The sequence below is a fragment of the Glycine max genome, chromosome 8 (assembly GCF_000004515.6).
Source record: "Glycine max cultivar Williams 82 chromosome 8, Glycine_max_v4.0, whole genome shotgun sequence".
Lineage (NCBI taxonomy): Eukaryota > Viridiplantae > Streptophyta > Magnoliopsida > Fabales > Fabaceae > Glycine > Glycine max.
This window is the reverse complement of record NC_038244.2, coordinates 12,807,676-12,879,764: the sequence shown is the minus strand read 5'-3', so window position 1 is coordinate 12,879,764 and position 72,089 is coordinate 12,807,676. Positions and strand designations below refer to the sequence as shown.

Sequence of the window (72,089 nt, the reverse complement as noted above, 5' to 3'; positions counted from 1 at the left end):
AGCTGTTAGAAAATGGGATTTTGAGTCTTGGTTTTTCTGGTGGTTTCTTGTTAAGAAAATAAACATAGACAAAAGAAACTGCGGGAATTCTTAATGCAAATCTTGCTTCTTACGTCCCTTATTTACTTATCTGTTTAATCATAGTTACGATCAGGTGAACTTTGAGGAAAATAATGGATATCACAGAATTTAAACATCATAGTCCATTTTTTTTTTTTGAAAGACATCATAGTCCATTTATAACTTACTCTAAATTACTATTGACAATTCACTTTGAAAGATCTTTAAATGCAGTACTTTAATAATGGGATAGTACTTTTAAAATGAAAATATTACTAAAAAGTAGTATTAATATTTCACTACTATAAATATCTTGTGAACATCAAAATTATTAATTTTTCTTTTTCATTACTATATTAACAAAATGACACATAAAATAGTTGTAATTTTTTTATTTAAAATAAGTTTGGAATTATTAAATGTCATATGCATATTAATCATATATGGTAAAATAAATCAACGAGAATAATAAAAAAAGTAAATGAATAAAATAAATAGAATATGATAAAGCTCGAAATTTTTGTTGTGAAATTAATAAATAAAATAAAATAATTGTTAGAATATACTATTATTTAAAACACCTTAAGGACCATCAAATTGTCACAATTTAGATATTCCAAATTAAATTAAAATATTACCATGGTAACTAATGAGATCATGATGAGATAACATAATATGTGTGTAATTATGTACAATTATTATCTCGTACTCAATTTCTTTAGTCTAGACGTAATCTTAGGAGTTTTATTTGGAGAATCAATCGTTATAGCTCAATCTTAAGAGATTTTGTTGTAACTCTCTCGTATATATTTATGACTTAGCAAAACATGAAATACAGAACATAATTATTCTGTTATAGAATCCTTTATGGAATTATGGTATAAGACCAACGACAACTTGAGAACTGGACGAGAAAAAAGGATAACAGTGCGTGAAAATGTTGTGTACAGTGGTGGTACAAGTGCAAACACCAGGATCTCAGAAGGAGACAGTTCAAGTTTCATTAGGCTTACTACAGAGCAGTGACAGATGCTGATAGAATTACAAAATGCTCAGAAAACAAATTCTAATGACAAGATGACAGGTGAGCGTGATACCAATACATGGATAATTGGCACAGGGGCTTCCAACCACATGACTGGAAACCTGAATCATATGCATGAAATACGAGATATTCAAAGTTGTCCAGTTGAACTTCCTAATGGACAACATATGACAGCGATTAAAGAAGGAAGTGTGATGCTAGATGGAGTCTTAAAACTTACTAATGTTCTCTATGTGCCTAAATTGAATTGTAATTTGATATTTGTTTCACAGATGATGGATGAATTGAAATGTGTTGTTCAATTCACTAATAAGTTATGTGTTGTGCATGATCGTGTTTTGAGAACGCTAATTGGAGCAGGTGAACGGAGGGATGGGCTCTATTTCTTCAGAGGAGTTTGAAATGTGAGAACTTACAAAACTGATGGTTTGCATTTCATGAACTTGTGACATTAACGATTGGGATATCCTTCCTTGAAGATCACCCAATTGATTCCTGAGGTTAGAAAACACAAACATAGCAATGTAGTGAATAAAACATGTGAAGTCTATTTTAGAGCCAAACAAACTACAGAAAATTTTTCTTTGAGTGAACATAAAGCCAATAGTGCAATTGAATTAGTTCATTGTGATTTATGGGGATCATATAGAACTCTTTCTACTTGTGGTGCTTTTTATTTTCAGACAATAGTTGATGATTATTCACGTGATGTATGAGTATATCTATTAGCTGATAAATGAGAAGTATCGACAATGCTTCACAATTTTTTGCTTCAAAATATTTAGAAATGATAATGGGACAAAATTCACATGCACGAAATGATATTTTCTTGATCGTGGAATAATTTTTCAAACATCTTGCATTGGAGCACCCCAACAAAATGGGAGAGTGGAATGAAAACATAGACATATTTTGAATATGGCTCTAGCACTGCGATTTCAAGGTAATCTTCCTATTAAGTTTTGGGGGAAATGTATTTTAACTACAACATATTTGATCAACCGAACTCCTTCCACTATTTTGAATGGAAAAACTTCATATGAGATGCCACATGGGCAACAACTTGCATATGAACATTTGGGAATATTTGGCTCTTTATGTTACGCCCATAATCAAAGAAGGAATGGTGATAAATTTGCAAGTAGGAGTAAGAAGTGTGTGTTTATTGGCTACCCATATGGCAAGAAAGGGTGGGAGCTATTTGACTTAAAAACAAAAGAGATTTTTGTCTCTCGAGATGTTAAATTCTTTGAGACCAAGTATCCTTTTCTATTGGTGTTACTACCAGAAAAAATGTTCTTTCTAAAAATTGGAGCTGTGAAAAAATTGTTGATGATGTGACTGATGGTGTAAAAGAAATGGATCACACAGGAGGTATTGAAGAAAGTAGTAATATGACAATGGATGATAGAGGGTGAGCCAGATGCAGGGTTTGATGAACAAGGTGTTACTCTACAAAATATGGACACACAAGATATAGTGTTTCCATCTATATCACCAACCAAGTCATTATTCGGTAGAGGACATAGAACCAAATAACCTTTTACTCGATTGCAAGATTATGTGACAAATACCACCAAAAGATTGAGCTCATCTAATTGTTCACCCTCTCCAAAGGCAAACTCAGGTGCATCCCATCCCATAACTGATTATGTGAATTATGACCATTTTTCTTTTGCACATCATGCTTTTCTTGCATCCATTTCACAGGAAAAGGAGCTTGTCACTTATATTGATGCAATGAAAGACAGTCGGTGGAGAGATGCAATGAAAAGTAAGATACATGCACTTGAGACCAATGGAACTTGGACAATCACACAATTGCCTCTAGGAAAAAAAGAACTTGGTTGCAAGTGGGTGTACAAAATAAAGCATAAATATGATGGAAGTGTAGAACAATTCAAAGCACGGTTAGTAATTCTTGACAATCATCAAAAGAAGGGGATCGATTACATAGAGACTTTTGCACCCGTTGTAAAAATGGTAACGGTATGCACAGTGTTAGCCGTAGCAGCCACACGAGCTTGGGAATCACATTAGATGGATGTGCACAATGCATTCTTACATGGGGACCTTGAGGAGGTTGTGTACATGAAGCCACCTCCTGGCTTTCTTCCTTAGCAATATGGCATGGTGTGTAAATTTAACAAGTCCTTATATGGACTAAAACAGGCGTCTAATTGTTGGTTTGCCAAGTTATCCGCTGCACTAAAAAAACACTACGGATTTTAGCAATCTCTTTCTGATTATTCTCTTTTCGTCTTGCAAAGACCGGGGGTACATATTGTAGTGTTGGTGTATGTTGATGACCTAATCATTTCGAGTGATAATCATGAAGCTATCACCGAATTTAAAGCCTATTTACACAATTGCTTTCACATGAAAGACTTGGGGATCCTCAAATATTTCTTGGGTGTTGAAGTGGCGTGATCTTCCACGAGTATCTTTCTCTGTCAACACAAATATACTTTGGACATTATAGCCGAAGCTGGACTTCTAAGAACTAAGCCATCAAATGTGCCAATTGAACAGAATCATTGTCTAGCACTTGCAGCAAACTTGCCTTTTCCTCGTCCTGATCAGTATAGGCGGTTAGTAGGTCATCTCATTTACCTCTGTCTTACCAGACCCGAGCTTTCATACTGTGTGCATGTCTATCTCAATTTATGCAAGCGCCTAAAGAGGCCCATTGCGAGGTTGTTCTCTGTGTTGTTTGATACCTAAAAGGGAATCTAGGACAGAATGTTTTGTTGCGTAAGGATTGTGACCTGCAACTATCTGGTTGGTGTGACTCTGATTGGGATGGATGTCCTTTAACTCGTAGATCCCTTACCGGATGGTTTATTCTACTTAGATCTTCTCCAATTTCATGAAAAACTAAGAAACAACAAACAATATCTCACTCATCTGCTAAGGCTGAGTATCGATCCATGGCAGCTGTAACAGGAGAATTGAAATGATTAAAAGGTCTTCTCCATAGTCTTGGTATCTCTCATTCTCAGTCTATGCGACTTCATTGTGATAGTCAAGCAGCGCTTCATATTGTCAAGAACCCGGTTTTTCATGAGTGCACCAAGCACATCGAAGTGGACTGCCACTTCATTCGTGACGAGTATCTCAGTGCAATATTGCACCTACTTATGTTTCTACACATGCACAATTAACTGACATTTTTACTAAGGCTCTTGATCCCACTCAATTCACCTATTTGTTGTGCAAGTTGAGGATATGTAATTTACATGCTCCAACTTGAGGGGGTAATGAGATAATGATGAAATAACATAATTTGTATTCAATTATATATAATTATTATCCCGTATTATTAATGTGTGATCATGTAAATCAATTTGTTTAGTCTAGACATAATCTTAGGAGTTTTATTTGGAGAATTGTAGATCAATCTTAAGAGATTTTGTTGTAACTTTTTTGTATATATTCATGTCTTAACAAAACATGAAATACATAATAGAATTATTCTGTTATAGAATCCTTTAATAACATAATTAATTCTTTTAGCACAAAATATCTGTAAAAATAAAATAATTGCTAAAATTATTTCACCAAAATATGTTCGAGATCTCCAATATACCACAACTTTGGTCCCCTACGTTAAATTTATGATATTAAAACGACATCATTCCTAAATTAATTTTTTTGTAAATCTCTTAAAATAAGATAAAGCATCCGAAACTGAATTTGGAAACGAAATCTTTGGGCTCAAATGGGAGCACAAAAGCCCCAAATTAAACCTAAGCCTACATCTTTTCTAAGAAATTGCTATTTACACTTCTCAGTCTTTATTTTGTACACTCTTCTTTCAAAAACAATTCTTCCCAAAGTACACTTTTGTGGCATAAATCTCGCTCTCGGTGTGATGCGGTGAAAGTGGCCTTTCGATAATGGTTGCTGGTTGCGGGATTTGGAGTCTCTGGTGCTTTTTAGTAGCGCTTGGTTTGAGGAAGCGTTTTTTATTTTTATTTTCTGTTTTTATTTTTTAAAAATAATTTTTATTTTTAAATTATTAAGATTTAGAAAATATGTTTGTTTTGACTTATTATTTGTCTGTTTTCAAAAAATAAAATTTTAACTATTTTTAATAAAAGTTTCTGAAATATTTACTGTTAAAATTCTGAATTTTTATATAACATGAGCTTATTCCACACTTAAAAAATGAGCTAAAAAGACCATGTAGAAAAATCATAAGCCAAGAGGTTTCTTTCAGACATTTATCAAACAGTATTGGTGTTTCTTCCAAGAGGTTCTATTTGACATACAAATTGATAAGTAGAAATAGTCAAAATTGTTTTGGGGTGGTACCCATTTCCAATGAGAGAAGGTTACAACTCTGAGCCAACAAGAAACACTTGAGTCAACATCTTTCCATGACATTCAAGACATGCATGGCTCAATTCCTTCTCCGCATCTTTCCATCGCATCCATCCACCTTCCAAACCGATATGACAATAACCACAATCCTGGGGTGCCGTCGAAAATGTAAGGAACCTCAACAATGTTGTCGATCTTGTGCAAGACCTTGCCGTCGGAGTCTCTGGCCTCGCTTTCCCACGTGAGCGTTTGTGAGTAGCAGTGGCGAGGGGGATGCAGTTACCGGTGATGGAGAGGTCACGGTAGAGAAAGGAGATGAAAAAGCTACAGTCTTCTGGAGATGATGAGATCGAAGAAAAAACAAGTGTCACCGCGTTTTATTCTGTTCGGAAACGTTGGAAACGATTATTTTTTGTTTTTAAGTTTTCGCTTCTTTTAGAAAATATTTTCATTCACCATTTTTCAAAAATTGAAACAAATGCATTTTTAACCTCATTTTCTATTTTCACCGAAAATGAAAATAGAAAACGGACAAATCAAGCGTCATCTTAGTTTTTACTTGGTTCGATGCTCATCAAGATTGGTTCAAGTGTTCAACAGTAAGTGAAACATACAGCAAATGTTAAGAGATACTATTTTTAGTTTTTTAAAAAAAGACTGTTATGTTGGATTCTTTGTTAATATGTGGTCCTTTTTATTTCTAAAAATTAATAATAAATAATTTTTTGTTAACTTTTTATTAGCATAGAATGGCCCTGATTCTCATTTATGATTCATTTAGGCTTGAGGTTGGGGTGACTGGGATAATCTTCTAACGAAAACTAGTCTTGACATTAGCAAGAGACCATTTCTGCATCTCCAGCACAAATTTGACGTGAAAAAAAATGTTGGGTCAACTTCCATACTTTGACGTCCAGCAATTGGCTAGTGCATCCCAATCAGATTCAAGGGAAAGAAAGACTATATATGGGTGTGTTTGATTTAGGGTGGAAGGAGGGGAAATAAAAAAAAAATGTATTTTTCATGTTTTCATGTGGGACTCACAATTTTTTTACTCTAAATCAAAGACATCCAACATTTGTAACTAGACAATGTTTTTACTCTCATCATCCGTTGTGATACCATCATGTCAGATATAAGAAAAGAGTCACAATATTACTAAAATGAAAAGGAAAGAAAAATTAATGATGTGGTCCTCTTTATTATCATATCTACAAGTCAATTCTTCCCTTTTGCTTTTGTTTTCTCTTGTTTGTGATGAGATGTGGTTCTCAAGGCACGTGACTTAGTGTATCTTTGGGTTAAAGTTGAAAATTTTATTTTAGAGTACTTTTGCAAAATAAATCTTGATCTTATTTTTATAAAAGAATTTAATGGTTATGTACAGATAACATAAAATAGTTTTAATATAAATCATTGTTAATATGATTTTTAAGGTGATTATTATAAAAGTCACCAAATTTATAACCATACATAATGATTAGTGTTTGAATGATGGTATAAAACTAATTAACATTATTGATACATAACCTTTTATCTATTTATAGAAACTTGATATCAGACAAAATATAAGAGTTATCATACTTTTGAGGATAACATGATAGTTAAAGAGGAGTGTATGTTTCTAACACTTGTAGTGAAAAAATAGGATCTATTTTGCGTATTCTTGAAGTAACAATTTTTTTCAATAGTATGAAAATTCTACGAGTATCCACATTGAGACTAATCTTTACTATCAATTATTTGATGAGCGAAACTCTAAATGTTTTTTAAAATAAATCTTGTTTGAATTAAAAAGAATTATATAGAAAGTAATTATTTTATGTTTCCTTGTTTGATTTGTTTGAATATTAAAAATGTGTATGCTCGAATTTCTATAATGATGATTGTACTTTATTAATTAAATTGTGTGCTTTGATAATTATAGTTAATTCATTAATTTCTATGTGTTTAATATGATGGGCTAAGATTAAAAAAAGATGTTAGTTTCGGACTTAGAAAATAGAAATAAAAATAAGAGCTGAAGGGGTGTGAAAAGTAAAAACATCTTTTAAAACATATGGCATGTTTCTAAAATACGTACAAACAGCAATTGAAGATGTGTGTAACAGACTTGGTCCATATTACTTCTTACCCAACAGAAGCCCAAAACAGAATTTTTATGAGCCTTTAACTTACCCAACCACCTTAATTAGAAGGAGGTTGTGTGTGTGTGTGATGTGAAGGGGGACATGACCTAAGTAGGTGTAAGCGCGTTCCTTAATTTCCTTCGTTGGCCTACTTTGCCACCTTAATTTGTCAAGCCTTGTCTAACCCAAGAGCTTATGAATTCCACTCCTCACAACCTCATTATGCACACTTAAGCAAAGCTCTTGGAGAGGATTTAAGAGAGAGTTAAAGTGAGAGTCTAAGAAAAGAAAAAATTGAAAGCTTCTCCCCTTGGTGGTGGTGGGTGGCGCAACAAGTAGCAGAGGAAGGAAGAAGTTTTCAATCTTCATCAAGCTAGGAGAAAAAGGTATGGATATGATGGGGTTGTATTTTTCACTATTATGTTCGACCAAAACTTTTAAAACATAATTTCTATTTCATTTACTCAAGTAATTCACCATTAAGACATTCTATAACAATCAACAAAAATTCACATTTTTACCCTTTTAAAATGAATACATTTTTAACAAATTTGTCAACTAAAGAAAAATGATAAATAATAATAATAATAATAATAATAATTCCTATAGTCTACCCACATTTTTACAAGAAAGGCTAGAACAATAAACCCAAAATACCCAATTAAGCCTACAAGGCTTCCTCGAGGACATTTTCCTCTTCTTCGTTTTGCTCCTCAGCGTCAATGGCTTTTGTCGTGGCATCTTCACCTCATCTTCGTCACTCGTTCAAGGTCGTCCATCATTATCTTAAAAATAAAGTTGTGTGGGTTAGTCCTCCACCTCGATCTTATGTTTCAAGCAAATGAACCATTCAGTTTACAATCATATATACACGATAAGCACATGCACGCTCATTAACTTATTCTTTTGACTAACTCATCTGGTTTCATACTTTGGGCCCAAATGCCTCTGATCGCCCAGCCATAGAGGACTTAAATCTTTACCTGGGTGACATCTTGGCCTAAATGCCTTGCCATGGTACAACAGGTAGAGTGCTCTCACTGGACTTGGATATGCATGCTCAACATTCATTAGGATTGTCGAGCTGGTTGCATGAGTTCCCTACCCTCGTTGAGGTATCAAAACCTAACACCTTATCCTCATCCCTAAGGACTATTGTTTGGTCCAACATACATACCTCATGTACCACTGTGGTCACCCATCCACCTCAGGCTCATGTACCACTGAGATTGCATTTAGGGGTCTTTCTCCTCTTCACGATCACTTTGGCTGGCTTACTCATTTCTTTTTAGTAAACTAGCAACGTGCTCATCACTGGCCAATGGTTATACCATTAGTTAATAATTCATTTTGATTTATCGTCGTCTTGCCTCACAGACTATCCATGCCACTTAGGCATTCATGCACACCGCAAAGGCTATTATGCCATTCAACCTATCTTTCTTCTTGTCCTTGCCAAAAATGATGTGATATTTGACCACATGAACTAAAAAAGTTAAAGAACAAAAATATCGGGATCTTAGACTGGTCAAAATTTTGTTTAAGGATTACAAGTAAAAATTTAAAAAAGTTCAAAAATTAAAAACATAATTAACACTTTAACAAATTAAAATGAAAATCTAAATTTTTAAACTATCAATTTTTTATCAAATGAGAAAATAGGTCAGAATATTAATTGTTAGGTTTTTGTTAAGAATGTTAGGGGGGTTGATTTGATCTCGGGACCTCTCTCTCTTTTCTTGAACCCTTAAATTCATTCTCAATTACTAAATTAGTCTTATAACTCTATTCACCTTTAATATATAGTACCTCTCATATACAATTTACGCTAATTTGATCAAACTTATGTCCAGATGGACATATATATCAAGGATATCTCAAATATTCGAAGATTTAAAGTTTTTTGAAGATAACAATTAACAAAATTAAAGCACTTGTGAGACATTGAAGCATATAAAACATCACAGTTGGAAATTTGCCTCATCCATTTTCTTTCCGAAGTGGGGAAGAGATTTAAACACCAACATAAAAGAAGGAAGAACTCATATAAAAGTAGGAAGAACAACCCCTACAAAAAACGAAGAACACAGAATGAAAAAAGATAAAACAAAAAAAAATTGAAAACCAATTGTATGCGAGCCCCCCTTGGCTCAGCATATTCTACTATATGTTTAGTACATTATATGTGTAGCCTTTTCTATGTGGCTGGAAAAACAATCCCCCATTTGTGTCGTTATTTTAGCCAACACAAGTTTCTCTGTGTCTAATGAATATTTTGATGCTATAGTTTGAGTCATCTTGGTTAGTGTAATCATTCTAGCATAGGAAAAGGGACGGAATTATCTTGAGTGCAACACAAAGAGATGATCTCTTCTAGTGTTCCATTCATGCAGTCCCTGTATCTGTCATATAACATGCAGTCATCGGTGACTTCTGGCTTCGTTGTCTTTGTCTCTGGTAAATTTATTTGTGGGAAATCTTCCATCACCAAAGGTGTGTATGGGAGTTGATAATGCATGTCAGCATAGCTAGGCATTTCTACATCCTGCACCATAATAGAAATTGTATAAATTAATCTCCAAAAACCAATGAACTAAAGTAGGAGGATTAATTCTTTCAAAAAAAAAGTAGGGGGATTAATTAATTGATACATTATGATGAATTGAGAAGATATTGAATTGAAATCAACAGTCTCTATTTTTTGTCCTACAAATTAAAAAGAGAAAGAATAATTCTAGGGTATCCTTGAAAAATAAGAATTTTGATACTGCTATAGAGAAACTCTCTCCCCCTCTTTCTCTCTCTTTTGCTGTTTCCGAGCCTATTCAATTATTGGGCCAAAAAAAAAACTGTACTAAAACCTTTAAAAAAAATTGGTACCAAAGCAGATCTTAATTAACAAAATGATATGTCGATAGTTTAGAAAATAATACAATATTTCTTGGTCATTAGTTTTTTTTTTACTAAAGTATATCGTTTTTTCAGTTGAGAGAACGTAGGAGATAGGAAATAGGGGCAGGTGATTGACTATGAAGAGACTTGTATAACGCATGCTAAATTGGAACTAAAGCACAACTTGGGAGTAGTGCAAGTGGCAAAAGAAAAGTGGGGTTAGAATTGTGGTTCATAGGCTTGAAAGGAAAAGAAATAAAAGGTGTTTTGTTTTGATTGAAGGGTGGAAGAGGCAAAATAAACTCGTTGAAGTCCCCAATCAAATGCATACATTGCTGTATGAACATTGAAAAGCTAGTTGAATGCTGACTCCTTATTCAGAAGCCGCTTCTCACTGAACTAGCTTTTGCTAAAATAGGAAATGATCCAGACATTACTCATAAAAAAGAGTGTGATTAAAGATAAAGATGTGTATGCAGATGTTTGATATGTGTGCTTTAGTTTTAGAAAACGTATCAATATCAACCCCGTGAGGAAAATGGGGGAGTAAAGACATCTTTACTTTGGAAAACGTTTTGAGTAGTCAGTCAAAAGAAGTTATAGGGGATGGTGAAGAAAAGCTAAATTAATTGGAGTCAGTCCAAATGAATTTTTGAGAAGTGATGAGCTTTATAAAAAGATAGGAACTTCATCATACTTCCAACTCTCTTCACTTTAAGATCAAAAGAAAACTCAAAGATATGCTATGTGGCCCCACTAATTGCAACATATATATCAATAGTAAACTGACACATGAGGACGGAATCATGTTCATGCACAAATATGCAAGCAATTAAGAGCTAGTAGTAATTTTGCAAAAAATTATGTGCGCCTTGAATTTATATAGCGGCAATATAAAGCAAATGTCGCTGGAAATGCAGGATTGGCAAAGGGAGCCATCATGAACATAAATGCCAAGGACAATGGAGAAAAAGGAAAAGTTAAAATACTTATAATCAGATCAATGTATATAATAATGATCATGCTATGGCCCACCTAATTGCTTTTTATATGTCTCCTATAAAACTATATGTTCATGCCACGTCTACGTGACTAGTACTATGATACAAACTCAAACAATCATATGAAATTCATTATTAAAATTTTGAAATTTAAAATTTAATTTAAATTTTACCTGAAATATATTTGTGGAGTATCCTATTCCCATTGTATATGAATTAGCTGCACTGTTTGCTTCATCACATGCAAATTGTGGTTGAAAATCTTCTGCTATGCCGGTATCTGTGGGTGTACATGCTCCTTGAGTGAGATCAGAGGAAGAAGCATCACAAGGAAATTTAGGGTGTTCATGATTGAGAATTTTTTCATCCACATTTTCCATTTCTCTAGAAATCTCAGTGCCACTTGAGTCTTCCCCTAACATTTGTTCTTCTGAGATCCACATTGATTCCTTCTTATTTGCAATCTCAGGTTGTTCTTCTTCGTTATTATTAGGTTTGGCTGGAATTTGAATCGTCTTCTTGAAAATGCGACACAGCGAATAGGAATCCTGTGATGTGATGAAAATTTTGTCAATACATGTGTATGTTAGTTAGCTTTTCATGATCAAAGTTCTTTTTTTTTTTTTTGGTTTGGCTTAAACACAATGAGTGCAAGAAAAGAGTAACGAACAAAAAAGCAAATTCAGAAAGAGTTTGGCAAAAGAAAAGGGTCGATGCAATAGTATGTAAGTCCATGGATCTGAATTTTTCATCATAGTGTGTGTCGATCACAAGGTGTTCTTTTTAAAGAGAACAAAAATAAAAGTAAGCAAATCATCATATAAAGAAAAAGAAAAAAAAAGGAATATATATTTCAGGCATGTGCATCCTTGTAGAACAAGGTTCAAAACAAAGATAGGATTAGCTACTCTGTATAAGCATAGAAAATGGGTATGGTCTAGTGAACTTGACTTGACTGTATGACCAAATAATTATCACTTAATCAGCAGATATAAATCAATCTTAAAAGAAGTGTACCTAAAACCCTCCGTCAATGATAAACCAATTTAGGAAAAGACTTAATTAAAGCAAGCACTAAGCAAGGATTTGGTCATTGGTCTCGTCTTATGAAGACTTTTGAGGCTTTTTAGGGTTTCTTCTATATACATTAATCATTCAATTATTATCAGCTACACTTTCAAAGGTGCCAAAAAGGAAAAAAAAAATCCATTTCCCTATACAATAGAAAATGATGATTTTACACTCCAATATAAGCTACACCTATATAAAAAGAAAAAAAATGGAAATTATGAGATGATGTGATGAATGATATAAGGAAAAAAGAGACATAGAAACAAAAAAAAATAAAAAATAAGAGGAGAGTAAGAGAAAATTTTGGAACGTATGAATCTTACTATTATTATTCTAGACCACAACCTAACGAACAAACAGTGTACAATAAACTGTTTGCTTCCTTTATTTTGTCTTTTTTTTTTTCAAAACCCTAGTCTTACTTTTTAATGATATTTATATTCATTAAACCTCAAAATTATTAATTAAGCTGATACCCCAGAAACAGGTTGCTTCTAAACAAGAGAGAGAGAGAGAAAAAAAAAATGAACCTGTACAAAGATAGAAAGTAACAGGCACATGATATAAACTGTTGGTGATTTTATTCGATCGTATTACATATTTACATAAGTAGGTCGATGAACTGAATGCAAAAGCTCAAATAAGACTCTTGCATATAAGTTTTAGTACCTCATATATATTCTATAAATTTTAAATAATGTTTCATTTTCTTGATGGAAAATAGATATTAAAAAAAGGGTACCATAAAATATACCTTCAAAGATGAGAGAGCAGTACCAGGAACTGATTCAATTAAACGGTATTCATGCATAACCCAGTTGGTTCTAATCCCATGTGGTGCTCTACCTCTATAGTACACCAATGTCTTCTTCATGCCAACTTGCTTCTTTTGAGAGTGCACTGGCCTATCTTTCCCTGTAGCTTTCCAGTATCCAGCTTGTGTTGCACGGTTAGTTCTTGACCCATTTGGGTACTTCCTGTCCCTAGGACTGTAAAAGTACCACTCCATGTCCTTGCTTGGGAGAAATGATTTATCTATATTTTTTTCAATTAAAAGAAACAATTGGAATTGAAGATGTATACAATATTAGTTTACTTGAACCATGAAATATAAATGATAATATATCTTGTACAAAATGAAGACTTGCTAGATGCTAATATTTATGTAATGGTGGGTATCATATGATATCACATACAATATATGTGTGAGTATATATATATATATAATACAAAATGAAGAACTTGATAAATGCTGATATTTATGCAATGATGTGAATAATATGATATCACTTATAAATAATAACAATATGTAAAATTATGTACCTGGCAAATCCCATGGTTCACACTTGTATAAATCAACTTCAGCAATGATTTCAAGCTCTATGGAGCGACCTGTTATTTTTCTCTCCAAGTAGTAAGCAACAAGCTCTTCATCAGTGGGGTGGAACCTAAACCCAGGTGGGAGACTCATTGGAGCCATTGCAAAGTTATTAGAGGGGGGGGGGGGGGGGGATTTGGAAATGGGTGGCACAGGACATGAACCAAAACAGCTTATAAGACATTGAACTAAATAGGCCACTGTTGAGATCAAAGTAGTGGGGACATCCCCCTGGAATTCATGTAAATTACAAAGAGTTCATTTTACGTGGCAAGCACAAAAGAAATAAAGCACTAAGGGTTGTGGTTAGGTTTGAGTAATTATGATGAGAATTGAGGGGCTAAAGTCTCAAAGGGCAAGCCTTTGGCTTTTGAACAGATTCTATGTGTAAGGTGTTGTGTGAAAACCTAGAGGGTGAGGATAAGAAGCTTCTCTGCTTTTGTCTGCTCACAAACTAACAAAAATCTGAGTCCCCTTCAAAAGGTTGTGTGGGCCACAAACCGTCCAACCCTACAACACGCAATACTAGGCCTATTTTAGTTAAATAATCGTTGTCACAAATTTTTTTCCGTATAATATATGGTATCTTTCATCATTATACTGTTACGTATTCCAGACATATAACAGATAGTATAATATAATTGATGCGTATGTACTACTTGTTTGAGGAGGTGTACGTATATGCATGTGATTTATGATGTCATGGTGTTTTCGAGATATCATAATTAGATTCTTAGCATTCCATGCAAAGAGAAATAAGGTATATATAGAACCTTATACGTATTGTAACATCATGCATGTGCAAGTTATTGTACCAAAGCTGCGCATAGTTTTCTTTCATAATACAATAATGAGAACAAGAAGAAAAAAAAAAAGACTACAATCTTGTGGTACAAAGATTCAGACGACGTACCTACCGGTGTATTTGTTACACTGGCAGTATTTCTGCTGTAGACATTTAATGTTTTTTGAGACGGTAGGCTGCAACTTTTAAATTCTGGGATTATCAGAATTTGTATTACCTAGGCATTTCCATATTTTAAATTCCATGTACAATGTTATTCCCAAACTAGGGATATGGTGATCAGCTAGAGCTATACCTTGGTTCAATGTGACTGTAGCTAGAGCATAGTATGATTCATCAATCATCAACATACCACGTAGATTCAATAGTTAAACTCGGAAAGCGAATTATTTTAAGACTACTAAACAAAGAGTATAACATTGTAAACATTTAATCTTTCGGATAGAATCCTAATTAAACACGGAGTTCAATTTCTGTATTGTTAATATAACTAGCTTATATAGTGTCGTAGGTATTAATTTTATAATTTAAAAAAATTATATTATATTTTAGTTAGTAAAAATATATATTAGTATATATATATACTAATATATATAGTTAACAATATTAATATGCAATTACAATAAAAATCTTATTATATATTAATATAGATGTATTAAGTTTGTGTTTTTATGAATTTTCGTACTTCATAAAAAAATGTACCCATGAATTTAATTTTATATTTAACATATTATATATATATATATATATTAATAAATTTATATATTGCATGAAATTTGAACACTATTCGGTGAAGCCTCAAAAGGCTTTTCAAAATTGAATACTTGGGATAAACCTTGAAGATGTTTTTTGGAATAATACTTTAGGGAGCCTACAAAGACTTCAAGAATACCATGGAAGTCACGGGAGGCTTAAGGAGAACAAATATACCTTAATGTTGGTGTTTATGTTAGTGGAAATCTTACAACTACAATAACTAGATGTAGACTTTACTCAAGTATTCTCTTTTTTTTATAAAAAAAAAAAAACTCTATAATTCACACGCAAGTAGCAATTACTACTTGACTCACACAACAATTATGTGTTTTCTCCAAACTACAAAAGCAAAAATCCTCGGATTGATCTCCTAATTTTTTTTCCTTTCTTAAGGGGATTCTATTTAATGACAGATTCCTATGATTCCTTAGATGCTTTATTGTTAAGTCAAAATACATTTATGTCTTAAAGACGAATCAAAACTCCTAATTATTCTGATTAGATACAAAAATATACAAATGATAAAAGTTGTATTTGATATACTATTAGATCATGATCCGTCTTTGTGTGTCTAAAGTTTTCAGAAGATGCACTTATAAGAGGATCTGATATAACATTTAAGTAGTGTATTTAAGATCTTTATTTAATACTCTTTGTCTGAGATTCTTTCATGTAGAAAACATTCTCCTAGGATTTGTCAATGTCCTATGAAGAATAAAAGAAGTTCATAGTTTGGAAGACACTGATCTTTATCAAAAGACACACTCTGTTGTTGCAGACTGATTATAATGAAAAAAGTGACTTTCCTGTTAAAGTACAAGACATGTTATCCTATTAGTATGAAATTTGCATGAAGAAAGAAACTGCATTTAATGCAAGCATTAAATGCTTCAATAGACTCAAGACCTTAGACAAAGAACAAAGTGAAAAATTCGACCGTTGACTACTTGAAGATGAATGTCATATATAGAAGAAGCTTTGAAGAAACAAGATATGAATCATCTACACGAATCATGCTCTCATTCTTTCTTGTAAAACTTTTTTCATAAATTCTCGTAAAGGTATTAAGCTCTCAAAAAACCTTGTATACCTTTAGAGAAAAGACTAAAAGAGTTGAATGATATATTCATCTGTAAGACAATCATATATTTTAGGTAGTGTGCAAACTTTCAACAAATCTTGTTGATTTGTGTAAAGCCAGGAATGGCTTGGTAAAACCAAGAATACTGAGTTTAAGTCAAGCTTAGGATAGAGCTTGCAAGTGTAAGAATCAAAAGTGACAATGAACAATACTTGTAACTTTGATAAGTTAGTGAAAATTTGGTAGTTGTCAAGAACTGGACGTAGTCTCAGGGTTCAGACGAACTAGTATAAACTTTCTATGTGTTTTCATGTTGTTTAATTGGCAAATGGTTTGAATTTGTTTTTAGATTATATATCCCTTTTTGTTTTTCAAAGAAAATTGTTTTCTTTATCGTTCGATAAAATCTAAATCAAAACATGTCTAAGTGTTAATAGGTTTATCTACATTAGATGATAAATCGTGTTTTCTGTCTGTAAAAAATTTTTAAATTCTTAAAAACACAATTCAATCACTCTTCTTGTGTTACTTGCTTTTACATCTATTCAGTAAGGCTCCTCGAGAGTGAAAGTGTTTACAAACACTTTGTAGGTTGGAAAGATTTGGCTCAAACTCCTAGAGTATTTTGGAAAAGAAAGACTAGCATAAGAAGCAAGATAATCAATCTCACTATACAACTTGGCTTCTTGATCTTGCCTTCTTTATCCTAATTTCATTTCTTGCATTGAGCTTCGACAATCAGTGCTCTCTTTATAGACCTTAAAGTGATTGTTGCTAGTTGCTAGAAGCTAGAGAAGATTGGAGATCAAACAAATCTATTATGAGTTATCTTTATCATATAATTGGCTCTTAATTGCCCCCGCTTACTTCTTTTATGCTTCTAAACTTGAAATGCCAACACTGTTACATCCTTAGATTGCATACAACTTGCTAAATTTGAATTCGAAATTGTGACCGTTAGTGCTTTTTGTGTGTTAGTGATTCGTGGCTTCTCCTTCTTTAGCATGTTATGATATGCTTCTATAAAAGATTGCTAATTTTGTAGACTATCTCTATGTTGTTGTTTCTTATAATTGAAGTGTTGTTGCTACAATCTTTTTTTGCTATTGATTTGCTTTGTTTAGATCAAGACTTGATAAAATCTACAAGTTCTATGCTTTTGAATTTCTTCAAGTCTTTGTTGATTTTAATTCAATGCTTTAGTACACTAATGCATGCTTTGATATGGGGATAGGTGTCTAGCATGTTTCATTTACACAAGCGTAAATTAATATAATATCTCATTCATACACATAAATATCATCATTCATTTATCCATATGACATGAAAATGCCATGTATCAACAAAGATTATAATTTAAAAGCAGAGGAAATTCATATATAACCTTTAGGTGCCATTATTCTGAAGTTAGAGCGAGTAGTAACAATTTACTCTAGAGGGTCTTTCTTAGTGCATAACAACCCAAGAATGACCATGCTTCCATAAGCATGACCATACTCCCACACGCACAATCATGCTTCGCATATGAATGACCATACCTCTTAGTGCAAAAAAATTCAAAATTGAGACACAAAAGCAAAGCATGGCCATGCTTCCCTTAATTACGATCATGCTACTCTTAAGCACGACCATGCTTAATTTTCTACAGCTCACACTGTGTGATTTTGTGATGGTGACGGTCTTAAAAATCTCTATCGCAACGCTGCAATCATACAATAACATTAATTCATATCAACCCCCTTTTAAACCCTAACACACGCATACAGAATATTATTATTTTTTAATTCATAACATTAATATATTATTGTTTTAAATTATTTTTTATTATATATATTACATATCTGATCATTTATTTAATATTTTATTTAAAATATAGAAGAAAATAATTAATGAAATAGAAAATCAATTCAATTCAAATCGTTTTAGATTGGATTGGATTTAAAATTCAAACTAATATATAATTAATTAGATGATAATTATAAAAACTCGAAATCATTAAATCAAATGGCTTTTCACTTTTGAAACTAATTTCAATTCAATCCGCTGAAACCTATTTAGCACACAAGTCATGTTAGTTCTAAATGAGTCCCACATCTATATATTTAAAAATAGATAAATAATAATCAATGTTCCTAAGACATTGACTAAGAAATTAAAAAGAAAAAAAAAATTATTGAAATACATAAAAATATTTTGTTTATTATTTTGTTATATTCTCTTATGATTTTTACAATAATTTTTTTTAATTTCTTAACCAATATGTTAAGGTTATTGATATAAGTAAAACCCTTAAAATAATACTAGGCATGCTGATCTTGTAAGTCCTGAGTCCCACGTCTAAATGTAAATACATAAATGGCTCAATGGAAGTTTAATTGGACCCCTGCGAACTCGAATATCCGTTCATGAATTAAACACATGTCCTAATACGATATTAATTAGTATTTGTTTTTGCATTAATATAACTTATAATTAAGAGACTTTGGTTACAGTTTGCCTTTACGAAAGAATGCAGAATTTAAAGCAGAGGCCAGGGTAGCCTCTCATTATGTAACCCACATCAATAGATGAAAAAAAATAATGTTAAGACTTAAAAGAACATTACTTAATTGAAAATTTGTGATTTACTCTCTTTGTGTTGTGTGTGTATCTTTGAGAGAGACAGAGATGAGTTTGATAGAGCTTGGGTTTCTGACTACAAGAAATAATAAATAAATATGGACCTTATAAGGAAAAGTACATTAACCGTCTCTAAATCATGAGTGTAAGTAAAGCAGATGTATTAAATTACGATCATGTACAGAAAATTAAAGCGGCAGAGTAAAGTATCTTCAGCATGTTGCAAGAAGTGACATGCTGCAGCATTGCTAATAATTTATTTCCAAGGCTGTTATTGCTATATTCTTTCACTTATTTTAACAATGCCTACATGCTATTAGTATAATATACGACTAGATAATATTGTATTTTGGCTTTACTTTATTATAGCGCGGTGGCATACGCGCTGATTATAATCTAAGTGGATGTCGGACAAAGGTGGATCCATCTAATATTGTTTCTATGATCTAATCATACTGTTTAGAAGACTAGTCATCATCATCGATCGCGTATCCAATCAATGAATGTTAGATCAAGACCAGCAATTAGCAACATAAACAACTAAAAGTAGACAGGATTAACTAACAAGATTTGAAATAATAATGGCTTGCTCTAGCCTCAAGAAATTCATACTCAAAATAGTTTAGCTAAATCTTGGTTTAGCTTTATTATTGCGCACAAAAGTAGTCTTGCGTTTCACTTTTTAAAAATAAAACTAAATTGACCTAATTTTAAAATATCCTCATCACAATAAAATTATGTATGGCTTTCGAGATGTAAGATTACAATTTATTTTATTTTTATATTAAAAAAGGAAATACTATTTTGTACATGCTTTGCTTAGAAAAGCACGTAATTACATGCATAGAAAAGATAAAAATAAAATATCTCATAGCTCGGATGAAGGATTTCATCTTATTGTGAAAAACATAATATATCCATTTTAATTAGTTCTACAAAAATATCATACTATTGCATTAATATTATATTTTTAATATATTAAATTGATATATCTTCGAGCATATAAACCAAATGACACAAGACTATTCCAACTTAATTATTAATTTCGAATTTAAATCCTAAATATGCATGTGTATTAAAGAAAACTTTGTCGTTCATAATAATTTTATTCAATTTGAGTATAATTATCTCTTATGAATGATACCTATAACTCATAAAAAAACTATAATATTGATCCCAAAAATATATAAATATCAAATCAATGTTTTAATGTAAAATGTTGTAGTTAAATTGATCCTCAATATGATTTTTTGAGAAACCCTTAAACTGATATCTATGAATTTTACAAAATTATAGCACTAATTATTATGTAAGTATCAATTCAATGATATTTATAAATCAATAGTATATACAATGTGGTATATGTGCCTATAAAAAGAATATGGTAAGAAAAACAAACTAATATCACAGTCTGTATCGTAAATCATATATGAACTTAGAAACAGTAATAGAGAACAAAACTGATACTACATGGCTTTGTTTCATTTGTTTCTACCTATATTGACTGTGGCTGGAACTATTTTTTTTTTTTATTGGAAGCCTGGCTGGAACTATTGTTTGGCTGTTTGTTCTCTTTGGGGGTTTCACTTGTACCCGCCTTAATATAGTTATCTTTTGCCTAAAAAATAAATATATTTGAACTTAATTAGAAAAAAGCACAAGAATAACATTACGACTTAATTAGTTATTTATAATTAATTGTTAGTGAGGATGCCCTTTGGAGTGGTAACTGAACTGATCGAGATGTCTGTTATTCGTATACATGTTGCTATCATGTTTCGGTATAAATATATGTCACTTTCACGTTAGAAGAATACTATAAGCATCTCATGTGAAATTATCTCCCATGAGTACGTTCCTTCTTCAAAATAGATCATAGGAATAGGAAGGAAAAAAAATTCTTTGGATGTGAGTGATATAGATCCATTCAAGTATAGAGCAAGTGAGCTTGCTGGGCCATAGAGTGGGTCCAAGAGATAATTCTCCTCCCTTTAATTTTAGCCCAAGAGGAAAAGAACCCTTTTATCATGCATCAGTTCCTGACTTCAAGAGGGGGCCCACTGGGCATCTGAACAAATCTACCTGGCACACAGTCACTGTCTTCTTTTCTTTATTATAATTTTTGCCCCTTTAATTCTTTTTTTCCTGCCATCCAACCCTCACTTTTTCTTTACTGTTTCCTTTGTTCCTTGTTATCGTCCTTTCCTTAAAAAATCATTTTCATATGAGTAAAGACATACCAACCACTTTAATGATTACAACACAAAATCTTTGACTGGTTCTTTCGCACACCCAACTATATAGTGCAATGTTAGTGTATACTAAGTAGTGGGAGATTTATTTATTTTTTGGCCATGTTGATATTTTTGCATCAATATATCTTATAAGAGACTTTGGTTCCACTTTGTAAAAACGAAATAAGTATATAAGCATTAAGTAATAGGGGATGCAATGTCTTTGCGGCTTGAGTGCCAGCAGAAGTAGCATAATTTTTTTCCTAAAGTAATTAAATCCAAAACTAGCTAAGATGCTTGTTGCACTCAAAAAGTAAAAGAACTAACTAGAGGATTTATAGATGGCGGAAAAATTAAGATTGTTAAGGTCAAATCCTTTTGGCCCATAAAATTTGGCTGAGAAATAATCATATTCAAGTAAAACGGCTATGCGACAATCCTACATATATTTTACCACCTTTTATCGGTTTGAATCTTTGTTTAAGTAGCTTTTTTGGTTTTAACACTTCAAATGTGACGTGGATTGAGTTGTATAAAACCAATTACATTGGAAATAAGAAAGGTTCTAGGGTCTTTTGCCGAAAGACCTTTTTCTCTACTGTCTTTAAAATCCATCCTACGTAAATTTTTCATTCTCCCCTAAGAACAATAATGTCCCTAACCCTTATGTGTGAAAAATTTAGCGGAATATCTTTTGATTTGCATAAAGAGATTCCAAACTTATTCATTACCCCCCAATGAAATAGTAAACACCATATATATATATATATATATATATATATATATATATACACTCCTAGATAAAAATAAAAATGAAAAGCAAAACCTAGCTATTTTAGTAAACCATCATATCCAGATAATGCACCCATAACTTTACCAAATCTAGCACTATCTTTCACATGGTTTTTTATTCTTTTTTTTCCAATAGCACACATATATAGAGAGAGATGTTAAATGGTTTCTAAAGCCATGCAACCTTTCACACGATCTTAGTTGTTGTTGGAATGATAAAGCATGCAAGTGCATGAAAGCAAAAAAAAAAAAAAGAGTGAGGTGTAGTGTGTACTCTCTATAGCGGTGGTTGGCTGTGGATAATATATGAGTATATTTATATATTAGAGAGTATTAGATTCCCAAAAGTTGGCTGGGTGTGGGGGTAGTGACCATATTAGTTTGTGCACAAAAGACAAATTGGTCAGATTCTTCTTTCTTTCTTTCTCCATGTTGTTAGAAAAACTTTCATGTGGGTTTCAGGGGATTTTATCTCTGCAGTGTGTTTCATAGTGTGCTAGATACTTACTTGTGGCTGCAACATAAGGAAACTGTTAAGGATAAGTTCCACTAGCTAGATGAGTTTTCAAGCCTTTTTTGTGACTTATCATGAGCATGCCGGCAATTTGGACCATATTTCACCTGAAGTTTTGAACGCAAAACCGTAGTGGTCATGATACTTTCCTTTAAAGATAAAAAGTGATGACATATAGCGGTTGTGGCGTGGCATCCTATAATATAGATACTCTAAACGTTAGAGAAATTAATTTATTGAAAAAATATGAGGAATAGTCGAATTCTCATATACACAATAAATTGAGTTAAGCCCTCCTCGAATTGATCGTCCAGTGTGGACTAACTTGTATTGTTAATATTTACCGACGAACTTTAATTTAATTTTTTATCATAAGAAAAAAGTGTTCGACACATTTCTGGCAGAAATTTGACCATCATGAACGGAAGAAATTGATCAATATCCATGATTTTTCACAATTAACAGGCTTTTTATAAGAGAATCGAATAGAGATATAGTCACAGCAAATTGATGTGGCCACAAATCATGGAGTTCAAAGAATAAAAGAAGACTTCTATTGAAATAACTTATTGGATTGATTTAATAAAAGATACAAGCTAAGTGATAAGTACGAGTTCTATTCAAGAGCTAGCTTGTTAGACATAATATAGATACGTCTAAAAACTAATAACAATTCTTTATAAACTAACTACGTCCTCTTAACACTCTCCTCTCAGGAAAAAAAAAAACCTACTCTTAGCACTCGAAAGGTAATAAGTGGTATGCCACCACAATCACCTTGAATAGTAGAATTACAAACAACAAAAAAGAAAAAACATGTAAAAGGAAACCATTTTATTTTAACAAACAGATATGAGACCTAGACGGCAAGTTGGCCCAACTCAATTAAAAAGTGTCATCTAACAAAAAAAAAAAAGCAAATGAAGCTCAATTCGGTAAGACTTCAACATGACTCTAGTGTTTATGAAGACAAATTGAGTATTTTGGGTAATTTTTTAAAAGTTTTTACTGAGATGAGTCTCTTTGAAACCAGAAGAAAACAGTTGTTTAGCATCAGACAAAAGCTGACTCTACACCGTAACTTAGCGTTGGTTCTGCATCAGATGCAACGTGGCCGCTAAGTTGTCTAGCGTCGGTTTGTGAAGGTGGACGCTACTAAAGGGGACTTAGCTGACACATAAACCGTCACATTTAGGATCCGACACTACCTTGGACAGCTTAATATTCTTTTACTTTATGGGCTAAGCCGACGCTAGATTTAATTGTTTTTCTTAGCGTCCACTTAACTGTCAGTAAGGTGTAGTTATGTTTTGTTTCAAACTCTGGCATTTTCACAGAATAGAAAAAAGGCAGTAAGGTGGTGCATGCAATTCAGATCTAGAATTGTAAATCATGTTCCTGTGTTGGAAGTTTTCTCCATTTAGATTCATATAAAAAGTAAATTGATTTAACACTAAAGTAAATTGTAGATTAAAAATTATAGAAATGATTAATATTGCTTTTTCAGTAAAGTAAATAATCGTTACAAATTATCCTAATTCAACTGGAAAAAAAAAAAAAAGAAGCAATAACCAATAAAACAAGATCCCACATTATAAGAGGACAAACCCGTTCAAACACTATCCTGCCACGATAATTATCTTGCTAAAATCAATAAATCTCAACTACATCAAAATCAATAAATCTCAATCCCTTTACAAGCATTCTTTGAACAGAATTCAACAACAATTTTCCATATACTGGTTCAGTATAAGCATCGAAACTTATGTCTAAATTTAGCTGAGTGGCTTCAGTATAAAAAAAAAACTTATGGACAACAACAGACATAAAACCTGATCTCAGATATGATACCTGCATTTTAGCTATTTTCAAGTAATCCAATCCCTCTGTAGCAGCTTTACTTGAAAAGCTCTAGAGTTGAGCATATGACAAGAACAAGTTGGACTCCACTGCCTCTTACTCTTGTTGTCACCTTATTTGCCTGAACAACGAAGCACTGTTGTAAGTTAATCAGCCATTTATGAACCATGCATGAGTAATGCAAGGTTGACTCATAGCACGGGTATGAATCCACATTGTCGTCCCTTCAATTTGCAAAGAGAATGACAAAACCCAAAAGGTTCTCATTCAACAAATTAAACCAAGTGCATTGGTTATTAAACAAGAAATCTTACAACAACTTTTTACATTGTTTATTAAACAACCGATGTAAAAAATTGTGGTGATAATTTGTAAATAAATGAAACATTTTTTCATCAATTACAGTTTAACTAATTTAAAAAATAGTTTTCGCATCAGATAAAGTTAAAATCGATGTAAATAATGGTCCAAACCTCAAAAGAAGAAAAAGGCCCCAAGGAATCCCAAGTGAGAAGAGGCACAACTCTTTGTTATATCTCAATGCCCACCCTATCCTTAATTGTCACACCTTTCTTCTTCTTCTTCCTTTCCACCACCACCCTATCTTTTCCCATTCCATTGGTCCATTTTCTCTTTTCTATTGACCCTAACCCTAAAGGTCCTTTGTGGTTCTAGCAGACATGCACGAAATAGAGGATGAGCTGCACAAACTGGAGGTGGAGAATCGTAAAAGGGAAGTGTTTAAGTGTTTGTATCTCAATGAATTTGAGAAAGTTAAAATGTACTAAATGCACAAGTAGAACCTTGAGGACTACACTGTCGAAAAACTAGCTAGGGATTACTGAATCATGCCACAAAGGGTTCATGCCATTCTCTGTCTCAAATAGATAGAGGAAAAGGAGGATAAGAAACCTAGTCATCCACTTGATGATTCTATTGAGCTCTTTCTCAATACTTCCCTGAGTTGGTGTTGTGATGATTTTTGTTTGTGTTTGGCGACGAGATTGATCATGATTTGATTTGTGTGGATTTTGAATTATGAATTGTTGTGTTAATTTTTTTTATTATTGCTTGGAGGTTTTTTAACTCACATGATAGTGAATTTCGTGTTGCATCTCTTCCTTACATGCTAGAGTTTAAGGTTATGCCTGAGGGGTGCGATGGCATTAACGAAGATGTGGATGATGGGCATTACGACATACACAAAATGGAGGATGAAATGCTTTATCGAGAGTTTGTCGAGAAACTTCAACAAAAAGAAAGTAATTATGTTTTCTTCCTCATAGATACAAAGGTCATTTTCTCTCTTTTATTTGTGATCTCATTTTTGGCAATCTATATTTGTTTAATTGTTGTTTATTTGAACCAATTTTTCTACCTGATACTGATCCAAATATCGTTTAGAGGTTTAGGAAAAGTAACATTTTTTACATATGCAGAAAGTGTTTTTTCCCATCAGCAGTTTAATGCTCAATGTAAAATATTCTCCTATTTTATAACAGTGGAATCTACATCAGTGGTAGAATCAATGTAAAATAAATGTCCACGATGTTCTTTGTTACATCAGTCAGATCTATAATGTTATACAATCGATGTTAAATGTCTCCCATTCATTATTGTGCAAACTGCAGACATCATCGAGTGACGACGACCGTTGTGCCAAATGTTCCGTTTGATGAAGTGGGGCAAGAGCTATTATTATGCATTTTTCTCGGTGCTCACTGCTCGCAGCGTGTTCTGAACTTCTCTAGAGTGAGGGAGTTGTTGAGAAAATAGGCAACTAAAAAAACCCAAAAAAGAAAGGGAAAATTGATTTCCAACGAAATTGATTTGGTGCAAAAGACAGTGGATAAAAAGCTTTCGAAGGAAGGAGTAGTCAAGGGCGACAAGAAGAGGAAATGGAATGGTGAACTACAATTCAATTGCTTCTGGATAGAAAAATAACGACCAACTGGCTCGAGATCCAAGCGGATCTATTACAAAGGGAGATGTTTTGAAACTCCAAATCAAACTTAAATTCATTAAACACAGTAATAGCTATTGGAATTCACTAAACCTCTATGACACCCATAATTAACTAGTAAATTAAAGAAATCTTACGCTTCATTTTTTTAAGTACTTCTTTAGGTGATAATTAATAAAAGAAATGAAAATTGTCAACATAATATATATGCAATATATAATTCTCTGATAACACATAATAGCAATCAAACTGTACGAACATAAGAGATCTAAAATATACACATAACCAAAGTAACTATCATCTTGCTCTCACCAGTTTATCCAAATATATAAATGCATACACACAACCTACTGATATAAAATCTCATGTAGACAGGTGGTCCAGTTTTTCACAGAACAATATACATGCATGTTTGCATTAAAATCTGTTGACCTTACAAATTAAACACCAACAGCCATAGGCGACATCAACTATAAGACAATATATACTATAAAGTCCATCACATATAACTTGTAATCAACATCTATGACACCCATAATTAGTATAGGCTTACTAGTTCTTTTAGGTCATAGTGAAAGAAATGAAAATCGTCAACATTATTTGCAGTGGAAATTCTCTGATAACACATAATAGTAATCGAATCACACTGTACGAACATTAGAATTTTATAATACATTCTTTCAAAGAACTGATTCTATCTTCTCACCTGTTTAACCAAATAAATACATACACATAAACTAATATAGGTTCTCATGTAGACAGATGGTCCAGTTGCTCACAGAACAATTAATATACATATATATGCATCAAAATAGGTTGGCCTTACAAACACCTATGTACAACCATAGGTGATATCAACTACAACACAAAATACTATAAATTTAAAGTCATATGTATCACATATATATAACGTGTAGTATGTATTTTAGCTCCTCCAATATCTAGTAATATCGGATGCTAGGTGAAACACACGAACAACAAACCCGTAGCTTGATATATGGATCCAGGCATATAGTATTCTATAACTAGGATATATATCATCAGCAGAGGCGTTTTTTATTCTTCTTATATGAAAATGCAAGCACATATAAACAATAAAAATAAAATGGAGAAATAAATTCTAACTAATTAGCGTGCAGTTATCAAACTATAACAATATAATAGGGTAAATTCCATCCTTTTAATTAAGTTAGAATTGAATATAAATTTTGGGAAATATAAGCAATATAATGAGAATGATATATATATATATATATATATATATATATATATATATATATATATATTCAAATCATGAAAATTGTTGCCATGTATATTAATCTTAATTTAAAGAGATATAAATTCCTCAAATAGAATAGTCTTTATAATTAAATATAATACTTGTTTAATTTCCTTGAGACTCTTCATTAATATGTATGATAAAAAAATTAAGATTAAAAAATATTTATAGAGTAAATAAATAAAAATAATAGGATATTTGAGTTAATATTTGTTTCATTTTCTTCTAGTGTGGATTCGACTTCTAACTTTACACACAAAATTTATACTCCTATCATTCATATTAACTCAAATATTGGCTGTTTTGTGGAGAGAATTGAGGTTCAACCGTTTTGTACTTCGGGTGGTGTTTTGGAAGCAATTTCTAGCGGTTGAATGGTTTAATTGATGCATTTTAAATATTTTCACAAAGTAATTTGTAACGCCATTTAACTTTTAGATAATAAATCTGTCACAAAATGTTTGTTACCTCATAATTTATCAGAGAAACTCAACAACAAAAACAAAAAATCAAACAAAAAAAATAGTGTGAAAATCAAGAACAGTCAAATTTTATTTAAAATACTAAAAAAAAAAGAGACTAAAAATATATTTTATTCTTTTTTATAACAATAAAAAAAATAACTAGACTAATATAGTTTTCAACCCCAAAGTAATGAGAGTCAATTAAGACTTAGAACCCCGTCCCCCTTGAGTGTGTAAAAGGGAAAACAGAATAAAAAAAAGGGGATGGATAGAAAACGAAAGAAAGAAATTGCTTGACATAGAGTACGTTCTTTAGATAATTTATATTTAAAAATGTGCTAAAAATTAATGTCACAGCTAGAATAGCTCAATTGGCTGGTTATAATTAGAGCGTGTGGCCCTTAACTACAAGGTTGAAGGTTTAAGCCCTCCTTCTACATTTTGGTTATTTAACTTTTTTCTTCTCAGAAAACCTTCAATAAGTCATTGAAAAAAAAAATATCTGCAAATGAATTCCAATAGAAATATAGAATGATATATTTATTAAGAAGTTTGAATTTGTTAATTTATACAATTTCTCTCTAATTAAAATAGGATATTATTTCGGTTTAGCTATTGTCAAAATTTTGTTTATTTTTAATCTCTACATTTAATAAAATTAATGTGATTGTAGTCCCTTATTAGAAATTAAAGTGAAAGGTTTTAATAAAATTTGAGAATAAAAAATTAAAAATTATTAGGGTTAAGACAAAATATTATTTTTTAAGAAAAAAAAATATTATACTTTATTCTTTAGTGGAGACACTTTCAACACGACCGTAAATAATAAAAATTGGAATGTTTATAATCACATTAACTCTAATGTAAAACACAAAAATAAAGTAAAATATAAAATAATGAAATATTTTTTTATTGAATTTGGTCAAATTTTTATCTAATTCTAAAAATTAAAAAAAATTTAACAATACAAAATTAATATATATATATATATATATATATATATATATATATATATATAAATTATATATATAATTTGATGACTTAAATATGTTTTTAGTTTCTAAAATTTGATTTAAGTACTTTTTTTTTCTTTTTTCAAATTTAAATTTATTCTTTTTAGTCCATATTTTTTAAAAAGAGTTTGTTTTATTCCCTTTATCTCGAATATCATTAAAAAGTTTGTAAGGTGGCTAATAAATTATAAATCATTTGCATGAAAATCTATTTTGATTTTGCATTCTTATTATCAAACACTCTATCACATGTTTGTTCTCCTTTCAAAATATTAATTTTGACAACATCTAGTTATAAGACATATCTAAAACAATATTTATTCAAATGAACTAAAAAAATTAATTTCAAATTTAAAGGACCAAAAATAAATTTACTCTAAATTTAAAAGAATAAAAACAAATTTAATCTTAATTTTAAATCTGAAGTTAGAGTAAATTATCCTCCCTTTACAGTGCTCTCCCCTCTTATAATCAAATATACAATTTAATCAATTTTTATTTAACACCGTTAAAGTAAATTATGTTACCCTTCCTTAGAGATGTGAGTATTACAATGTTTGTTCTCCTTTGATATTAAAATATATATTTACTTCATTAATTTTAACACCTTCAAAAAAATATTCTTTAAAAGACGCTAAGATATACACAAAAATAGTTTTAGGATTTAATATATGTTTGTTTCCTAAACTATTTCATATATTTGCTTTTAGTATTCCCTAAATTTTAGTGGTCATAGTCCTTGAATAATTTTTTCATTAATATTTTTTTGTTTTTATTATCAAGTATTATCATTATGCGATCATATAATAATCAAGAAAAGTTGTTACATCATCAACTAGTCTAACATAATATTCATGTATTTTTTTTATAAAATATATTTTTAGTTTCTTTTCTTCTCGTGAAATTTACTTTTAATCCCTCAATATTTTTTTACTAGTCTTATTCCCTCTTCTTTTTATGAAATTCTCCTTTAGACCCTCAATTATTTTTTACTACCCTTAGTCCTTCAACTATGTTAGTCATTATTTTTAGTTTCTTCCACCATATGTCATTGTTAAAAGATGATATGATACTGAAATGACTTTCCATGTGGGCTATTAGTTTGATGCAATAGCCATGTGCTAAAAGGTTGCTAGTTTGAAAGTTTGTAAAATCGTAGGAAAATGGGTTTGAAAATTTGAGAAATAAACACAGAAAGATATGTAATAAGCAAAATCAATAACTTCAATGTGCATGTTAGTGATTCATTGAACCATGATCCAAAACCCAAAATCAACAACTCATAGCAAGCAAAATTAGGAAGAATAAGCAAATCCAGAGAAATCACAAAATTCATGAATGACATAGGTTTTAATTTCACAAGGATTTTAAAGTGGGTTATTGATTTGTGTATTATGGGTTGTTGTTGGCTTTGCTTACTACACCTCTTTTTCTATTTTTCTCTTCAAATGTTTAAATACATTTTGGTAGTTTTACACTACCAAATAGTTGTAATGGACGTTTTAGAATTATTAGAAAATATCTCAAATCAGTAACATTTTATCATGTGATTGTTACATTAAATTAGTAGCTTAAATGAAAAATCACTTGATTACCACATCGATCATTGATTAATGATAATTTTTTATGGAAGGGACTAAAAACAAGGATAAATATAATTGAGGGATTAAGATTGATGATAAAAAAATTATTGAAACTAAAATTTGAAGAAAAATTGAGACACATATAACTGAGACTAAAAGTAAATTTTATGAAAAAAATGTGAGAAACTAAAAATATAGTTTATCATAAATTTAAAATTTACGTAAAAATATCACGTCAGATTATCTTATGATGTGACAATTCACGTAATTTTCAACATAACTTTTATATCATCACTTGACAATAATACTTTTACCACATAAATAAAAAATATCAACAGGGAAATAGTTCAAGGAATAAATGCAGAGCAAAAATTTGATTAGAGACCATAAATATATTAAACATTATGTGCAGGTATATAGTAATATACAACTTCAAACGCATCGACACGAACCATGCATATATATAGAAACCTTGCACAATTCATCTCCATTTTTCAATACACTTGAAACATCCCAAACAGAGACAAGCTATCATTTTTAGACTTTTAACCTCACCATATATAAACCCTATTGAGAAAGGCATGTTATGCAAACTATGTAATTAATGTGCATGGTTTTCATTACAATCACCCGCTGTACACCCTGAGACGACTAGTGATCCTCTCTCGGCACATGGGACAATTAGTTAATTTGTGTCCACACTCTCTGCAAGTCTGTGTTCCAAAAGATTGTAAGAATAAATAATAAAAACTAAGAACAATAAGAGGAATCAGACCATTAATTTAGTGATGCTAACTCACCATGTGCCCACATCCAAAGGCCAAATCTCTTGCATTGGTCAAACAAACTGGGCAGGCCTATATAATTCCATTAAGTTCAAATCAATCATCAAGATATTTCAAAGTTGATCAAGAAAGCAAATCCTAATAGCTATTTTACTTTAAATGTTTCTTATTTCATAAATAATTATTAAAAACATCAAATGGTTTTTACTATATTTCTTTCAAAATATTCTTACAGAAAAAAAAAACAAGAAAGTATTTTTCCTCATTTCATGTACAAATATTTAAAAATAGAAAACAAAGTAAAATAGAGTAACATTTTATAATTATTTAAAAAGTGGAAATAAAATTATTTTTTCCCTAATTTTTACAAATCTTCATTATCTTTCATACTTTTAGCTATTAAATCAGGATAATATTATGAAAAAAAATAGAAACAAGTATCTGTTGTTTTGATTTTACCGTGAAAAGTGAATTAATTTTTTTCTTACAACAAAACTTTTCAAAACATGCAATAAATCACCGTGTTCCGTTAGTAGGGTTGACAATTTTGCCACGCCCATAGGGATAGGGCCTAGCCCATGTGAGCCAGGGATAAAAATGTTACATGGCTAAATAGCCCACATACAAAAAGGCCACATAAGACTGGCCCAAGGCCTTATGTTGTAATATTTTTTACCTACTTTTTAATACTTAGTCTAAAGTTAGCCAAAAATGTGTTAGTCAAAAATAATCTTGATATCAGGGTCAGCCAAAACATTCCTACTGGTTATAATGGGCCAAGTGGACTGGCCCACGACTAGGACCAAAATGACAACCTTATCCGTTAGCAACTAAGCATGATTATTTGTTTTCTTGTGCGAGTACAACCGAGAAGAGATATATAATAATATATACTGGAGCACTTATCCCCTTGTTTGGTTAATGGTCACTATAGAAAAGAGAAAAAAAAAAAAAAGAATTGTGCAAAGTGTATTTGATTGTGTGAAATTATTTGAAAGTTTTGAATTTTAATGCATGTTTAATATTTTTATTTTTTTTAGAACAACTTTTATTTAAAAAATATTCTCTGCTCCATTTTATTCTGTTTTTTGTTTTTTTTTTCTAGTAACCAAACACATACTCAAGGTTACAGGTATATATACATACCGTTTGGTTTTGGTCATCTCCGGAGGATGCTGCTGTATTAATGCTGGGTGCAGGCCTAGAATAAGGAACAGGAGGAGGTTTTGGAACTATTCTCTTTGCTCTTCCTGTTACACGTCTGTTGTCCAAAAACAAAGACAAAAGGACCAATATATATAACATCAAGTTAATCATAAACCAGCTTAGTCTATCAAACAAAACTCCACTGTTTCAAAGAAATTAAAGCTCACAAGAATGAATCAAAAGTAGTATGCTAGTATAATCAGATACCACAATTTCTAATAATACATTTTTCTTTTTATAATGTACCAATTTTATTGGTTAAAACTTATTAAAAATTATAAAATTATATAATTATAAGTGAACCATTAAATAAAACGTAAACTCATAAATATTTTATAATTTTTAATTAATTTCAACCAATAAAAAGAATATGTAAAAAAATAATGTGTTCCTAACATTTTTTATTATAAACTATAAATCTTTCAATTTTCAGCTACTACTAAAACTTAATTAGGATCATACCCGAGTATTCCGAATTCCATGGTTGCTTTATATTGGAAGGGGATCTCCATGAGAGCAGCCAGAGCAAAAGCTGCTTCTTTTTCCGACGGGCTTATGTTTTTGGACATGATTTCCGTGAAATTAACAAACTGCAACAAAGGGAAAATGTGCTTCAATAAAAAAAAAAAATTTGATTTATACTTTAAAAGCTTACAATTAGATTTCTAAATTACTTTAAATTAGATCTCTGATTAGGGGATCTATTAAGATTTCTTCAAGTACATAACCTAAATTAAAAATTTAAATAATTTAGAAATAATTTCACTAGTTAAATAAATCAATATTCTTATATATTTGAGATTTTTTATTAAGTTATATATTTAATGGAACCTTTAACATAATCTTAAAAAAATCCTACCTAGATTCAACTAAAAATGATTTATAAACATAATAACATAATTATTCACTCAATTGAGATGGTACTACTAGCTATTGTTATACCTGAAAATTATCGTAATCACGTGCTGGTATCTTGTCATCAAATTTTCTCATGTCTTCCCAAGGCCCGTCACCAACTCCAACCAGAACTATCGCAAGCGGATATGCGCTGGTATCAGAAATTAAAAAAGAAAAATAGATCATATATCAATGTTAATAAGATATATGCATGTTTTTATTTATATCTATTTTAGGGGTAAAAGAAAGAAAGAAAAAGAAACTTACAAGGCAATGATACTTTTATTCTAGCTTAGGCAAAGTACTTCCATCTCTTTTCACAATTCCTTGTGTTATTTTGGCATGGAGGGTTTTCACTTTAATTATTAGAAACAATTTTTATATGCATTAAGCTATATTTACCTTGCATCAACTACTGCTTTAATTGTTTTTTCTTCTTGAGGACTGAGTTCTCCATCACTTGTGTCGACACTTCTTGTAACCTTAAAAGTAAACAACAACGCACTTAGGCTAGCTATATTTAAATAAAAGTTTAAAAAGTATTTTTGCGTATTTTAATGTAAAATTTCTAAATTTAATTACATAAAATGAAGAAGGAATTTTTTTTTTATTTTGAAGGTAAAAGTACTTTCAAGCTCTACCCATTGAAGTCTAAACACGCACTTATTTGAATAAGATTAATTCGAGAGACATGCATATATACACACAAAGAGGTAACATTTTATACCTGGCCATCAGCAACTATAACCAACACATGGAATTGGCCACGATTTTTCTCCACAATGTCTATAGCAGCCTCAATCACCGGGGCATAAGAAGTTGGTCCTTCAAACAAAATGCAATTATTCCTTCAGCCATGATGAATCTTAAGCAATTAAAATTAAATATCACTACAGTCATACATAGGAGTTTTCCAACACAAAAGCATTTGCAGAAAAATGAACTAACTGATTGCAATAAGAACAACACTACACACAAATTAAGGATGAAAACCTGAAAGTTTCAAGTTTGGAACTATTTTCTGGTAGCAGGCCAAAACTTCCTCAAAGCCATGGCAAGGTGAATGATCACTGTGAAAGCTAAACACTTCTTGATCATGGGTAGTAGCTGCATAATGAATTAATGATAAAAGTTTGGCCAAATTAATATGTGCCCTTTTGCCTAAACTAAAGAAAAACAATTGTGAAAAAAATGTTTTTTAAAAAAGTATTTTTTAAGAAGCAAATAAAATTTCCTTTTTGTATTATACATGTTTTGCTTAAGGGATTAGGCCTTACCATCACCAAATCCAAAACATGGAATCAAGTTATCATCATCAAAGGGAGCCAATGTCTTGCCAATAATAGAGATGGCCTTCTCGTAAGGGTTAGGTGTACTTCCAATAGCATGCAGGCTTCTTTTATTGAATGAGATTCTGCCTTCAATAAAAACATGAATATGGGTGAACAGTCAGAAACAAATCGTTTCATAAATTAAAGAAATTATAACCAAAACCCATATTTTATTATCAAACAAGAAACCATGTTTTGCCAACTTTAGCTCTCAAATCATGCTTCATGCATGACACCTTATATGGGTTCCAATGGACCATGGAATCACTTGGTTAACACTTGTTCATGTACTACCACTTACCAGTCCATTCATTGCTCTTTGTAAAATCAATTCCAAGGATGAGATTTGATGATTCTAATCCTTCTTTCCTCAGGGCTGTAGTCACCTGCACAAGTTAAAAAGGACAACAAAATGTTATGAAATTCACTGCATAATGCACATTGCCAATAACATGATATCTTATTCATATTCAATGATAATTACTATATTTATAACTCTTATTTGCTTAGTGGGATAAGAAAAGTTCATGTCTAACTGTGATTTGAAGAAATAGTTTCATTGTTAGAAAATTTCAAAATGTTAAGTGAAAGAGCCAACTTTTAATGTGGCCACCCATTTTTCCCTCTTAATTTAACTTTTACATAGTTCCAGCAAGGATTATTCTTGTTTCCAAACACATTCAAACTATGCTTCAACAAAAAAAAATTAGGAGGCAAAAACTAGCAAACTAACAACTAATCTTTGCTGATAAAAATAAATAAATTAGGAGGAATCTAAATACTTTTTTCTACAAATTTGAAAGCCTAATAGACCATTAGTCGCTTTTCAAAGATAGTCTTTAAGAATATATTATTGAGATAAATTACTCATTAGTTATTACTATTCAATATATGGATAGTGGTTCTGCTCTAGAAGATTCAATAGTACCAACAATTCTCAGGTCCCTCCTTGAATATCATTGCCAACAAACACGTTCTAAAATTCAATAAACAACCCCCTAGTTTCACTATTTCAAAGTCCTCTCTGTTTCTGACTCTGGCTATGCAGAAGTGACTTTTGAGACAATGGAGGCCATTAATTAAGGTTGAATAGTGTGATGGTTTAGTGGAGTTTGAATACTCGATATTAATTGGTTTTGTATCATTTCTTCAAAGATTTTGTTGCACCACCTCTGCATGTTATGACTGATAGGTAGCTCATACTAATGCCCAAGCATCAAACACGCTTTTAAAAAAGTGGTTAGACATCATCAATTAAAATTTGAGAAAGTAAGGTCCACTTAGCTTTTCTTTCTTTATTTTTCTTTTTCTTTCTTATGACAGATCAAGTGAAACAACTGCATAAGGACCCTTTTTCATATGTATAGCCCTACATATACGTATGTCAAAGATGGAAAATAGTGTCTTAGTTATATGTTTATGGTAAGGTTGACTCTTGACCTGCACAACATGTGTACCATGCAATGACTGAGTAGCAAAATGGAGGATGACTGTGTGGTCCATAGAAGTTCATTGTTGCCATTATTCACACAATGAACAAGATTTATGGAATCTCCCATTAAGCATTTGTTTTACAAATAAAACATGAACACTACAGTAACAATAACATTAATGATATCGATCAAAAACCAATAAAAAGAGATAAAGCAATTCTTAATTATCAATAATTACAAATAATATATGATTTAACTTATGAAAAATATTTTTAAAAACTTGTAAATTTAATTATAAAATATAATAAATATATTTTGCGGATTTAGATACCGTTTGATTACTTGATAATATAATACCTATCCACAATCACAATTTTTTTTAATAAATAACCAACTATTTGTACTCGTACACTCAAACTTATTTGATGAGTAAATATCCTACTCATTACAAATTATTTTTATGGGTTCACATTGTTATAATCGTAGGACACTGTACATTGTTCTCGCCTCTCTGTTCTACGTCCTTTCTCTTTTATTTTCTCATTCTTTTTCCTTCTACCTTCTGAGTTCTGACCAAACTTACTATTCAGAGCTAATTTACAATATTTCGTTAAATTACTTTTACTTTACTTTTATTAATGAGATAGTTACACTTCACATTCGAGAAATTACAGCGTCTTCCTCAAACAAAATAAAGGTTGGAAAACTTGTGTAGTTGTGTTGGTGAAAGATGATTGTTAGGTCACCATTGAAAGATGTTTGAGGAAATAAATTTGTAAAAAATTTGGAACAATCTGAGCTATTCGACAAAAACCAATGAATTTAAATTAAATATATTCATCATTACTTTCACACTGCAAATATTCGTTCGTTCTTTGGCCACCACCCTAAAGTATTCTTTTTTAAGTTAAATTAAATGTATTCATATATGTGTGTGAGAATATCACATTTTTATATTTGGTTTAAGTTTTAAAACTAAAGATGAGTATTTTGGATTCTCATAACAATAAAAGTTACGTTTTACAATAACTGCCTATATCCACTTTCCTCTATCTTTATGTTTTTTTCCTTTCACTTTTATTTTTTAATTTTTAAGTAAATAACTTTTCTAAAATTACTAACCAAACAAACAAGATTATGGGAATAGTATATATTTAATTTACATGAACGTGATTCCCAAAATACAATTTTATATCATGAAATAAGTGTCACCTTTATTCCTTCAGTCATATTCTGCCACCTTTTTTATAAAAAAAATTATTGAACAAATTACATTTTTTTCTTAAATTCTGGATATTAGAAAATTAAGTTACATCTTAATTAATTCAAAATGGAAGTAGATAGAGTTATTCGAATCTCATTTTTTATACTTAAACACATGATATTTTTTTATACTATTTATTCGAATCTCATTATAATACTTGTTTAAATGATATTTTTATTTAAAAAATACATTTTTTCTACCATAATAAATAAGTATTGCAGTTTAATTAATTTTAGTGCAAGATTTTTTTAAGGTTAATTCTTTCGACGACCTTTAACAATAATCATTATGGGCTAATTTTGAATCTCTGTTATTGATATAAGACTTTAAGAAAATAAAATAAAAATTAGGTATCAAAGCTAATAAAACAGGTATTCAATAGGTTACTTATGACGTGTACGTCTCATCTTATTAAATAATACGGCCAAACTCAGTCAATTTTTACGACTTCATATTTTAGAAGCTAGACCTAATGTGTTTTTAATAACAAGTATGAGTTATACATGATCATATCAACTTCAGGGTTAGTCTAGTAAAAGAGGCTTAAAACTAAATTTGAGAAAGATTTTTTCACTTTAAATAAAAAAAGTTATAATGTTGAACATTTTTGTTTATACATTTGACCTTTTTCGGTTTAAAAATAATAAATATTTGTTTATAAATAAAAAAATTAAAGCTTAAACTTTAATTACTATATTCTTGGGCCGGCCTTGATCAATCTAACTTGCTATATCATGTATTTTTTTATAAGAAAAAATAATTTCTAATAATTACATATTAATAATTAATAAGACTTACTAATTTATTGAATAATATTTTACATAACAAGATATTATATTTATATTGGTAATATATACTTTGATATATGTATATATATGATAAAACATACCTTAAAATTTTCTTTTATACTGTATTTTATACATAATGTTAAAATTAATATATTATACAACAAATCCGATTTTTTTGGACATATTTCATATATTTATGGGTGTTAATTAGATTGAGTTCGTGTTCAAGTAAATATAATAGTATGGAAATTACATAGGACAAAAATAAACTTATCTCAATTCATTTCATAAAAATTCCCAGTTTTAAAACATTATTTTACCTTTTGTTTTTACAGAACATTATTTTACCTACTAAAGACCTTAACTTAACAATTGTAAATATCAAAATGGGTTGTGGAAGACATTAAAAGTCATAAAGCGAAGTAAAATTTGTTTACAGTTACTCATTATTGCAAAGTTTGTTTTTATTAGAAAATATTAGATTAGTATCACTTTTAACATAGATTAAGCATATCAGTTTCATTATTAATGATAATTTAACTTTTTTAAGGTGAGAAAACAGTATAAAATAAGAAAATAAAGATGTATTAAATTAAAATTGGTTATATTTTTTTCACTTTATACACCTTATTAGTTTTTGAAAAGTAAAATTCAAACAAACTTTATGTAAATAAACTAATTAGAATATATGAAATTAAAAAATAATTTATACAGTTATATACAGTTATATTTAAGGGCATTTCAACTAGATTCTTGTTTTTTTTATTATTTGAAAATTTTGTTTTACTATAATGTAAATAAGTTGTTTTAGTAATTTTTAGTGTTTGTTTTAACGTCGGTAACAATTTTTAAAATGTTAGTTTTTAAATTTTTTTATATTTTTTTATGTTTGATATATTTATTAAATTTTCTGATTACTATTTTTAAATAAATTATGATTTTTTTTCATTTTATATTTTTTTAGTTATTTCAATAATTAATTTTATTGAATACTTATCCTTTAATAAAATAATTTTTTGGTTAATCGAACATAATAATTTACGAATAATCTTATTTTTTATTTTTTTTCCAAAATATAATAATAATTAAACACGGAGTACGACAATTTTAATTTGACAGGAATTGATAGCCACGTGAGTTGCTCCCGTGACGCTTGGGGCTAGACTTCCATACTTTTTCTACAATATAAATTATATTTTTTGTACATTAAAATATATAATAAAAAATATCTAAAGAGAAAGTGTACAATAAAATAATTAATATAATAGAGAATAAAAAAATAAAATTATAAAAATATTTTTGTAAATAATATATCTCCGGAAAATTCTAAGATGCATGTCTGAATGGAAAATTACCAGTTGCACTTGAATAGAAAAATGAACAAAACCAATGAGTCAATGGTAACCAGCCCATCCATAACACATTTTGGTAAAAGCTGCGAGTGCACCTTATCGCTCAAACTTTTCTTTCTTTTTTTGAAGAAAACTTCTGTTTCTTGATCACCAAGAATTTTAATAAAAGGAAAATGTTTTTTATGCACATTCATTGGAAGAGAAAAAGAAATAAAAGAGAAAAAAATGTCATTATTAGAGTTTCCAAAGACACGACTCTTTTAAAAATTAGATTCTTATTAGAGCAAAGTATAATAATAACAACTACACGCATTATGCGAGTAATCGCATTATTCTCAAAGGAATTAACCTTGCAATTGCTTTTGCATGCTAGTTTTTCCGATCTCTGCTCCATAGCACTCATATAATTAAACAGAAATTTTGAAATTGTATATTATCAGCAACGTTTTAAAAATGAAGGTAAATTAAAGTCATCTATGATATCTATTTTTCAAATAAAATGTAAAATCTATTAATATGCATATTATAAAGCAAATTTAATTTGGTAAAAAAAAATAAAGAAAGTAAATTATTTTTCTTACGTTATATATTAATTGTAAAATATAAAAAATCTCAAAGAAAGTGAAACAACAAAAGAAGGTTAAGCAAGAAGATTGAAGACCTGTAAATTCGTACATTTTCTTAATTAATGCAGTAATCCTCAAAGTTTATTCTTCGAATCACACGCCTTATGATGATATTAAGTTTTTAAATACTCTAAACATTAAATTAGTCCTTTAAAAATAATATAAAACATCATTATATTCGTTACGCTAGTCTTAACTTTTTTTTTAAAAAAAAAATATTTATCATTAAATTAACCTTAAATATTTGTGTGATTATCTTATTTCTTTTAAAATCTTAAATTGTTAAAAACACAATTTAATAATAAAATTATGGTTAATTATAATAGAGAGTTGCCATGGTACCGATGAGAAACTTAGAAAGAGTTCTGGTACAAGTATCTCTTGAGCCAACACTTGTACCAGTTTCTCGATGATAGAATTTCTCATATTAATATTAATGTTTTAATTTTTTGAGAGATTAATCCGGTAAATAAAATTGAAAAAAATAAAAAACAACATACGTTTTGATAAAATTAATGCAAACCTGTTCAAGGGTAGAGAAGTTATCACGAATCAAAGCATACTTCTTGGCAGCAGATTGATTGTTGTTCATGACTGAAGAGCTTTGTTTAGCGAAAACTCTCGCAAAACTTGGTTTCTTGGACATGGATTGTGGTAGTGCCGGTGGCGGCGGCGGCGGCGGTGGCGGTGGCGGAGGTTCTAGAGTTGGATATAATAGCGGTGGAGGCTGTGAATGAGGTAATTGTGTTGGGAAATGAGGTGGTAAGCCTCTTGTGGTCACGGCAGTGTAGATTCTTCCACCTCTTCCTTTATTATTGTTGGCACTTTCAGTGTCACGCTTTTTATTTTTGCCAAAGAGGTTTCCCATGGCATCTTCAACTAGGTTACTCCAAAGCTGAATTAGAGGGGTGTGTGTATATATATAACAAAAAATATGTGTTAGTGATAAGAAGAAAATTTATATTGCATTTATACTATGTAAAAGGAAACTCGGAAGAAGGTGCGGAAGTGGTTCTTCCAAGAAAATTATATACTATTGGTTAACAAAAAAAATAAAGGTGATGGTGGACTTGAAAGGAATAAAGAAAAACATATAACTAGGGGAATCTGATTCTTGGTCCTTTAGTTTGCTTGTGAGATTTGTACAAACTATATTCGATCTAGTAGCTTAATCAAGGAGCTAGCTGAAGAACCAAGTGATAAAAAACAAGGGTGGCCTTTCAGTTTCAGCTGGAATGACCTTGCGTGTGAGAGGGTGCGTATAAAATCAATGAAATATTCAAGTTGATATTAAAAAGATTGTTGTGCCTTTCATCTTTTATTTTTTTGAAATTTGTTCTGTTTGGTTTCTCTTGTTGCCACTACCTAAAATAAGATTGGAATAGAGTTGCTGTCAATTTTATTAGAAATGGAAAAGTTTAGAAAAACCTTCTACAACCACTTTTGTACAAGGAAGGGTAGAAACCAAATTCTAACACACTCATAATGTTAAATGATGGAATAAGTAGGATTTTATTTATATTTAATTATGAGTGTACAAGAGATATATATAAAATACTATAATAAATTTTAAATTATCTGTAACTTGAATTTAAATAACAGATTTACATTGTTATTTATGGGTAATTGTCTCCACTAAGTAAACTTTTTTACTTAAATATATTAAATAATTGGTGTTTTTCTTCATAGAAAAATAAGTGTTACTCCCACAAAATAGCTTTTTTTTTTTAAAGAATAAAAAGCACATAATAGATAAAAGAAAAAATAAATTAATACTAATTTTATTCACTTTATTATTTTAAATTTATAGAAGCTTAAATATTTTGGTTTTTTATCATGAAATTGTGTATTTTATAAAAGCTAATAATATTTTTTATTTTTGAAAATATTATAGACTATTCTTTTGCTCCCACAAAAAAAAATCTTAAAGATCTATCATGGTCTATAACTTGAATTTAAATTTAACGTGAATCTTGTTGATTAGAAATTTATGATACGAAAATTTAAGAATTTTGATAAAAAGATTAACACATCCATCAAAATTAACATACACAAACTTAACTATTAGTATAAAATATAACACAAGACATAATCATAATCTCTTAAGAGGAATAAACATGTTTGACCACCTTAAGGTAGAAACAAACACATTTAATTACCATAAGACAAAAATAAACACGCTTAACCATAACAAGGCAAAAGCCAAAGGGACTATAACCACCTAAAAAAATAAGCATCATTGGTCACCCACCAACCAGTGGAAGCACATGTTCTGAATCTTAGCCTATACAATTGCAAATTGCATATGAGAAAATTCAGCAATTTCCTCACACGTAAACCAAAGTGCAAAAACCAGGAGAATTATATTACATAAGACTTAAAGCTGGGTTTGTTTGCCACTGTTGGAAATAGATGGAAAAATCTTCCTGATACGCTTTCAGCCACGACCATAAACAGAACATGGCTTTTTGCCGGAGCAGTTTCGCATCCACTAACTTACCTTAAAAAATAATTGAATTTCTATGAAGCCAAATATTCCAAGTAAGAAAATTCACCACCTTCTCCTTTCCCACTCAAACCACTCTCTCCTCCACCAAAATTCCATCTCCAAATGCGTTGGATATGAAATGTGTCAGGGAAGACAACTTGAAAAATAAAAAACAGGAGATTTATATACCCTTGGCCTGTGTTGGATATGAAGGACATGCAAACCAAGTAATAGCACCTGCATATGTGAGATCTTCTAATGGCAGTGCTGCTAACCACGGATGAATTTGTTTAAATTTAAAATAAATATTTTTCATGTTAAGTGTTTTTTTTTAAGAAATAGATAGGATCTACTTCTTAAAATAAATAAAACAAATTTTTTAAGTAAAAATAATTTAGACAAATATAGTAAAAAAATAATAAAAAGTTAATTAATTTATTAAAATAAATGCTTGTTTCAACAATTAAGTTTAAACAAATTAATTTCATATTTTTATTAGATAAGTGTGTTTTTTTACCTAGTCCACACACTGTTCTGTCAGCATTTTGATATGATACATTCGATCTAATCGAAGGTATAGGTGATGCAGACACCAAAGTAAAATTAGCCTTTGACATAATTTTTACGTTTAGCAAGGGTTTAGGAAGTCAACTAACCTCAAACACGAGATTCACTCAATTTTTGTTTTCAGCCAAACTGGAAAGTTGCTACCGCTGAAAGTTAATTTCTTGCTATCTCCAAATTGCATATTTCGTTTTCATATTTATATTTTATCACCCATTTATTGACATATATTTCAAAATTATTTATTTGAAAAGGTGATTTGCAATCACACACAAAGTCAATTACAACATATAATTATAATTATGTGTATCATATGCCACGCATTATCACTAACTTTAGGATGGTCCAAAGGTCTTAAATTCCCTCGAATTTTCAACACAGAAAAGAAGCATTAACATTGTTGTCACTGCAATACAGTCCAGGCTTCTGATCAAAACCCTGGCTCTTAAGCACCATCCTAGCCTTCAGCACAAGCTCCCTGTTTGTGACTGCACCATCAGTCTCTTCAATTATGCTCTGAATCACATTGCTGAAGGCCCCATAAGCCGCGTCCGAATTTCCATAAGGACTTGCGAAATCCGCAGAAGTTTGGTCACTCTGGCAACCACTCAACAGAATCCCACAATCCAAAATGTTGCGCTTGATTGATGCAGCATGATGTTCCTCCCTCTTGCTCCACCCACGTTTTGCATATTCCTCGTCGTGGTTGTCATCGTCATTTAGCTTTTGTTCGAAAAATTGTTGTGCAAGATCACCCACCAGCCCCAGAATTGTGTGTCCTCCTCCTCTCTCGCCACCACTTGTTCCATGTTGTAGTTTGTTTATGACTAAATTCATATATTTCTTCACTTTGGGGCTTGCATCTTCCCCAAAGAGTGTGTGTCTTAGTTTCCCAATTTCTATGTCATCATCCTTGCCACTTTTTTGCTTGAGTATTTCTGTGAGTGTTGAAAGAGGCAAAGAACGATTCTTCACGATGGTTTCTTCTTCTTCTTCTTGTTCCATGTTTCGATGGAAGAGGTTTTTGAAGTGAAATAGAGAGGGTGAGTTTTGGCCTTCTTCGTTTGTGCTATCTCCTATTTGTTCCTTGGCTGCTTCTATTAGACCACCACTATGGCAACAATCTGAAACGATTGTGATTTTACAACCCCTTGGAACCTTGTCTACAAATTGCCTGAAATCATCATCTATTTGCATTCAAAACATAACAGTTAATTAGCATTACTTCCCAAATTAAGAATCATGCAATATTATAGAATACCATTTGAGTACTAGAGAATGTTATTTTCTTTGGAATATACACGGTCAAAAGATAAGATCACAGAAACATATAATAATAAATATTTTTATGGAATATATGAAATGTTTTGAATATATGAAAAACAGAAAGACACTCTAGTATTTTATTTGGATGAAATTCATGTAGGTTTCCTAAGTATGTGATTTTCTTTTCTTATTTTATGTCACATTCTCAAACTTGTGTGACTCGTGAATTTTAGCAGCAACAAGGGTGTTCCTCTAACAAAAATATAATAGGTTTTAAAAAAAATAGATATATATTGAACACATTTCATTATGAAATTCTACTTTTGATTTTTTTTAGTTCAATAGACATTCATCGTGCGTGTAGAATGTTTGTATAATCAGAAATATAATTTTATACATGAATTTTTTTAGGTAATTATTATAGAAAGCAACAGACTTATTATATATGATAGTTTAGGTTTAAATTACAATGTAATAAATGCATATATTATTTATTTCGTTTTTTAAATCTCATTTTAAGATTAAAAATGCAGAAAAATACTATAGCTTAACAATAGACATCAAAATTCAAAATTAAAATTAAAATCAATTCAAATTTAAATTGATTTTTTTAGGTTATCATATTGTGAAGTATCACTATACTTTATCAATAATTAATCTCTCTCAAAACAATATAACTCTTCTCTCAATCATACCATGTTCTTAATATCTATAAAAACTCAAGAACTTATTTACAGAATCTATAAGCATATAGTTCCACTCAAATCACATAATGTTGGTAAATTTAAATTGAATTTGAAACTAATTAACTAAAATTAAGTAATAGTATTTGAATAACTAAGTTGTATATTTAAATAAAAATAAATAAGATACTTAATAAAAATGATACATGATTTAATATAGAAGAAAATAACTCTTTAAAACCTTTTATTTAAAAGGAAAAAAGTTTAATGATTATGCATATATACAAACTTTTACACTATATAGTATATACCAATGAGAAATTAATATAACTTTTAAAATAAATATTATAAAAATCAACATATTTATCATTCATAATAATTTATTCAATATTCATAATAATAATTTATGATTGAATGAAAATATAAAATAATTTTGTTATTTTATTTTCTCAAAGTAAAAATTCAGATTTGTAATATATGGATAAGCAGTAACAATTAAATCACATTATCGATCCATACTATTAATTAGGATTCAACTAGATTTTAAAACTTGATTGGCGAATTACACAATACAACTCTCCTCGTCTGTCCAGCCTTGGCACCGTACGTCTACACGTAAAAGAGTTGTACCAAAACATAACAGAATTAATAATAACAGCAATAAGTGTTGTCAAAATAGTTAACAATTTCAAAGTAAAAAATATATATTTATTAAAATATACAATATTTTATGTTTTGCATCCATCGTTATATTTTTCATTAATTAGTAGCATTTTAAATTAGTTTTATAATTTATTGAATAAGTATCTTCAAAACGAGAAATTATTATATATTAATGTTCAAAATAACAATTGATTTTCACATAACACATATCTGAGTTTTATTTAAAAAAACATAATTAAATATGTCACATGAAAATTAATCAAATTATGAACACATAATAGTCTTGATTCACATAGTAATTTTCCCATTAATTTTTCATAATTAAATTTAAAAAAAAAACTCAAATTTATGTCACAGACAAATTGATCAGAATCATATACACATAATAATTTCAAACCATACCACAATTTTTCCATCAGGTCAGTTTGTGTTTTCTGTTTATTTTAAGAAGTAAATTTATTTATTTTAAAATTAAAATAAATTCAGGCATTAGCTCAACATAAGAAATAAGAAGCAAATTATGTAGCAGTCAGCAGGAAGAATGCACTCATCATAGCCGGTGTTGTCCTCCTCATCCATCTCCGGCGGGAGGCGCGTGGCGTGGCGGCTGTAGTGGACAAAGAGAACATCTCCGGGCTTGGCTGACCGGACCAGCTTGGACAGTGCCACTCTGATGTTCTTGCCTGTGGGTTGGGGTGTCAATGAGGACAATTATGTCTTTTTCTGAGAATCCATATATGTTGATGAGGCACTTGTGCATCGTTAATGCACCCTTTCAACTCAGCCTTTGTGCCTGGCTAGTTGCATCCTATTAACACTCCCCTCTTAGCCATTGCACTCTTCTCTCTCTTTGCCTTTAAGCTCCCTTTCTTTTATTTTTTGAGTTTGGAAACGAATTCATGCCTTTCTTTATGTTGTTTAATTATAATAACTGGATTATGTGGCTCGTAGGATTATTTTTGTACCAATATCAATGATTAATGAAAATTAATTAAAGTGTATTAATTGTATTTACTCCTTTTTGCATGATTAGAAGAAAAAAATTAACGTGTTTTGGATATTGGATTATTTATTTGTGGTAAATATCATGCGCCTTAAGAAACTATAGATTCTCCAAAGTTCCTTGTAGAATTGCAGATTATCATTCAAGATTGATATTTCATGAATTATTTTTGCTTTTTTATTTTATTATAGAAGGAAATATTATCAAAGGTTAGGATTCTATTTTTTAATATTTCCATTTTGATTATTGTGTTAATTATTAAAAAATTATAATAAATTTAAAAATAATTACTTTACCTTTTTTAATAGAAAGAAATCGATTTTAGAATTTTTGGAAAAAACATTAAAAATATATTTTTGAAATGGAAAAATACTTCAGTAAACTTATACAAAAAAAAAAACACTAGCAGGATATTTTTTTTTAAAGAGAATTTATTATATTATAGTAAGAGAAGTTAAAAGAATTTATTTTATAATTTTTTTGTTATATGTTTTAAGTACAAAGTATCTATTATTGGGAGAAGCAAAATTAACTTTGATGATTTCAACTTCTTAAAGGTTGATTTCATGATTTTTAACTATATAGGAATACTTTGTTTTCAGAAAGAAAAAAAAAAAAAATATATATATATATATATATATATATATATATAAAGACTAATCTTCATTCATTTTTAGTATAGTTTTCCTACCTAACCATGTTTTTTTAGAAAAAGATATATTTAGTAATTCTTTTATTTTGGTAAGATTCTTAAAGAGAATTTATTTTTGACAAACTTTTATGTTGTTTTAAGATTTTGGAGAGGGTCCTTTTTCTATATATATATAATAAATAAAAAGATCTTGGAAAGGGTACTCATGTTACTTATATTTAAAAGAAAGAATTTGCATTGCTCAAAAGAGAAAAATTGAGATCGTAGAGAGAATTTTAAGTATAAATATTAAATTTTATAATATACATATAGTTCCTCCGTTTTCTTTTATAAGAAAAATAAATAGATTTTATATTTATTAAGAAAATTAGCTTACTTCACTAAATTGTGTCATTTTCAATTAAAAAATAATTTTTTTGTCTAAGCTAACATTCATTTAAACTTGATATTAAGCCTAAATTTCATATTAAATGAAGGATATTTTGAGCATAATCTCACTAAATAGATAAAAAGTAGTTAACTTTAACTTATATTTGAGAATAAAAATTTGATTTTTTTTCATATAAGAGAGAATGGAGGGAGTATATAAAATAAAGGCTAAATTATAATTTTGGTCCCCTAGTTTCTCAAATCGATTTTGGTTATTTTGGATTTTAATTGTAATATTTGGTCCCCTAATTTTATAAAATGGTGATTTTTGTCCTCCTGATAAATTATTAACAAATAATTCTGATTAATTGAGTTATTAAGTTAATTATATATTAGTTAAAATAATTAATTATTAAAAAATTATTAATAATCCTAATTTTACACAACATTATGTTTCTCCACTTCTTCGCAAACACCTATTTTACCTCATGTTGCAGGCCTTTTATTAAAAAATTTAATGATTAATATTTTTTATTTAATTTAGAATCAATTTAATATCTCTAATAATCACAATTATTAGTTAATAATTTATCAAGGGATCAAAATCATGAATTTGAAAAATTACAATTTAACCTAAAATAAAATAATTGTTATCTTTTTTCTTTCGATTAAAAATTAATAACGGTTAACATTAAAAATAATTGACCTTTCGGTTTTAATTGAAAAGTCATTTATTACTTGCAAATAAATACTATTAATGGTTATTGACTAACGATGATAATTATTAGTAAAATTGCATAGAATCACAGTCAAATTCACTTAACATATGATATGGTGACTTTAAAAGCTAAGTTTATGATTGATGTGGTGTGAATGACGTGAATTAGAAAATTTGTGACTACAAGTCTCATTATAGTTTTCAAGTTTGTGCCCTCAATTGATATACTACATATGATATTATTTACCATTTTACTATCAGTAGGCCTAAGTCCTAAGGTTCACAACAAAAAAATCAGTAGGCCTAAGGCAATTGCCTAACGGCTCTGACACATATATTTAGAAATATAATTAATTTATTAAATTTTTAAAAAATATTAAATAACTTCTTAATATGTTTGTTATTTTTTTAATTAATGACTCATTTATTCTTTATATATATATTATTCTTATTAAGTATTAATTAAGATTAATCTTAAAAAGTATCTAATGCAACATTGATTTTATAAAATGACATATATTTTAGAATAACTTTTTTCTCTAGCATATCATATAATCTGGAACACGAACTAACACAAATTATTTGATTATGTTGTACATTGGCACTTGCACTCCCAACAATAAGCTTCAGTACTTCACCCTTTTTTACATTGATTTTGTAAATACTGAGGTTAGAAGATAGACAGGAATAAACAGACCAAAAGATTGGTCCATGTCTATGTTTCCAACATGAACATTTGGCTTTAGCAACATAAGACTAATGATTGGATGAGAATGAAGCCACGAAAAAAAAACAAGCCATATGTACAACAGATTTCACACCAAAAATATATAGAAGAAATAAGAATTAAGATGACGAAAACTGCAAGTAGTAGTCCATGAGTGGGTCACAAAAAGAACGGATGCAAATTAATAAAGATGAATCAAATTAATAGTGAGAATAAAATAATAAATAGAATGAGAATGCAAGTCATATGCTAAGCCGAACAAAGCATGGTGGAGGTCCCTTATCTTCATAAATAGAATGAGAATGCAAGTCATTTGCTGCTTATTTTCATGTTTTCACATTGGAGAAGTGGTTTGATTTGAATCATCGCATGCTCCTCTTGTTGATTTTTGTGTACCACTCGAAAAATTTTAAGTGCTTGGATATAAAAATATTCAAACTCTAATGTGTAAAAAGAAAAGGTTGTATTAGTTGCATCACATTGTTTCATTCTCCAGTTCCTATCCGGGGATTTTTCACCTCTTGTTGGATAATCTTTTAATAAAACCTGCTTGTAATGTTTGTCTGATTATTCTCAGTAAATCAAACTGATTATAGAGAAAACTAGTTTATTTTGATAGGCTTGTCAAAACTAATTTATTGGAGATTTGGTAAAGCTAGTAGTAAGCTTTAATTAGATTTTCTTGAATTCATGTGTATAGCTCAAAGATATATAAAGTGGGTTGGATAATTAAAAAAGACAGGAAAACCAAAAAAGGTAAAACAGCTATGATCTCCTTGTTAACAAAAATTATCACTCTAGTTGTCAATTAAAAAAAACTATATATAGCTCAAGTTTCTGTTTTCCTTGTGAAGCATAATTTACAAATATTTCCCTAAAATCTTTTCTGAAAAATATGGAAGCGAATTGATATGTAGGAGCGAATATTGTCAAAATAAAATTGGACACCCCATCTTATTTACTAATGGAAGGATTTTGGAGGTATTTTAATATGCACCAAGGTAGTTTTGGTGCACCACATCAAAGTCGTTGATCTATTAACCGAAAATCATAAAAATTCGAAGAGAATCAGTAGTTATTTTAGTTATTAACCCAGTGTTTGATTTATAACAAGAGTTAAAAAAAATACATTTAAGAAAAATAATGAAATAAAAGGTTTTTAAGTTTTTTAAATTAAAATTATTTTTTAATATAAAAATACTTTTCATTCAATTTATTTATTTATTTCCACCAATACTAAGGTCAACCAATCTTCTAAATATGATACGAGATCCAGTATCTTTATAGTGAGTAACAAATTAACAATTGATTATCACCTCCCTTGTTTCTATGATGCCTGCCCCCACTTGAGTTCTAACCATTGATGGAATCAATTTCTACTAATGTTTTGATCTCTTCTTTTTGTGATGATGCTCTTCTCGCTTGTAACTGTCCTTCCGAGACCAACCGCCATCAACTTTGTCATTTTCATTCTCATGGTATTTATAGTCATCATCATCAAGACCTGATCTTCTGTATCTTGAGCTTTTCCTAGAGTAATAATCATGTTGTGTTTCCATCTCTCCTCTACCAAGAAAATCTTTCTCAGATTCAGAAGCATCGCGGCCACCCTGATAATTGCTTTTGCTAATATGGTGCCTTTTCTCATCTCTGTTTTGCTTTCTTGAGTTTCTTCCTTCTCTACCATGCTGTTTTTCGTTGTCCCTAGTAACCCATTCCACATCAGAATCTTCTTCATGGCGTCTGCTATTCATAGTGTATTCATGGTGTGTTTCCCTATTTTCCTCTTTTTCTAACCATTCCCTGTCAGAAACAGCACCGGAATCAGGAGTTCTGCCTCTCGATTTCCTTTTAAAGCTGCCATTCCAATCCTCATTAGGAGTTCTATGCTTTCTTTCATCTCGCTGTTTTCTTCTACCTGAATGACCGCAATTTAACTGATCCATCTCCCTAGATCTTGACCTTCTTCTAGAGTGGCACGTTCTACGAGAACAGGTATAAATTCACATGAAAAAAATATACAGAAATATTGACATAATTAAACAAAATATGATAAAATAAATAAATCAAGACATTGAACAACTCAAACTTCCATCTGAAGAAAATTATTCCAAGTTATATTTTCTTCACATCAACAAATTCTATTAACCACAAAACTGTAGTTGTTTCCCTAAATGCAGCAAGGGAGAAAGCAAAACTGTACCAACACCAATCGCAAACACTCAGCCCCATCCTCCATCATGCTAAAATTTACCACAAGGTTGCTTGATTTACAATCATCTACATAGGTTACAATTTAACCAGTAACCAATTTAATCAATCATATGTCATGTGAAATATATGATTTGATATGTTTTAATTACAAGGGTTTAGCATGGGATCATCTCCCTTATTACTCATTATTTAGTTCCCTTATTCTGTAAACCTCCTTCATTATAAATAAGAGTATTTTGTGTGGTCTGAGACAACATCACACAACAGTAAATAATTCTTACACATGTAATGAGGAGCAATAAAGTGAAAGCACACCTGTCAGAATCTGTTTTTGACAAACTCATATTTCCTTGCTCCATTGAAGTCTCATAATCATCAGAATAACCAAATAAAGCGATCATTTTTTTTACCCAAAATTTCGGGGGAGGTTTGTCAGAATCGGCCCATTCATAGTCTCCGCCGGGATTACGAAAACAGTGGATAAAATTGCATGTTGTTCCATGAGAACAAGTCTGTTAAGACACACAAGAAAGGAACACCATTGAAACTTCATGAGCATGATTCATCAATTCCAAACATTTTCTAACATCTTTTTCAAAGTTAAAAGCTTCAGTTGAAACCAACCAAGAGTTTATATGATTTGCACAAATGAAACCCAGCAGCACTTGGTTGTATCCAAAAGACAAAATATAAGAATATAAGATAGTAGTCAATGTCATCAATATAATTGTATACCTTGAAACCTGATTTCATATACTCGCCACATATGGCAACCTTCCATCGTGTCAAGTTAACAAATTGACAACTTACCTGCCATAAATCATAATATGAGAATAATGAGATAAACATATAAACAATGTCAAGCAATTCAAATCTTCTGCACTTGATCGTAAAATCCTAAATCTTTTCATCTATGAACCAAAACAACCATCCTTTGGAAAAACTCACTCTGAACTTTAAATCTGACATAAGCTTTCAGTATAGAGCTGAACTTTCCCTGCCTCATTATAACCTAAATATGCTACACCTTTAACCAGTTTTACATAAAACATTTTTCAGACTTTCCTCCGATATAACAGGAGTTACACTTACAGGACATCAATTAAAAAAAACCAGTAAATGGATAAGACTGAACACAGTACATATGAAGTCCAAAGCAAACATCCCATGGCAAATGAATAACTTTCATACTTGGAGCTTTCTAGAAATTCATACAATCATACTAGCAGCATTAAAGATATTCATTTGGCACAAACAAGACATAGAAATGCAATACCTGTTTCCCAGCAAAGTAGCGACCATTCACCGTGTTATAAGCAAGCAGAGCAGAATCAAGCGATTTATACTGTACATAGACATTTCCTCGCAAGTGAAATGAACCATTTTTACACACCTGACAGGGAAATATAGATAATAGGATCAGTACCATGAGTAGGAAGTGCCAAGAAATCAAAGAGACAATGACTAAAGATCTTCAAAATGTTTTCACATGAACTGCCATTTTGCTTTTCAAAATATTGTTCTTCTATTCCTTCACAAAAAAGGAAAAAACTATATCCCATTTTTGGCTTACTTTTAAATCACAGTTATCAATTCCAGGTAGTGGCACAGAGTGGCTGATCCTGAAATGGCTATGATGGGATGGTGGATAGCAGAAAGGTTGCGATAGTAAAATTTTAGATACAGGCTAAATAATTTTTATTCGTATACTAAATTCTCAAATATACAAATTATTCAAAATTAAAGACATTCATTAAATAATATGAAAAAAATATCGGCAGAGAATAAAATGAAAGGAGAGAGAAAAGAGGATAGTTAGCAAGGGTGAGCATAAATGTAATCCGACCAAAGCCAACAAATACAAGAAGGGAAAAGAGATAGAGAAATACAGGTTGGATCGGTTAGCAGGTTAAGTGGATTAAAAAATTTGGTTTAAAATGGGGACAGCTGGTCAGGTTTGGGTTTCTGAAATGTGTTTCATTGGTACCCGAACCCAACCAAACATATATGAAGAACAGAAGAAGAGCCCAGAAACAGTTCTAATGAAGATAGTAAGACCAGGAAGATAACTTGAGCTTCGGGTGCATGACATTGATTGTCATGTGGTCTGTGTGGTATGACAACAGTGTTAAGCCTCAAGGCTGTGATCCTGTGTGGATATGTGATTCATATGATCTGACACCATGCCTTGACTGTTGAAAATTGAAAGTTTGAAACAATTAGAACCATTGGATTTTTTTGTTTAAGATCTTGATGGTGAATTTAGGGTGTAGAACTTTTATAGGTCATGTGTTATATCAGCAAGTTTTACATTGGTTGCCGATGACCTAACAAAACCCTCCTCCTTTGATAGAACTATTATAGTTAGATGGTATATTTTTAACATATAAATTGCATATCTCAGCTCAAGAAACTCCCCTTGTACAACCACATTGATGAGAAAATTGAAACCATGATTCAGCAGGTCATATCACATCACAATTTAATGAAATAAAACTTCAAAAATGAAGAATCAATAAAGGGGAAAAGAAAGCAAGGGACCCAAACACATTTTCTTCTCCTTTCTCACATAAATTGTAATTTTCACAAGCCTCACTCGCTTATCTTCTAGTTCTCCATACTACATTTGCTTCATCTCTTGGTTTCAGTCTAATTTGCCAAACCAAACCTTGAAACTATCTATCAGAGCAATCCAAGCCATCCAAACCTTGGAACGCCTCCTCTGAATCTTTTCAAAATCATCTCACCATCCTAATGTGTTACATCAAACCTGACCTCCTTGCTAACCTACAGGAGCTACGCAGGCAACAATACATCCTAACCCTCTGTGTATTCTCTACACACCTAAGCAAAATACAACACTGACCTGTAATCTATCCAGTCCGTTTGAACCAGCCCGAGTTGCACACAACCCCAGCTAACCCGATGAACTGTGTGGTTAGAAACAGGCAATATTACAGCCTTCAGGTTGCTTAGGTTTAGGCTTTGTAGGCCCAAAACCGACTGATAGTTAGAGTATGAATGGGAATGGCCACAAAATACAGAGAACAGGGCCACACTGACAAAGTCAGCAATAGCTGGAAACTGTTAGAGAAAATGGGTGTTGGCGAGAGTGAATGTGCTCAAGTAAATGGGAAAATTAGGGGTTCCTTTGAAAGTTGAAACCTCAGATTCAATGGAAGAGGGTTGAAATCACAAAATTACCCCCTCCCCATGAAAAGCCCTAGGTGACACTTACAGGGCTCTTGCACCTGATCACAGATGCCCTTGCACCTCCTGCAAATTGCCGCAATTTCACCTGCTATCACGATCACTATTTAAAACTGTGATGTTATTTGAGTTCCGTAGTACCCAAGAGCTGGTCTGCAACACCATCCCACTATAGCATTGCTATTGACAACTATGTTTTCAATATGCCCATAATATATAAAGAGAGAGGGAGAGGGAGAGAACAATGACAAGACATGACATATATAAAGATAATGGTTGAGCAAGTTTTCCATTTGATTTATTTTGTCCTCTCTATACAGCTAGATATAAACAATCATCAATTAGCATTTGTAATATTTCCCAGAGAACCCATAAAACTTTATTTGAAGATATTGAAAATTACATTAAGGCCAAAATTAAATGAGAAATATATTTTCAAATTTTCATAAGCAAAACACACACACACGGTAGTAAAAAAGAACCTTGAAGTTCACAATTTCCCCAAACTTCAGGAACTCTGTGTGAACATCCTCATAAAATTCTTCAAAGCAGCGTTCAACCTCTTCATCTGTATACTGAAAAAGGGGTTAAACAGGTCAAACAAGATATTTATGTATTGAAATATAATACTACCTCTAGCCAATTTCAGCTTTCTCTATAGTGCATAAGGGATCAAAAAGATGCTACAAAGTTTGGCTTATGGCATATGGGAAGTAGTATAATATTGGAAATCAAAAAGAAGAAATAGCATTGGGAAAAAAACAAAGAAAGTTCACCCTCATTGGATAACAGTGAAAGTAACAGCTTTATAAAGAGTGTTGGCAGGCAGAACATAAAAGAGAAGCCAAAAAGAAAATCCTCTACCATAAGCATTGCATTCACACAAACTGATTTAGAAATCCTAACACTCTACTATGCAAACATAGGAAATCTGCATAAAATCTTATCTTCATTCTTATCTCCAAAACCTCTGCACACTACTCCTAAAGCCCAAAGGACAGGCATGAAGTATTCCAAACAACTAGAGTACTAGTTTCATCTAAAGTGACATGTGATCAATCATTCATCTGGATTGGTGTTGATGCAGGAAAAAAAGATTAAAAAATCACAACAACAATGTATTTTAAGAATCACTAACTGAATCAACATTTTTAAGGTCTTGCTGTCGCAATCCCAAACCCTTTGAAGGTCATGACCGTTAGTCTGCAACATAGCTCCATAAGCCAAGACTTGGATAACGCCTGACAACTACTTATGGTTAAGGAGAAAGAACATGTAAATTATTAGAGTATGAGATTTTGGAAGTTGTAACAAAGATTTGAGGGGGAAAAAAGTGTTTTAAATATTCAGTGTAATTATTGAATCTGTTAAAATGTTATGCTGACATAATATTAAATGAAACATCATAGGAAACAAAAATCTTCCCCTCGTACATGAAAAATAAATTAATAAAAACATCACAAAAGTATGGTGCTAATGGTATAATGAGTAAAGGACTCAGACAGTAAATAAAAATCAACGAAAAGGGGAGGGGGGAAATAGTCAAATGAAGCAAATTGAAAGAAATGGATTAAGTGACTAACAAGGGGGGAGGGGATCAATATTAATAGGTTATTTCCCAGGCTGAGCAAGTAGGATACAACAGCTAATATCATTAACTTTGACCAACCAAGGCCAAATCATAAGCCTCCAACAAAATGAATCTTGCAATGAATCCCTGATTATTAAGTCAAAGAATTGAATTGAATACACTCCTTTCACAAGGACAAAAATATCAGATGAAGCAACTGCATGAATTTTTCAATCATGAAAAATGAAATTAAGGAACTGAAACAATACCAACTTCCTGTACATTTAAGATGTAAGGGGGATGAGGAAACAATAGCAAGATGAACCATGGATAGAATAGGATACTTTGAATTGGATTTATTTTGATTAATAAATTAATAATTGAAGAGCGTGACATGTAGATTAAAGACGCAAAAGGTTTTGTTGTGTTTTTATTAAGACAAAAGAGCATTGCAAAAGCATTGATGTGAGTAAATAAGTAGTAGTAAATGCGATGAAATCATGAAGAGGATACAATGAAGCAAATGAACAGACCTCAAGGCCCTCATCCTGGTCCTGGTCGCAAGCAAGGCCAGGACCACTGTACATGTTTTTGATAAGAAGAGTGGACGACTTATCAGGGTAAAAATGGACTCTGCTACAGCGTATACCAAAACGACAAGCTCCCGTTTTTAGATGAAAAGGGCAATGAGCTTTATCCTGGCATGGCAACAGATGCAAAAGCAATGAGTGAGTTTGAAGATGAAAACGGATTATTTATTGAAACGAAACATACCTGTTCAGTTCCAAAATTGGGTATTTGTTGAGCAACATTCTCAAGTGTCAATGATTCCGGGGGTAAGGGATTGGATGTAGGTTTATTATCCTCCTCCTGCTGCAAATGATGATAGTCAATTATGAATGGCTGGCACATACAGTCAGATGAATGCATATAGTACATAATTGATTCTGGGGGTAAGGGATTGGATGTCAAATTCGATTCTAGAGCATGTTTGGGAATCTGTAGGCAAAATTATTTTTGAGGTAAGCATAATTTTGCCAACAGATCAGGGCCCTTGCTTTTGCATTCATTTTGCTTTTATCCGTTGGATTTGCATTGGGACCCGCACCACCGCAGCATTTCCAACTGCAAACCAAACATGCACATAGACATTTACCTGGTGGTCATTTTGATTAGTCTCGTTGGGCTTTGGTTTGTCCCTGTCGGTAACCCTAACTCTGAGTTGTTTCTTCTTGAAGATGATCTCATTTCCTTGCCAAATGATCTCTGGAGGGCCTTCTTCCTCGACATATTCGTATTCATCATCCTCGTCTTCTTGTTGCTGCTGCTGTTGTTGTTGTTGTTTTTGAGTGATGACAGTGTCCATCCACGCCTTCTCTCTCTCTCGGAAGAGGATCATATCCCTCTGCATCCTCTCAGCCTCCTGCTGCTCCAGCAACTGCATCCGCCTCTGCTCCTCGGGGTTGTTCAGGCGCTCCTCTTCCTCCCGCCGCTCCCTCTCAGCCTCCTCCTTCCTTGCCTGCTTCCGCTTCATTTTCTTCATTGCCTTCCTCTTCTCCTTTCGACTCATACTCTTACCCTCTTCAATGAAATCTTTCTCTTCCATTCCTCTCTTCTCTTCACCCTCACTAGAGAAAATAAAGAAAAATAGGAGACGATAAATTAGCAGCCGAGAGGATAAGTATGACCTAGTTTAAAATTTGAATGGATCGAGCTCATGTATTTGTTGACTATAATTAAGTCTCTTTAGGACCTATTGTTTAATGCTATTAATATGCTAAACTTTAAGAACTTGTTCAGTGTTATCTATTGATTCAAGTGTCCCTTTTTGTTTGTTGGCTTTTAATTTCATAAAAAAAATGAATTTTACAAATATTTGTAGGTTCTACAATACTCACTGGTTTATTTTTACGTTCTAAAAAAAAAATAAAAACAAAATCTGTTAGGTTGACATTCATAAAAATTGTGGTGTTATTACCTAAAGGTAAAGAAATCGCTTATTGATAAGGTGAATAGAGAAGACCAAAACCACTGAGTATAGTGCCATCAAATGGGCCGGCCCTAACCCATGTGGGCTAGGGAGAAAATGGCCCATAGGGCTTAGGGCCAAGAAGGTTAGGATCAGCCCTTGGGCCAACCCACTATTATATGAAGATGGATTGATGAGAACCATTCACCATACCAAATGGATTAATGGCAGTGAGGGACCTAAATGCATTAAGTTGAAACCTGTTAAATTGAACCATAAGACATAAAGAGGTGTACAAAACTTTATTCATTAATATTTGAAAGATGAGAATACAACATGAAGAGAGAAAAAAGATTGAGGAATAAACTTTATTCAGGTAACATAACAACCATAACATAGGAGCATAAACAGCAGAAAAAGATTTAAATCTATTGGTATGAATTATGGGAGTTTGTGAGAATAATGAAATCATTACCTTTATCTTCCTCTCGCAGTGCTTGCTTCAATCTTTTTTGCTGCAAACTACCTTCAGCTCATAGAGACTGTTGCACATAGAAAACTGATAATCAAATTATGTAAACTTAGAAATGTAAATTTAGTAAGAACAAATTCTCCTACAGTTTAATATCCACAATCATTAACTCCACTAGCAAGGTAAGTTTCACTACAGATACTGTGGTTTCTGGTTCTGAAGTCATTAGAACTCCTATTGTAACTAATGGTCTCATAAAACCTTCTACTGCCTCTCATTGGTAAACTCAGCAACAAGCATTCACTAAAAAGTCTATACATCTGGTAAGATGCTAAATTGGCATATTGAATCTTCTTAGCAGCCTAATACAAATCAAGCACACAGTTTCTAGAGTTTACATATTTATGCTGTTTTTCTCATCTCCAAGGCAAGACTATCAAGACCCTGTTTTATATATTATATAAAATAAGAAGTTATTGTAATAGTATAATCTAGCAATATTTTTACATCACATATATGGCTCTCAAACAGATATCTCCTTGTTTTTTTTTTTATTTTAACTCATCTGATTCAACAGGGTACTATTCAATCAACAGAGGTTACTGCTTTAAATAAATGAACCATGTTTTTTTCCAATAACACCTTGTCAACATAGGCACCAATGTTCAGCATAAAAATGCTTTTAAACTAAAGGTTGAGATACAAAAAAACTAGTCTTCCATAAGCATTTAAATCAGCTTTCAATAAAACTGGTTTACTTAGGAAAAGTTATGCATTTCTAAGGATGGTAGATTGGATGAGATGCTCATAGTACTCTCACACACTTAAGCGCTTTCTTAAAAGTGGGATCTGGGTAAAAACTTATACACCTCACCTTTTCTCTCAATAAATCATTAATGAGAAAAAGGCAGGAAAAAATGATGCCTAATGCAAAATCTCACATTACTCAGAAGAGAGGTTCTGAAGCTCCCTCCATAAAACTCCTATAACAAGAATAATCACAAAACTCAAAAAAATCAACAATGTGAGACAGCATCATACCTAGTTTATAGTTCAATCTATCATATCTGTGTTCACTGCATACACTACCTTGTTGGCAATAATAAGCTGAATTAACAGAACTAATTAATATAACAGAATAAAATCAAGCATCAAAGAGTGTTAAACTTAAACATAAGATAACACCACAGCTCAGTTCCCCATTCTGTTTTACCCTCATAATCACAGCTGAAAATCAATCGAACTTAACAACTGAAAATTAAAGTAAATAAGAGAAACCTAGAAGCACCCATTACAAGTACTTACATTCTCAGAAGCAATCATCAAATTCGAAACTTAGCACGAAAAATCAATCTCAAGAGCAAACTTTGAGAGTAATAGGTCCCTAACAACACCTCCGGGCAAGAAAACAAGTTCATCATTTCTACATACTTTATTATCCTAATTTCTTTTAGGACCAAGCTTACACTGCAATTGGTATCCACCGCATTCACATAAAGTGCATTGAAGCTTTTAATTCAGAATTCATGCAGACAATACATGTGAAGAACATGCAAAAAGGGTGATGGGCAACAACCAAAAGAAAGGAAAATCCCTGAATCTACCCAAGCCATCAAGAAAAAAAACAAAAAAGAAAAAAAAATCTGCACCAGAAGGAAAACTCGAATGCCCATTTAGAAAAAAGAAACAGAGAATTAAAGAAACACCAGAATTTGAGAAAATTAAAGAGAAACTGGCGTTTGAAGAGCACAAAAGAGATTCTAACATGAGGAATTTGGACTCTTGGACGCTTCAATTTGGAAATAATCTGGTGCCGCGTGCCTCTATTGTCAGTCCCTCTTGCACCGAATGATGGAATGATTTAGTCTATTGAGAAAAAGGGGATTAGGGTTCTAAGGTGAATTTACAAATTCAATCTCAAGGCTTTTTATTTTACCAAGAGGGAGTAATAGGGAAAGTGGCAACTACATTTAGGATTTCTGTAACAAAAAAAAAATGAAAAAAGAAATATTAAGAAGTTGTATACGAACTACCAGGTCATGTCTATTATTCACGACTTACCCACTAATCAATAGATACACAACTTAATTACATTTTTTCCTCTAAACTTTTTAATTTTTAATGAATTTTGTTTTTAATTTTTTAATTTAACATATTTTATTCTCAATTTTTTACATCAAGTCATCTTTTCATTCATAAACACAAAAATTAGAAGTAAAATTTATTAAGAAAATAAAAATAGAGGTAAAATTTATCAAAAATAAAAGATTGGATGTAAAATTTGAAAAAAAAATAAAAAAAAGTTGGGATAAAATTATAATTATACTAAGAATAAAATGACAAAAGATAAAATTCATAACTTTCTTAAAAGTTAAAATAAAATATGTCCATATTAAAAAGTTGAGGTTAAAAATACAATAAATCACAGATATATTAAATAAGTCTTGTCGTCATCACTTGTTTAGTGGATAATAACTGAAGCTTTATTTTTATTTTTCACTTTCTACTCTCTCACTTCTTTTACATTTTCTCTTCACATTGTTTTCAAGAAACTTGCCAATTGTACCTCCTTTATTTTACTCTTAATATAATTGCACTTTATATTGCTTTTTTTTGCAATTTTTACACCCAATTTTTTTCTTCAAATTTTGTCCTTAACTTTTGAATTTATCAATTGATAAATGGCCCATGATAAATTTCACAAATTTCTTAAAAGTTTGGGATAAAATGAACCCAAAATTTTTTTAGGGTAAAATTCTTCAAAAATTAAAAAGTTAAGGATAAAAAATCAATTAAACCAATATTTAAATATAATCTATTTCAAAGAATATAATTTGTGTGTTTTAAGTTATGTAATTTACTCACAATTTGATAAAGAGTAAGTTGGTTTATCAATTCTATTAATGCGTTTAGGGTACAAAATTAATAAGGAGAAAAGTAATTTCTCACAACAAAGCAACAGAGACATGATCGAACCCTCTGGCTATATGATTTATTGACATTAAAATCCCAAACATAAAAATGGAACAAAGAAATTAACCGCATAGCAAAGTAGGACACCATTACACCAATTAGACAGTATTGACATAATTGCAATTAACCCTTATTTCACCTTCATTAGGCCTAGTCAGAACTTGAACATTCCCAAGCTTCACCATTGACACTGAAAACTGGCTAGTGAAAAGAAAAGGTTGTGTTGCAAATGCTTCAACAAAAGGAGCAGTCCTTGCATCTGAAAAAAGTGACTGATCTGTTGACAATAACCCCACTTTCCTCATAAGGTTAGTGTAATAGGTTGTGTCAAAAGTCCTAGGGGTTATGACATCAAGGTGCACCAAATCCATCACCCTTTTGCACCTTTTCCTCAACAACTTCAAGAAAAAGACATTTAGTGAGGGATCTGGCTTTTTAGTCCCATTGAAGTTGTAAATCCTATCCATGATAGAAGAACAAGTGCTCCTCCCAATTGTGTGTGAGCCTGAGAGAGTGACCAAGTCAAGAATGTCTAAACCTCTTTCTTGAAAGAATGTAATAAGGGCTGTTATGTTTTCATGGCCATGAGGGACCAAATTGGCCTCTCTGGCTAAGGAAATCTTGCCATCTTTTCTGCCAAATGGGACTTCCCAGAATGGTCCTCCAGCCAAAAGAGTGGCATCTCTAGCTGCTGCAGTAAGAATGTCAGCACAAGAGACTGTCCTTGGACACTTTTTTTCTAACTCACTCTTGATATCATCAATCAATTGGAATCCTCTCAGGGTTCTGCTCTCTAATGCAGTCCTCTCACTCCCTGGATGGTTGAGCAATATTGATGCATCGCATCCCTGCATTGAATTTGATCAATTGAAGTGCATCAAACAAAGTGATTCATGAAACATTCACAACTCACTTCAAGTCAACACTTTTAATAACAATATCAAAATGTTAAATCATAATCTATAAGTTAATATAGTTAGGTCTGGCACTCTGAATGTTTTTTAAGCTGTCATCTATTTACATGCGTATAACTATTTACTAATAATGTGTGTGAGAGAGACTAATATTACTAAAATGTAATTCACTTCATTTTAGATAATAAAAGTAATTAATTTTTTTTCTATGAAGTAAAATAATGACTTAAAAATAGTGTAAAAGTGAGGAATAGAAGGTTAATGATGTTGGAGAAATAAAAATGCAAATGGTAGCACCAGGGTCCGGTTATTTATTGTATGTGTTTCAAGTAAGTTTTGATTGTCATCATCGAGACAATGAAGAGACCAAGATTTGCATGTGATCCAATTCCCAAACCAGAAGTTGGCTTCGGTCCCAACAACGTTCAGTCACAGTTGTTATGAACATCATATAAAAATGTCCTGTAACAGATTACCATGTTATCCTTGTATATTTTTAATTCCAATCTAATCATGATTGGTAATGTATGGTAAGATTATTAACTTAATAATAATTACAGTAAAATTCATATCGAAAATGATTTGTAATTAGATAACAGTATAAAAGACTTTATAATGACAATGTACTTTAGATGCTGGATTTTAACCATGTTTGGCTACAATAGTCAAAAACTCAAAATGATCCAAATTAATCTCCAAAAAAACACAAAACCTCTTTTTTCTAATGGTCATCATATGTATCTAATGACACGTAGCAAGTTAAAGTGATCAGTGATGCATGCATGAATCAAGATGCATGTGGCCAATTCAAGTGTACCTTATTTCAACTAAGCAAGAAACAAACATAGGAAACACACATTGCCAAATTTAAAGAAAGAGATTGAGTCATGTGATTAATTACCATAACAGCACAGTCATGGAAATGAAGGCGTATGATGGCAGGGGCCAATGTAGGGTCCTTCTTAACCCAAGCAGCAACCTTTTGTGAGATGATGCCTTCAGCATCAGGACATGTTGTGTGATAGTGACCAATGGACAGCAAGGCCTCAGGGGGTGGTAATAAGGGCTTGATGGATGATTTCTTAGGCACATTTCCTTGTGTAGAGAGACCATAAATGGTGCTCAACTCCAAAGGGACCAAAAGGAGGAAAAGGGTAAGGTAGTGGAGCCTCATGTTTCATTAGCAATATGCCAGAATATTGTGTTGGTATGTTTTTTTACGCATTAATGTATGAGAGAGTGGTGCATGTATTTATTAAGGTTAGGGGGGTTGATGAAAACGTGGTAGGCACTACTACTTCTACTACTCTCTTGGCTTTAAGGTTGACATGTATGCCAACGCGTTGATATATATGGCCCTTTGGTGGTGTTATTACTTTATTTATAGTTGGTTAGCAGGTGTTTTGCTTGGTGCAGAACTAAGCAGACATTGAGGTCTCATGTGACAACTGGCTTTGAGTTTTGCAATATTAAAGTCAATCATGTGTACATGTTACATTTAATTCAGAATTTGAACATTTTATATTTTGATGGATAGAAATGGAAATACACTTTCAATATATTCTTAAGGAATCATATTGAAGGTTTAAATCAATTTATGTGAGATTATTTTAATTTAATTAATGATTTTAATTTCAAATTTTACTTATGCAATTATATTAAATACTTAAAAAAAGGATTGTGTCACCTATAATTATTTTATCCGATTCGAATAGGATTACCTAAACATATCACATATCAAGTTTACGAAACAAATATCATTATTTTTTAATGAAAATATTGTAATTGTAATAATAATATAAAAAGTAGTGAATTGCATATTTACATACAACGTGTACCCATACTACCTACCTGGTAACTATGGGTAGAAACTTGAGTAACAGTCTTGTGCCAAAATTGTGGATTATCATACATCAAAAAGGGATTTTCGTTTTTCTTTTCTTTCAGTTCTTAGTAGTTTCTTTTGTTTTTTAGGGAAAGTTCTTAGCAATATGTACTAAAGCTGAGTCAGTGAGTGTCCAAAATGTTGAAGTAAAAATCAAATATATATTAGTTCGGACATTGTGGGTCTATCTCCTGTAATGTCCACGAAGATCTTAACAAATATAGTTTAGGGTGAAAGTGAGGACCACCAACGAATCAAAAGAAAACATAAATGCACTTTACATTTCTTGTAGTTGTCATGGTTTTACAACACTCAAGAGAAACTTGCAAAAGCATAACTGATGACAAAGCGCCAATGTCAAATAAAAAAAAAAATGGAACTAAAAGTTAATAATCCCATTGATTAAATATTTCTTTAGAAAAAATAGAAGAGCATTTTAATTTAGGATGAAAGGTTAGTTCTCTTCCGGCACAATTTTTTATTGTGCTGTTGAATGTTTGATGAATGAGCTCAAATACTTCCTACATTTATATTTGCAATCAGCAACAAGACAGCGAATAGTCACCAAATTTATAGAATGGAAGAAAACATAATTGTGTATACAAGACACGATTACATGTTTCAATCAACATTTTGGTGATAAATCATAAAAACAGTGATTTAAAGGAATGAAAAAAATTATATACACTAGAACAGTGATTGCATCCCTGTATTCAATTCAACAGGAACGAGGATTTATTATTTAGCACGTACCTGAAGCTATTCTATAGGCACAACTAAGCATGCTGCTAATTTAAATAAAACAAAAAAAGTAGAAACAAAGGAAACAAGACCTGCAACTACTATAGAAATTTATCTTTTGTTTATTACATAATATAATAAGTCAATGACATAGAAAACAGAAATAGATATCCGATTTCTTAACAGTATCAAAACAAATCCATCTAGGAAACTACTTGTTTTCTTCCTCTACCTATACCAAAACTTGTATGTTATGTGGCTAGTTTTAAACTCAGTGAAAGAAGTTACATGTGTAATCAGTGGATAATAACAAGTCGTATGTATATTAATACAAATTCCGATTGAAACAATCGTCCATTTATTAAAATTCAGCCAAGTCATTTGACAAGTACCATCCATATCCGGAGAAAAGTTAAACATTGCAGACTGTTCTTGCAATTTTCCCTTCATGAAGGGGCTAAGATCCTACTCCAAGCACACATACACAAGAAACTAAGGCTCTCTTTTCAACTGAGTGACGAAGATCAAATCCTTAAAAGAAATTAAATAATAAACAAGATTCTCCCTTTCATTTGTCCCCAAGGAAATTCATTTATCTCATTCTTGAATTAACTACCTGAGCATTTGCAAGAACTGCATGAAAAACTTGTGAGTCAGACGTTTGCACCACACAGAATTACAAAATCCTAAAAACTGGTGCCAAAAATGTTAGTTATTCAACTAAGATGCTGAACTGGAAGATCCTTGCTTGCTTCAACTAAAAATGGAAATGGCTTTGTTGGGGCAGGCAACCGACCAATGCTATCAACTTTATCCTTTTGCTTTGGAGGAGGTCTAGCTGCTTTAGGCAGCAATCTTCCTTTCTTTTCAAACCACTCAGGCTTCACCAGTGCCTTCAAGCCCAACTTATTGTAATACACCCTTCTCACAGACCCACCAGCTGCTTCAACTGCTTCCTTAGCCCTAACAGTAACCCTTGATACCTGTAATATCACTGTGTTAAACTACATTCCTGTTTTATACCAAAAGAGTTTGAGACAATAAAATATAATCTATACTATGGTATTTAAAATTGAACAAGACCAATTTTGCATCTCTTTTTCTTATTGACAAACAAAAGCATAATATGGAAACATAATCTCAAACTATGAGTTTGTTTGTTTATCCAAAAGTACAAGGAAAAAACATCAAGGTTAAACAAAGTTAGCATATAAACTTTGAATATACAAGTATAGTAGAGACTTTATTTATAACAAACTCCAAGTTAGATGCTCTACAACCATTTTACCATTCTGATTGCCAAGGTCAAAACCTGGCTACCCCCAATTTTCATGATTTATGCTGCCAATGGAGAAAGGAGAGAGCAGACTTTCAAGCAAACATCCAAGTAAATCATAAACTATTTAGCAAAAGTAACAATGATGATTAATTATGACCGTGGTGAAATTTACAACATTAGATAAACGCAAGTTTAAAAAGTGTTAAGAAAAGCATTTCCAAAGACTTGAGAATCAAAAGGCATGATTATGATCCTCTAAACACTATTAGCCTCCAAATCAAGTCTACCTCTAGATGAATTGGCCACTTGATCTGCTCAGAACCACGCCCCATCAATCTTACTCCATCTTTCATTTGCTTCCCTAGTACCCCTGCATCCTATGGTAATAATAATGACCAGAAGAATGAGAGGAAGCACATGAAGCAAAAGCATTTCCAGAAGAAGTGAGGTAACAGTCATAAAACCTTTAGTGTTTTCATTGTAATCAGTTCAGAAGAATCTATCTTCCCAGCATTAATAAACTTTGCAATTTTCCCCAAACCTATTGGCTGTGGAAAAAGATGTGTAAGAAATTTAACAATATAGACAAGACATATCAATGGCTAATAGATTAAGGGTTGCACTTGTAGACATTAAAATATGAACAAACAAATTAAAATTATATCAAACTTGAATAAAAATGAGCTACCCGATGCTCACAAATCCAAAGTTAACTCCAATGTTCACAGTATACCTACTACATAAACACCAGTGTCCAGCAATCACATATAAACGGCCAATCATATACTAGGGGAAAATCTCTTGAATACAATAAACGATGAACTTTTAAAAACATTTTCTGTCAGTGATCACAATACTTTTAGTAGAAAACATGCTTGGAAAATATCATATGGGAAATAGAGGTTTATATCAATTGAAATCAACTCAGCCACTCGGCCATATAATCTTAAAAAGAAAATTCATTTCAGGCTAATAGAATTCATAACAGAGAAAGAGATAAAACGCTTCCCATCTAATATTTTATTTTCTTTAAGTGAGACAAAATACAAAGGGAAACTAATATGGCAAGGGATTGATCTTATACACACACATTCACATAGAGGTTAAGTTACTCTTTCAATAAGATAGCTACCTCAAAGCTCCCAGATCATCCTTGTGATTATGATATTTGAAAATTACATCAAAATGTGATGGATCATGATCTGGAAGACAACTGCTGTATTTTTTTATCGTGCAGAAAAGTAAAGACAAACAGCTAACAATTACATCCTCTAACAAAGCAAGTGATCATCACATCAGACAACAGCAAATTAAGATGTGATGGACATGGATGAAAGATGGACAACTTATCATCTAACTACTTGAGATGAAATAAAGCTGGAACTACAAAGGGAAAGGACATCCAGTATTCAAGACGACTATAATAATAACTCAGACATGAGATGCAATAAATCTAGTTAAACACTCTAACAAAAAGGTTGGTAACAGACAGACAAAAATGTATCTTTTTTTTTCCATTATTCAGCAACTATGAAAATTCTAGTTTCTAGGGAAGGAGTGCATTTAGAGCAACAAAAATGACCTTGACAAAGGGCATTTGGTCCATGAATGGATTTTATCAGGCTCAATAATTTCCTTGGATGCATAAAAAATCTAGGTAGCTTTGGTAATAGTCCAAATTTAATACTTCAGAATTGAAAATGTACAATTTTTTTTCAACACACCAAAAGAAAGTCTGCACTTTTTGTTTTCCTTATGTCCCAATGCATTAAACAAAAAGAAAACTACAAATATAAACATGAAAACATACCTGAAAAGTGAGGCTAAATGGGTTCTTGAACCCACGTTTGGGTAATCTTCGGCGAAGAGGGGTCTGACCTCCTTCGAACCCCAATTTTATACCTTTTCTGGCTCTCTGACCCTTGTGACCCCTCCCTGCAGTCTTGCCCTTTCCAGACCCAATCCCACGCCCCTTCCTCGTCGGCTGTTTTCTGGGAACCTTATCTCTCAGATCATTCAAGCTCAGAAGACTGTAAGCTCTAAAACCTTGAAAATCCGGGAATGCATTAGGACTAATTATTTGATAAGCACTGGGAGAGTGAGGGAGCTGAAAGGGATGAGATTGGATAGATGGGTATCCGAGACTGGGTTTGCTATAATTTGAGCTTCTGGTGATTGATGTTGAGAGAACAGATAGCCTCCGTCTGAGCATTTTTTGTCTACTCTAATTTTTCAGTAACAAAAAAGAAGTCCTAATTTCCAATGGCAATAGCTTCAAACCTTAGGAGAACCAAAATAGAACAAAAAGGAGAATTACAAATCCAATGCAAGTAAAGACATACAATCATTACAAACCCAAATAAAACCAAATCACATGGAACCCAGGCTACCAATCAAAAGAAAGTGCGTAATATATACCAAAAACATGAAATTGGTCTTATATTACAACCAACAATCAAATAAATAACCTTTAAACATACAACACAAACACAAACCCAGTGAATGCATCAACAAAATCGCACACACCATAAGGCAAGATGGGAAAAGGGCCAGCTCAATAACTTAGGCAATAAACTAAACACCACATACGCATTGACTATAGCTAAACATGATACCAATCAACAAAACCCCCCGTTAAAAACAAAAACAAACTACCCACGTCAGAATTCTCACTGGAACAATAATCCATTGCACGTGACAATCAAGCATTTTATCAAACAGCTGGCGACCAAAACACAAATTAAAAAAAAATCCTTATTATATGAATCCATCTAAACAAATTCCATTCTCAAAGGAAGCAAAATTAGCGTAAAGCAGAAAATAATGGGGTTATAAGAAAGCTCATTTGCTTTCAGAACGCTCTGTTAATCAACACTGAAGATTTTAGCAAGGGTTTGTGAAAAAGTGCGATCACCCTTTTACCTGGTCTTGTGAGGAACGGTGAAAAAAGCATGAATCAGCTTCAATGGCGGTAATGCCCCGCGGCGGAGGCTGCGTCCACAGTGCAAGAGGTTTCTTCAGAGAATGCGGTGGAAGTGAAAAATTCTAATAGAAAAGGGAAATGATATTTCCACCCAAACTAACATGCCAAGACATTCTCCGAACCACTAAAATAAAGATAAAAAAAATACAACCCCTAACACTTAACTGAATAACATGCGTATATAATTATGTTTTATTTTCATTATGTTTATAACTGGAGTACAGTATATCCTAACTTTTGTAATTAGACAACTTTTATTGGGGTTGAAATTTTCTTACAAAACAATGTTTTTAAATTAAATATTTTGTTAACTAACAATCTATTATATAATATCTGTTTTATTTTAATTGACCTTTAAATTAGTTTCAAAGTGTTAATTATAATTTCTTTTATTTATATTCATTTTTATTCTCATTTTTATTAGTTTTTAATTAAATACATGATAATATTGTCTAATATTTCAATATCTATAAGTATACTATAAATATAATTTTCGACATACCCGTGCGTAGTTACTAGGTACTAATTTGGATTTTTTTTTCTTCTTTGAAGCTTATGTATGCAATACTTTTGATTATATATTATAATATTATAAATAATAAAGTATAATAATAATTATATTTAAATTACATATTTGTATTCAAATTATTATTATTTTTATATTTATTAAAACTTCAATATATTCCAACTAAGATCTACTTTATTTTGTATTATTAATTTTAATTATTAATTTATTTTAAATTCTTATTTTTCAAACATTTAAAAAATTAATTTTTTTATTTAAGCACACTTTTAATATCAAAACAAAAAAAAATATAGCGGAACGACACGGGTCCTGAATTAGTTTAAAGATAAAAAAAATACAATCATTAATACTTAACTGAATATTTTTCATAAAAGTATACAGATAAATTCACATTTACCCTATCAATATCATATAACATAGCATACAAGGATGAACATGTTTTATTAAACCAGGTAGAAAAATTTACACTAAATTCAAAGGGATAAATTTTTTTATTAAAATTTTTGGTCCAATCTAAGTTAAAATTTATTTTACATAATTAATATATATTTAATTACATAAAAAAATCAAATTAAGTCAACATAATTATTATGCTTTTATTCACGTAAAATTAGTGTCTAAAATAATTATTAAGCAATTAAACTATTCATGATTTTATTTTACATGGAAAGAAATTATTTGTGTTTTAGGCATTGATATGCATCTGCCAATATATTAAAATAAAATTGCATATAAAATATAACACGTAATCATGATTTTTTTATATAAATCAATTAAAAGTTTCTACTTAATTCACAGGATGAACAATTTATCAATAATCACGTTAATATTTAGATTATTATGGTGAATTTACATTTTTATTATAATAAATTTAATTTGAATGTAATTCTTATGATTTTATGTTTTTTATTTAAATGATTTATTGAATATTTTATTTTACGAACATAGAAAATGTAAAAAATAATAATAATAAATGAGGATGCATATTTTTTATGAAAGTATAAAAAGAAAATTTTAACAAATTATATATTATACAAAATTCAAATAGAAGTGGTTAAATATCTTGTTTATCCCGTGCCACGCATGCGTGAAAATCTAGTTAACACAGCGCCACATGAGTATAGGTTGATAATAAATTATTATTTGATTCAACTAAAATATCCTTGTATCTGATTTAAAATATGTTACAGTGTTAATCGAAAAACTGATTATGAACAATTTTTTGCACTAGTTGTTCTTTTGTTTTTTTTTCAACTCAACTAAAAATATTTTTTATGAAATAAAACTCGAACATAAGTTAACAAGATATTAATTTTCAAAAATCCAGAATAAAATGAATGGGAAAGTCAAAACAAAATTAAAAGATTTGAAAGTTGCTTATTTTATTTCACCTAAACTTAGCTAACTAAGATAGTTATTAAATATGCGTTAGATAAGATTTTTTTTGTAAAATTTAATAAAATATATTATGTTTTAATTCAGGTTAATGTGGGAATAGTCTCAGCTCTCAAAGATGAAAATGTAAATTTGAATATAAAAGAAATAGCTCATACTGAGAAATCTTTTAATCTTCATGTTTCTGCTTTAAAACAAGGATTAATCTCGTTAGTATTATGTAAGAGGATTGAATATTTATTTCAGTCTTAAACCATGACTCAAGTGAAAAATTGCCG

General features: G+C 31.1%; 6 protein-coding genes across 7 annotated transcripts; all 6 read right to left on the bottom strand.

Moving 5' to 3' along the window:
- Window positions 1-9,642: 9,642 nt before the first annotated feature.
- On the bottom strand, window positions 9,643-14,194 carry NAC166 (NAC domain-containing protein 166). The gene is made up of 4 exons (XM_003532857.5): window positions 13,848-14,194; window positions 13,279-13,559; window positions 11,627-12,001; window positions 9,643-10,105 (listed from the first exon to the last, which is right to left on the bottom strand). Exons 1-4 carry the CDS (start codon window positions 14,002-14,004, stop codon window positions 9,872-9,874), a joined length of 1,047 nt encoding a protein of 348 aa, XP_003532905.1. The 5' UTR covers window positions 14,005-14,194; the 3' UTR covers window positions 9,643-9,871.
- A 17,026-nt stretch (window positions 14,195-31,220) lies between these two features.
- LOC100790153 (E3 ubiquitin-protein ligase RGLG4) lies at window positions 31,221-41,783 on the bottom strand. The gene is made up of 11 exons (XM_003532856.5): window positions 41,071-41,783; window positions 35,386-35,470; window positions 35,031-35,171; window positions 34,747-34,860; window positions 34,481-34,578; window positions 34,156-34,235; window positions 33,799-33,904; window positions 33,319-33,446; window positions 32,797-32,911; window positions 31,666-31,722; window positions 31,221-31,578 (listed from the first exon to the last, which is right to left on the bottom strand). Exons 1-11 carry the CDS (start codon window positions 41,413-41,415, stop codon window positions 31,492-31,494), a joined length of 1,356 nt encoding a protein of 451 aa, XP_003532904.2. The 5' UTR covers window positions 41,416-41,783; the 3' UTR covers window positions 31,221-31,491.
- Window positions 41,784-43,971: 2,188 nt separating this feature from the next.
- On the bottom strand, window positions 43,972-47,044 carry LOC100789618 (metacaspase-6). Its single transcript, XM_014778558.3, is given in 4 exon segments — window positions 43,972-44,791; window positions 46,729-46,905; window positions 46,907-46,969; window positions 46,971-47,044. Coding segments are annotated over 4 exon segments (1,134 nt in total).
- Window positions 47,045-50,881: 3,837 nt separating this feature from the next.
- On the bottom strand, window positions 50,882-61,100 carry LOC100789091 (zinc finger CCCH domain-containing protein 5). 2 transcript variants are annotated; one of them, XM_006585326.4, is made up of 10 exons: window positions 60,881-61,100; window positions 59,119-59,185; window positions 57,831-58,302; window positions 57,449-57,544; window positions 57,208-57,372; window positions 55,587-55,679; window positions 53,171-53,287; window positions 52,630-52,704; window positions 52,210-52,406; window positions 50,882-51,663 (listed from the first exon to the last, which is right to left on the bottom strand). In XM_006585326.4, exons 3-10 carry the CDS (start codon window positions 58,278-58,280, stop codon window positions 51,060-51,062), a joined length of 1,797 nt encoding a protein of 598 aa, XP_006585389.1. In that variant the 5' UTR covers window positions 58,281-58,302; window positions 59,119-59,185; window positions 60,881-61,100; the 3' UTR covers window positions 50,882-51,059. The 2 variants fall into 2 exon arrangements, with proteins under 2 accessions (XP_006585389.1, XP_003532902.2); XM_003532854.5 differs by having other exon boundaries at window positions 57,449-57,547; window positions 60,881-61,099.
- A 956-nt stretch (window positions 61,101-62,056) lies between these two features.
- LOC100792775 (peroxidase 7-like) lies at window positions 62,057-64,228 on the bottom strand. Its single transcript, NM_001317646.1, is given in 2 exon segments — window positions 62,057-62,936; window positions 63,904-64,228. Coding segments are annotated over 2 exon segments (1,023 nt in total). The 5' UTR covers window positions 64,177-64,228; the 3' UTR covers window positions 62,057-62,186.
- Window positions 64,229-65,969: 1,741 nt separating this feature from the next.
- Window positions 65,970-70,040, bottom strand: LOC100792247 (50S ribosomal protein L15). The gene is made up of 5 exons (XM_003531427.5): window positions 69,830-70,040; window positions 68,718-69,187; window positions 67,372-67,455; window positions 67,195-67,284; window positions 65,970-66,611 (listed from the first exon to the last, which is right to left on the bottom strand). Exons 2-5 carry the CDS (start codon window positions 69,117-69,119, stop codon window positions 66,345-66,347), a joined length of 843 nt encoding a protein of 280 aa, XP_003531475.1. The 5' UTR covers window positions 69,120-69,187; window positions 69,830-70,040; the 3' UTR covers window positions 65,970-66,344.
- Between the last annotated feature and the right edge of the window lie 2,049 nt (window positions 70,041-72,089).

Excerpts from the sequence above, each read along its gene's own strand:
- LOC100792247 (XM_003531427.5), bottom strand. The coding sequence starts at position 69,119 with ATGCTCAGACGGAGGCTATCTGTTCTCTCAACATCAATCACCAGAAGC. Across the intron at positions 67,285-67,371 it reads TTACAATGAAAACACTAAAG|GATGCAGGGGTACTAGGGAA; the intron begins GTTTTATGACTG and ends TTATTACCATAG. Across the intron at positions 66,612-67,194 it reads AGTGGCCAATTCATCTAGAG|GTATCAAGGGTTACTGTTAG; the intron begins GTAGACTTGATT and ends GTGATATTACAG.
- NAC166 (XM_003532857.5), bottom strand. The coding sequence starts at position 14,004 with ATGGCTCCAATGAGTCTCCCACCTGGGTTTAGGTTCCACCCCACTGAT. Across the intron at positions 12,002-13,278 it reads CTGCTCTCTCATCTTTGAAG|GATTCCTATTCGCTGTGTCG; the intron begins GTATATTTTATG and ends ATCACATCACAG. Across the intron at positions 10,106-11,626 it reads ACTCCACAAATATATTTCAG|GATGTAGAAATGCCTAGCTA; the intron begins GTAAAATTTAAA and ends ATTATGGTGCAG.
- LOC100789091 (XM_003532854.5), bottom strand. The coding sequence starts at position 58,280 with ATGGAAGAGAAAGATTTCATTGAAGAGGGTAAGAGTATGAGTCGAAAG. Across the intron at positions 57,548-57,830 it reads CTAATCAAAATGACCACCAG|CAGGAGGAGGATAATAAACC; the intron begins GTAAATGTCTAT and ends CATCATTTGCAG. Across the intron at positions 52,407-52,629 it reads ATATGAAATCAGGTTTCAAG|ACTTGTTCTCATGGAACAAC; the intron begins GTATACAATTAT and ends GTGTCTTAACAG.
- LOC100790153 (XM_003532856.5), bottom strand. The coding sequence starts at position 41,415 with ATGGGAAACCTCTTTGGCAAAAATAAAAAGCGTGACACTGAAAGTGCC. Across the intron at positions 34,861-35,030 it reads ATGTTTTGGATTTGGTGATG|CTACTACCCATGATCAAGAA; the intron begins GTAAGGCCTAAT and ends TTCATTATGCAG. Across the intron at positions 32,912-33,318 it reads ATGGAATTCGGAATACTCGG|ACGTGTAACAGGAAGAGCAA; the intron begins GTATGATCCTAA and ends TTTGGACAACAG.